General features: G+C 34.8%; 5 protein-coding genes and 3 pseudogenes across 6 annotated transcripts; 6 read left to right on the forward strand and 2 right to left on the reverse strand.

Moving 5' to 3' along the window:
* Window positions 1-1762: 1762 nt before the first annotated feature.
* LOC120210748 lies at window positions 1763-3639 on the reverse strand. Its single transcript, XM_039209442.1, has 3 exons — window positions 3610-3639; window positions 2601-3140; window positions 1763-2041 (listed from the first exon to the last, which is right to left on the reverse strand). The coding sequence occupies exons 1-3, from the start codon at window positions 3637-3639 to the stop codon at window positions 1763-1765; spliced, it is 849 nt and encodes a 282-aa protein (XP_039065373.1).
* Window positions 3640-8957: 5318 nt separating this feature from the next.
* LOC120210580 (probable aquaporin TIP3-2) lies at window positions 8958-10199 on the forward strand. The gene is made up of 3 exons (XM_039209283.1): window positions 8958-9130; window positions 9217-9464; window positions 9676-10199. Exons 1-3 carry the CDS (start codon window positions 8998-9000, stop codon window positions 10063-10065), a joined length of 771 nt encoding a protein of 256 aa, XP_039065214.1. The 5' UTR covers window positions 8958-8997; the 3' UTR covers window positions 10066-10199.
* A 10676-nt stretch (window positions 10200-20875) lies between these two features.
* Window positions 20876-25320, forward strand: LOC120210676 (annotated as a pseudogene).
* A 9309-nt stretch (window positions 25321-34629) lies between these two features.
* LOC120210677 (protein MODIFIER OF SNC1 1-like) lies at window positions 34630-45345 on the forward strand. 2 transcript variants are annotated; one of them, XM_039209374.1, is made up of 12 exons: window positions 34630-34718; window positions 34825-34868; window positions 35797-35844; window positions 36990-37065; window positions 38948-39028; window positions 39144-39188; window positions 39321-39690; window positions 40063-40165; window positions 40669-40746; window positions 40848-42135; window positions 42206-42470; window positions 42548-45345. In XM_039209374.1, the coding sequence occupies exons 4-12, from the start codon at window positions 37034-37036 to the stop codon at window positions 44993-44995; spliced, it is 4710 nt and encodes a 1569-aa protein (XP_039065305.1). In that variant the 5' UTR covers window positions 34630-34718; window positions 34825-34868; window positions 35797-35844; window positions 36990-37033; the 3' UTR covers window positions 44996-45345. The 2 variants fall into 2 exon arrangements, with proteins under 2 accessions (XP_039065305.1, XP_039065306.1); XM_039209375.1 differs by lacking the exon at window positions 35797-35844 and having other exon boundaries at window positions 34825-34866; window positions 36991-37065.
* Window positions 45346-48470: 3125 nt separating this feature from the next.
* Window positions 48471-51425, forward strand: LOC120210749 (LRR receptor-like serine/threonine-protein kinase GSO1). The gene has a single exon (XM_039209443.1). It carries the CDS (start codon window positions 48471-48473, stop codon window positions 51390-51392), a length of 2922 nt encoding a protein of 973 aa, XP_039065374.1. The 3' UTR covers window positions 51393-51425.
* A 3796-nt stretch (window positions 51426-55221) lies between these two features.
* On the forward strand, window positions 55222-57922 carry LOC120210750 (annotated as a pseudogene).
* Window positions 57923-59202: 1280 nt separating this feature from the next.
* On the reverse strand, window positions 59203-60475 carry LOC120210598 (transcription factor bHLH162-like). The gene is made up of 3 exons (XM_039209295.1): window positions 60337-60475; window positions 59780-60127; window positions 59203-59271 (listed from the first exon to the last, which is right to left on the reverse strand). The coding sequence occupies exons 1-3, from the start codon at window positions 60472-60474 to the stop codon at window positions 59203-59205; spliced, it is 555 nt and encodes a 184-aa protein (XP_039065226.1). The 5' UTR covers window position 60475.
* A 9212-nt stretch (window positions 60476-69687) lies between these two features.
* LOC120210751 lies at window positions 69688-71651 on the forward strand (annotated as a pseudogene).
* Window positions 71652-72089: the final 438 nt, after the last annotated feature.

A 72089-nucleotide genomic window follows, 5' to 3' on the forward strand; every position in this document is an offset into this window, starting at 1 on the left:
AATTTTGATATGGATTAATCCCATATCAATTAAATTAAAGGATAAACTACACGTTTAGTATTTCAATTGTTACTTTTGTTTCATTTTAGTTATCTAATTATTTTGTATATAATCATATTTAACATTATATTGTGATTTCATTTTGGCCACTCACAGTTAGAAAATTAACAGAATTATTCATGTGATATTTTTTTTAATGACGACATTATATTATCTTATGTTGACACATCAATACCACCGATATTTAACAACAGGTGACCAAAATAAAACCAAAACTAAACATTAGATATATTTAAAAAAAAATAGTTGAGTGACCAAAACGAAACAAAAGTGATAGTTAAGATACTAACTGTATAATTTACTCAAAATTAAATTATACATTAATTAATTAAATTAAATTAAATTCAGACATTATATATTTATATTTTTTACTAATTAAAATATAAAAAAAAACTATTAATATTTTTTAACTACGAGTGAGTTTATTTTTATGTATATCCTTAATTTAATTTTTTTAATTATTCATCCATGTAGTTAAATTCTCTAATTTTTTCAGTACATGCTTCTAGATCTATTAGGAGTACTCTCCGTCCTTCTATTAGAGTCTTCTTTCTTTTTTTCTATAAATAAGATTATGATTAGATTTAAAATTTGTCAAAAGAAAGTTATAAGGTATAATTATTGTATAAATTTAATTATTTTTAAAATTCCCTTTTATAAATTTAAGTATGCCTATATATTAAAAGAATTGATTTTACTTAAAATAAATAAAATTTATAATAATATCAATTTAATCAATTTTATTTTAGATAATTTTATAACTCTCAACCAGACGTCGCAATTTTACATTCTAATTAAAACTTAAATTTTTTTCTTGAATGTTTGGAGTGATTACAAGGGTAGTATATGTTTAAGGTCTTTCTTAATCATTGATAACACACATACTCTGCACAACTGCTAGAATTCAAGACCTCAAGAAAAATAATACTATATTTAATTATTAAAGTCGCTTAATGAATTCTTCAATCAAATTAATCAAATAAAATATTATTTTCCATCATCTTGTCTTTTATAATCTTATTCTCGATTATAATAATTATATTTTACAAAACAAACGCATAATATTCAATAATAAACGCATAATTGGGTTGAAAAGATCATCCTTACTTCTGCAGTATCCGGTCCAAATTAATTGATCAATACATCAAATAGTGATTGTTATGCCAAAAACAATTATTCCAATCTCTGAGTCTGACCAATTCCAACCGCATGGGAATAAAAGTGCAAATCAATTACCTTAGAGAACCTATAATATAAAGGCATAATACTAAAAATAGCTCCTAACGTTTATCAAAATAGTCATTTTTCTCCTTATTCTATTTTTCGAAGTATTTTGGTATCTAACATTTCACTTTAAGACAAAAAAACTCCCTTTATAGATGAAAACCACACACGATTAATACTTCAAAATAGGAGCTTTTTTAACCTAAAATGAAACATTGAGTTCTAAAATACCTCCAAAGAAAATAATATTTTGACCTAAATGAAACATTGGGACCAAAATGTTCCGAAAGATAGAATACGAGACAAAATGGCTATTTTTATAATATTGAGAGCTAATTTTAGCATTATGCCTAATATTAAAGCAGAGTTGATAATTTAAATTGTGAATTTAATACCCTACCGTTAAAATCCTAAAATCTAAACCCTAAACCCTAAATCCTAAATATTAAGCATGCCATTTAATGCAAAAGAACAAAATTCAGAGCAACATTTGTGGTGGAGTCATGATGAAAATACATGCAATCACATCTACAAACATTTGAACACCCCAAAACTCAGTTTTACCCAATTCTTCTGATTCAAGATCTTGATTAGTAGCTTTGACATTTTTTTGTTTGTTCAGAAACATTTGAAATTTGTCAGCACTATCTATCCCAACAGTCTCTACTTTATCATCTGCTTGTCCCTCAAGACCTTTAGCCTTGGCATCAAATTTTAGAACACTATTTTCTTCCAAAACAAAATCAGGACAACTACCCTGAAATTGAAATGACAATTCAGATTAAAAGGTTTTATATGGTTCCACAATTGCACTGGAAAAATAATATTTATAGAAAATAAAACTAGAAGAGATTCTTAGAATGCAAAATTAAATTGAGAAGTTGGACAGCAAGTTACAAAGTTGTCCTGTAAAGAGATAGAAGAGCTTAAGGCATAACAAAAGTATGGCCGATGAAATGCATTCTAAAGTATCAGCCTATTATAGGTTTATTTGATATGGTTGAAAACATAGTTTCTATGCATTATTTCAAAGAAACAAGTTCATATGTTGTTTGCATTTGATGGCTAGAGAAAAACAAAAAGAATGAGAAAGTATGTACAGACAAACTTCTGTATTCAAGTATTAAAATTGCGAGGAAACGACTCCATATTAGTCACAACTGCAACTTCAGTAAATTTCGTGGAGTTTCTTGAGAAAAATGCCAGCACCACTTTCAGTGCCGAAGTACCCTTCCAACTAAGAGCAAATTTTATCTAATAGAAATAAATATCTGCATTTATCATTGAAGCAAAAGAACATTGAAATTATCACTTACTCTGTCAGCCTCCAGTTGCTTGTCATTTGTGTCAAGAATCTTTACATCATTCACAGCTTTTGCACAAGTGGCATCTTGGACTCTGACTCCAGTTGAGACCACTTCAACTACAGAAAATGATTTATCCTCTTTATTGACAACTTTTGCTGATGAATTTTCATAACTGCTGTTTGAGGAACATACGTTAGGTTTATATTCCAACTCTTGAAGAGCCTTCTTAACAACATAAAAAGAGCCACCCACTTCTTTTAGAGCTTCAGTTACAGATGGAAATTTCCCCGCATTAATTGGTCTATACCTGGAAAAAATAATGGAAAGTCTTAATTGTGCCCTTACTAAGGAACTATGGATTAGAATTTGGGACAAGTAAACTTGACATGACAATCTTAGTTTCCAATAGTTGACAAACGGCCATCCCCGGCACAATCCAAATACACAATTTGAATTAGGGTTAAATGGAAAGATGCACCAAAGATATCTGATGCTTGTTGTATTTGAATGAATGATATGTTTAAACTGCTTCAATTTGGGCCAAATGGTCTTTAATTGCAATACCAAAAGGGAAGAGAGAAACAGGATCTATAAGTCAATCTTGCAGTTCAACGTGATTTTATCAAATAATGTTGGAATTCCTAAAATTAAGGATAGATTGCTTACCTTATTCCTAGGAGTTTCCTTGTATAGTAGGGATCTAATCTTAGTCTTTAATTCTTAGGAAGTTACTGATTTTTAAGGATTGTTCCCTTATTTACACTTAGACTACTCTATAAAAGTTGTAAACTATTTAGGAAATGATAACAACCTTCTTTTTAAGTTTATTCATGACACCAGAGCTTCAAGGATTTTTTGATCCTGTCATCTCTAATCTCTCGTCCCAAACATCCGTCCTCTTTAATCTCTCTTGCCTCTTGTTTTATTCCTTCTCATGGGTGGCATAGTCGAAACTTTATCCGAGACTGAAACCTCACAAATGATTCAAAATATCAATCAATGAACCCTTCAAGGGGACCTTAATTCCTCTCTTATGATCACTAATCATCGACTAGATGGGAAAATTTCTTGCAGTGGTCCCAATCGGCCAGTATGGTGATTCGTGGTTGTGGCAAACTAAGATATATCAATGGAGACATCCCACGACCAGCCACAACAGACCCAACTTATGGCACTTGGGAACTCAACAACTCAATTGTAATTGCTTGGTTAGTTAATTCAATGGAAGGCCATATTAGTCGCACATATCTCTTCTTCAAAACTGCAAAAGATATGTGGGATGCAATCAAAGAAAACTACTCGGATCTTGGAAATGCCTCCCAAGTATTTGAGATCAAACTGAAGTTGAAGGACATCCGACAAGGAAAACTTGAAGTAACTCACTACTACAATAATCTGAAAATTTTGTGGCAAGAACTGGACATGTACTATGAGGCAGACTGGGGAGAAGGCGTGGAACACACCAAGTTTATGACTCACCTCAATAATGAACGTCTCTATGAGTTTCTGTCAAGACTAAACCGAGAGCTAGATGAGGCCAGTGGTCGAATTCTGGGTAGAACCCCCCGCCAACCATTGGTGAAGCATTTGCAGAAGTTAGAAGAGAAGAGAAGAGAAGCGTCGACTTGTCATGATGGATGATTCAAAAGAACCTAAACCTGTGACAACTGCTAGTTACCGTCCCACTGAAAACTCATCCCTTATCTCCAAAGGCCCACAACCACAAAGATCATATGCTGGAAATAATTTAAGCTCAACCAGGTCGTGGTGTACCACTGCAATCGTGTAGGACATACCAAGGAAAAAAATGCTTCAAACTCCATGGCTATCCTGGAAAAAACCAGAAGGAAAATAAGACTGCAATGATGTCCACTAATAACTACACTACTGCAGATGATGCTCTCGACGTTCGCCTAACCAAAACCCAACTTGAAACACTCCATAAGTTGTTTGGTACTTCTACGGCTAGTGGTTCTCTAGTCACCCAAGGTACTGCCCTTAACATTGTCCTTGAACTTAACAAATCATCATGGATACTTGATTCGGGTGTTTTCGATCACATGACAGGTAACCCCACTTTGTTTCACACTTATACACCTTGTCATGACCAATCCCGAATCCGTATAGTTGATGAATCCTACTCACTGGTGGCTGGAATTGGAATAGTAAAATTAGCAAAAAATTTCTCCCTTGATAAAGTCCTACATGTCCCAAAATTATCCTATAATTTACTTTTAATCAGTAAACTTACCAAGGATTAAATTGTTCTTGCTGAATTTTCTGCAATTAGTTGTGTGGTACAGGAACAAAAGTCGGAGAGGATGATTGGCACTGCTAAAGATGATGATGAACTCTATGTTTGGAATAAAGACAATACAAAAGAAAGATTGGCTCTATCAACTTCAAAAGATGACACAATTATGTTATGGCACCGTAGACTAGAACATTCAAACTTCTTGTATTTGAAGAAACATATTCCTTCGTTATTTTGCAATAAAAGTGTGAGCTCCTTGAAATGTGAAATTTGACAATTATCCAAACACACCCCGTGTACCATACCCGTTAAAGCCTTATGTCTAGTCAACATTTCTTATTAATACACAGTGATCAATGGGGAGCTAGCCGTGTAAAGAATGTTACGGGGGCTAGATGGTTTATAACTTTTATTGATGACCACACTAGGGTTTGTTGGGTATACCTCCTCAAAGAAAAATCCGAAACACCCAAAATCTTCCAAAACTTTCACTTAATGGTTTGAACCCAATTTAATTATACCATACATACACTCCAAACTGACAATGGTAGAGAATATTTCAACTCTGTTCTGAGCCCTTACATTTCTGACAAGGCATCATACATCAAAGTTCTTGCCCCGACACACCTCAATAAAACGGGATATCCGAAAGAAAAAACCAACATCTCCTTGATGTGGATCGAGCCCTAACATTCACCATGGGTGTCCCAAAATATTTATGAGGAGAGGTTGTCCTCACTGCTTGCTACCTCATAAACCGTCTACTGTCAAAGGTATTAAATTTTCAAACACCTCTACATACACTTCAAAAGGCTTTTCCCTTAATTTTTGTTCCCAACCTACCAATAAAAATATTCGGTTGCAAAACGTTTTTCCACAATCATCAATCCAAACTTGATCCTCGAGCCCACATATGTGTCTTCATTGGCTATTCACCCCCCCCCACAAAAGGGTTATAAGTGTTACTCACAACCTTACACCAAATATTTGTCTCTCGGGATGACATTTTTTTTGAGAATGGACCATACTTTGCAGCATCTCATCTTTAGAGTGAGACTCTTAATGAAGATGAGTCCCTCAATAACCTTGTCATTACCTCATGATCCTACCTCTATTATCACAAACAAACCTAACAACCCAATAGCTATTGTAATTCCATATTTAGGGATTGTTTCTCCTATGCATCAGTAAGAAATTAGCATAATCAATCACACCAGCGAAGAACAACAACAACAACATAATCTAGGAAGGCAGCAAGAACAGGCTCCAAAACTTTGGGTATACTCTCGAAGACTTCATCCTCCTGAAACTGAAACAATAGTGCCAATTTCATCCCCAACCGAGGACTGTTCTGAAACAGAAGTCTCACCTCCATCACCATTCATCTATCTTCCAATTGTTATTTGAAAGGGAGCAAGGAGCTGTATTCAAAACCATATTTCTCGATTTGTGTCATATGGAAACTTATCTAAGTCTTATAAAGCCTTTGTGTCTAATGTTGATATTGTAGAAGTTCCAAAAAACATAGAAGAAGCTCTTAAATCAAATGAGTGGAGGCAAGTTGTGATGGAAGAAATAAAGGCTTTCAAAGGCAATGAAACGTGGGAAGTCTTAGATTTACCAAGTGGTAAGAAGACTGTAGGATACAAGTGGGTCTTCATTACAAAATTTAAACCCGATGGCAATATCGACCGATACAAGGCTCGGCCTGTGGCTAAGGGTTTTACTCAAACCTATGGCCTTAACTTCGACGAGACGTTTACATTAGTTGCCAAGCTAAACACCATTCGCGTTTTGCTATTAACTTGGATTGGCCCTTGACCCAATTGGACATAAAAAATCTTTCCTCAATGGGGAATTAAAAGAGGAATTGTACATGGACTTCCCACCCGGGTTTGAAGAGAGTAAGGACCAAATGTGTAAGCTAAGTAAGTCCTTATATGGACTAAATCAATCTCCAAGGACGTGGTTCAACCGATTGGCCAAAGCTATGACTAGTAGAAGCTATATTCAAGGACATGCTGACCACACCATGTTTTACAAACACTTGAAAAATGGAAAATGTTGCATTCTCATTGTCTATGTGGACGATATAATATTAACAGGGGATGATTCAAGCAAAATTAAAAGTCTAAAAGAGTTTCTTAATGCTGAATTCGAACTTAAGGACTTGGAGAATCTTAGATACTTTCTTGGAATAAAGGTAGCAAGGTCTAAGGTAGGTATTTCCATCTACCAAAGAAAGTATGTTCTCGATCTGCTTTCAGAAGTTGGTTTGTTGGACTGCAAACCATCCGAAACTCCTATGGAATTCAATCTTAAATTATGGAATGATCAGGATGGATAAGATATCGACAGAGTGATATATCAACGACTAGTTGGGAGACTTATCTACCTATCTCACACTCGTCCAGAAATAACTTTTGGTGTGAGTGTTATCAGCCAGTTCATGCACGCTCCAAGGGAGAAACATCTGGAAGCTGCGTACATGATATTAAGGTATCTCAAGGGGACTTCGAGCAAAGGCCTACACTTCAAGAAAATTGCCAACCGAAGTGTAGAAGTATACACTAATGCAGACTGGGTAGGTGTTGTTAACGACAAACGTTCTATATGTGATTACTATAGCTACGTTTGGGGTAATCTTGTAACATGGAGAAGTAAAAAACAGTCTGTTGTAGCACGCAACAGTACAGAGGCAGAGAATCGAGCACTATATAACCTGATTTATCAATGCATTCAAGATTATTTAAACTATAATAATTAATTTATTTTTAATTAAATTTTAATATTAACTTTATTAAATTTAAAATATGATATAACATTAATCATATTAAAATTTATGATAGTGTCTACCCATTATTAGATTTAACATATAATAAAGTGATAAATATATATATTCCTTCAATAAACACATATAGAAACTAATAATAACAATAATTTTAATAGCAGAGATTTAAATTGCAGTTGTGTTTTTGTTATGTCGCATTTAATGTGATTACAGACATAATAGGTGCTATTACTATGATTTTGGGTATTACAGTCATACAATAACAGTCGCGGACGACACTGTTACCGTTATATAGAGGATGTTATTGTGATCGCGGATGACACGACTATCGTTATATCATGAATGTTATTGCGGTCGTAGACCGCTATTTAAATCCTTGATCAATCGCAAGCCTTTCTTTTTTTCTCGACAATGACACTAGCTTTGACACTAGTCACATACGATTGGTATTTATTTTTATTGCAATTTTTTTATAATTTGTTTTGATTTGTTATTTTTATTCAGATTTTATGTTTATTTTTATTCAGATTTGTTAATTTTTAATTAAAAAAAAAAACTCTTTTTTTAACTTCTAACTTTTTGTATATTTTGCGCACACTCATGTTTTTTGACACATTTTAACTTTACTCTTGTGACACATTTTACTCTATACATATGGCAAATTTCATCTGCTTGTGTTCGTCTACCTCTGTAGTAAATATGATCGTGTAAAGATTCTAATATCGTTCATATTTAATTTGTAATTGTTAATGATCTTCTATAATCAAATCCATTTTTATAACTGTTTATCGATATATTCATATCTATTTTACAAAACAACCCGGAAAATTGATTTCGCTCGCTCGCCACTTCTTCGTAAGGGAGAGAACATAGCTAGTGTATCTTTATTTTTTTTAATGTTTAAACTTTTTAATGGATACAGTCTCTCTAAAATTTCCTTTGCGATCAATTATATTATTAAGATTATATTTTTTATTTCAATAAAATTCATTAAAATAGAAGCTAAACATATATATGAGGAGAAAGGATAAGGGAGAAAAGGATTTGAAGTAGTCCAAGAAGAAAATGGAAGAATAATGCGAAGCCTACACATAGATATGTACGTGTCAAGGCTTATAGGTTAACGTCTCCCAAGTGTCCCACATAATTCCAAATACCCTCTGCCTAATTAAAAGCAAATCAGCTTCCACTTCTCATCCATGCACAAGTTGATCTTCTCATATTTGCTTACCACTGCTTTTGTCTTCATTTCTTGTTATTTTTCTCGGCTGAAGCCGCCGTGCAATTACACTAGTGTTCTCAATATATACATATAGCTGTATCTTGTTCTTTGTAAACTGTGGGGGTAAAGGAGGGGAAAGATGCCAACTCGTAGATACGAAGTTGGGAGGGCTGATGAGGCAACTCATCCCGACTCAATGAGAGCCACTTTGGCTGAGTTCCTAGCCACCGTCATCTTCGTCTTCGCCGGTGAAGGCTCGATTCTTGCTATCGGTACTGTCCGTTGTCTTTCTTCTGATATATGTACGAGTAGTAGCTCTGTTGGTTAATGCTTTTGCTTGTTTGAAAACTTGTTGCAGACAAGATGTACAACGAGACGAGTACAACGCCTGCGAGACTGGTGATGGTAGCACTTGCGCACGGGTTGGCTCTGTTTGCGGCTGTGGCGTCGAGTATGAATGTATCGGGTGGCCATGTGAATCCGGCCGTCACATTCGGTGCCTTGCTCGGAGGAAGGATCTCTGTGGTCCGTGCGGTTTACTACTGGGTTGCTCAGCTCCTCGGTGCTGTCGTGGCTTGTCTTTTGCTTCGCCTCACCACCGGAATGGTATATAGATAGATAGATAGATCATGCATGCATGCACAAATCGATAGTTATTTTTAGAAAATAAATCATGTAATAACGCGTAATAATAATAACGTATGATACCGCAGTTGCAATCGCAACCGCGACTGAGATCTCAATTGCAATTTAGTACTATGTGCATGCATGTATATATCATCGAATAATGCATAATTGAATTCCTTTTTGGTTTCAGCGACCTGCGGGGTTCACAGTGGCGTTTGGAGTTGGAGAGTTGCGTTGCATGATACTAGAGATTATCCTGACATTTGGATTGGTGTACACAGTTTTCGGAACGGCGATCGATCCGAAAAGAGGAAGCTTGGGGACAATAGCACCCCTGGCTATAGGGTTAATAGTGGCGGCCAACATCTTAGTAGGCGGGCCATTTGATGGAGGAGCCATGAACCCAGCCAGGGCATTTGGTCCGGCCTTGGTCGGTTGGAGGTGGAACCATCACTGGATCTACTGGGTGGGTCCGTTGATCGGTGGAGGCCTAGCCGGTCTAGTATACGAGTACATGATCATCCCGAGCGTCGAGCCCGTGCACCCGATGCACCAGCCCTTGGCCCCTGAAGATTACTAGTCAAGCAATGTTTCTGTGTTTTACAACTCTGTACCCGTACCTAGCTACATAATTTGGTTCTCATGGATCCATGCATGTGGTTCCTTCTTTGTCTTTTTTCTTCTTGAGTTGTCTTGTATGTTTGTACGCAGTGTGAAGACAGTAATAAAAATGGTGCAGCAAGTAGAACATGTTATTAAATATGTATGATTTTCTTCCCCACGCATCCTTGAACAAATATATTGATTGGATAATGATAACTATGAAGTATGCAATTCTATTGATTTTTGTTACGATAGATGAAAATATAAATGAATTTGAATGGCATTTTATTAAAGAATGATAAGTTGTCTTCATGTCGGACTACTGAGGAGAAATAATTAAAATGATTTATCATATATTAATTCATTTGCATCTATTGAATTAGATCCTACATGATGTGTTGAAGGAGAGGACCACAATTGCCTTGTGGTTAAAATCAGAAGAATTATGTATGATAAAAAATTTAAGGTAAAGAACGCAAATGGGTACATGGGTATTGTTTTATTAAGTTTTTCGGCCATTAAAACTTGTAAAATAAGTTATAAATCGATCTTCGAAAATATGGTATTGTTTTATTAAGTCCTTTTATATAAAAGATAAAAGTTATAAAACGATCGTTCGATTATAAAGTGTGAATATGTAGTGATGTTTTGTTTAGTTTTTCGACTATTAAAAATTACAAAAATGATCACTTAATTATTTATTATGTTTCAAATTTGTCATTTTTCATTAAAAAAAATTGACATTTAGCTGAACTTAACATATTAACTATGATAAAATAAATTATGATCTCAGAATTTCAAATAATTATATCATATCATAATTATTGGGCCGACTCAGATAGTTGTCAATTTTTAACAAAAAAATAATAGGTTTGAAACATAACGAATAATCGAATGATTATTTTATAAATTTTAATAATCGAAGAATTTAACAAAGTAACATTCTACATATCGAAGGATATTGTATAATTTTTAATAAGGACTTAATAAAACTATTATACCTTATAATCATGAGACCACTTACACGTACTTTACCCAAATCTTAATTGATAAGTTGTATATGAAGCAACAACTCTATTCTTATCAATTTATAAAAGATTATCTCAAATTTAAATACTATGAAAATTAAATATAATGAAAATGGTTTAAGTTTAATTTTTCTTTGTTGAATTTTTATTTTAATTCAATTTAAGGATAAATAATATTATGAACCTCCACATCACCTAGGATATGAATTCAACCACTAAAATTAAGGGTAAAGTACATGAATGGTTCCATTTCTATGAGGTATTGCTTTATTAAGTTCTTCGACTATTAAAAGTTATAAAATGATCCTCTAACTATAGAATTTTGCTTTATTAAGTCCCTCAACTATTAAAATTTACAAAATGATCATCTGACAATTCATTATGTTCCAAACTTGTCATTTTTCGTTAAAAAATGGCGGTTGTCTAAGTTGGATGTTAACTTGTTGATTGGATATGATAGTCGTTTGAGATTCTAGGATCATATTTTAACATATCACAGTCAACATGTTAATATTCAGCTCAGAATATCATCAATTTTTAACAAAAATGACGAGTTTATAACATAATGAATAAATGAGTGACTATTTTATAACTTTTAATAGTCGAGGGACCCAACAAAGCAACACTCTATAGTCGGATGATTATTTTGTAACTTTTAATAGTCGATAGACTTAATAAAACAATACCCTATATTCGGAGGACCATTTGTGTACTTTACCCTAAAATTAAAATATATTAGTAACTTTTTCTTAATCATCATTAAATTTAGATTTTTATTTTTAACTATTTAGATTTAATCATCTCCTTTCTGCATCCCTACAAGTTTTGAGTCTCTATGGTGACTACGGTTAACGAAGAGAGGGAAAAGGAAAAGGGGAGAGAGTTAAGAGGTTGAAGAAGATGAAGATTTAATTCTGATATGGAAATAAATAAATAATTTATTAAAATTAAGTCTAAATTTAACGACGATTAAGAAAAAAATTACTGACATGTTTTAATTATATTTGTTGGGTTCATATCCTATATGATGAGGAGGGTTCATAAAATAATTTCTCCAATTTTCTACATACTATTTTATATAGTTGTGAGTGTCTTACTATTGATAGAGTATATGATGTCTTATTCTCATATAATATAATGCAATCTTTTGAGTCGACTCAAATCTTAGTCTCATATAGAGGGTCTAAGAAACAATGATGGATCTAAAAATATTTTTGAAGGTGGACACGTATATGTTAACAACACAAAATTTTTAAATGGGGTGGGCACCATCAGTAGAATAGGTAATTAATCGAAGAAAATCCGAGTTTCAAAGTAGACACAAACAAAATTTCAGGATGAACAACATCAATAAAATAAGTAACTAACAAAAAAATCTAATTTCAGGATGGATACCCGCCACCGGAAGGAAATAAGAATATAGTTCTCATGATCATGTCAGAATTAGGTTGAAATCGAGAAACTTGTATAAAACATGTTATTATTGTAAGAAAAAACGTGTACATTAAATTTGAACATTACAAGTTGTAAAATAGAGACAAGAGAGAGGCTGTGAATCAGAAGAGAAAAGATTTAAAGTATGGTTAGTGAAATAAAAGATAAAGTAAAGTTTAATTACCTGTTTTATAATTTATCCCGAAAAATAACTAGAGAAATTCGGTGAAGATGACATAGTAAAAGACTACAATGATAGTGAACTCATAGTTGCTTTTATTGATAGTTTCGTAGCAAGTGAATTTTGGTTGCACATTTCGTATGTATCTTGTTATATTATAACAAATTAATATCATAGTTTTTCGGGTTTGATTCGAACACGATAATGGGTTAAATAAAATATAAAATTTTATTGTTAGATAGTAATACCATATTCTTGTTATAATACGTGAAGAAAATACTCGACATTGAAAATACAACGTAAGGATCGAAAAGTCTTATCTCAAATTCGTCTATACTTATCAAATCAAATTTTACTGAATGTGTTGAAAGAAAATATTACTACCATATGACCGAAATTAGAGCAATTTTCTATGAAGAAAACACTAAGTCACTAACCAACAAGTTATATATGAAGCAACGTCTCTGTTAATAGGAGTTTATAGAAGGGCTCGTCTATTGAAGATCACCTAGTTTTCTTTAAGAAAAATGTCTTAAACTTAAAGGTCATGAGTGAAGTATGATCACGAAGATTTAAAGTTAATTTTGCTATGTTCTTTTTCTCCTTATTTGTACTTCATATATACCATTCATGCAAGGATAGACCTAAGTGAGAGCAGGTGGGGAGGTCGCCCCCTAAACATTTAAAATTATAAAATTCCTTTACATTTAATAATACGATTAAATTAAGTAAAAGATGACTCCTTGACGTACATGATATTAACAAATTAGAGTTACGATGTGTTGCTCGCATTCATATAGACAATGACAAGAAATTTTAAGTAAAATTTTTTGGCATAACCATAGGATAAGGTATCTGAGCTATTGATTAATTAATTCTGATTGGGTACTGTAGAGGCAATAACGATCTTTCCAATCTAATTTGCTCTCATTCGTAATCGTTAGAATTCGAACACTTACCTTACTTAAAGAATCTAGTGTCCTATCTCACTAAATCAACTGGTTGTCGGTAATTTTAAGTAAGTTTTGATTACATGTAATATGTTGTGAAACATATTTTTAAAACGACTGAATTAGATGAAGTATATGAAATTTTAGGATTAAAAACTACTAATCGATATGAATTATTTTATTCACGTAAAGTTTTAATTTTGATATGATCCATGTGGAGAACTCTCTACGACTTTAGCATAATATTAAGAAAAAAATAAAGAGAACATTGTCTTATAAAACTTGTATGCTACAATTTACTGAGATGTATATCATCATAAATACGCCACATAATTATCATCCACCGCCTTCATTTCCATAACACATCTGGAATCACATCACCACGCGCCACCATGCACAGCTTTCTTCCAAGAACCGAAAATCGCCGTGAATGGTTCCACACAGTTAAAGGCCCATCTTTTGACCGATCATAATTTTATTTTTATCTTTATAATTTAAAACCCCTAATTTTTATAATCCTACTTTTTACCTTTATGATCCTAATTTTATTTTTATAATTTTTATAATTTTATTTTCATAATTTTTAGTGTTAATTGTCACGTCAAAACCCCGTTAGAAAATTAACGATTGAGTGTTAAAAAAATTCAATATCTAAAGTTTAGTGAGTAAATTAAAATAAATAAAAATATAATAAATAAAATAGAAGAGAAAGTAAAATTAAGTGAGTAAACTTATAATTTACTCACTCTAATTACGAGATTATTACATAAATGAGGGGATACCATCATAAATACGCCACATAATTATCATCCACCGCCTTCATTTTCATAGCACATCTGGAATCACATCACCACGCGCCACCATGCACAGCTTTCTTCCAAGAACCAAAACCGCCGTGCATGGTTCCACACGGTTAAAGGCCAATCTTTTGACCGATCATAACTGAAACTTGCAGCCATCTTAGAAATCTCAGGCTTCAAGCTCCAGCATAATATCTGCATAATTTCTATAGGGTGTTTAAGCATTTCTTATTAAATAATTATTTTTTTAAATATATATTATTTTATAATTATTATATAAAAGAATAAAAAAATAGATTATGAGATAATCAATTATTTTTTTAATTGAGTCCTTTAATTTTAAATATAATTGAGCCCTTTAATTTTTATAAATAGAATTCTAAACAATCGCTTAGGACCCATCTTTTATAGGATCTCTAATTTTTTATTTTTATATTTGAGTCCTTCAATTTTTTTAATTTATTTTTTATCTTATAATTGATGCCCTAAATTTTATAATTCTACTTTTTATCTTTATAATTGAGACCTTAATTTTTTTTTCCCAATCTCACTTCTTTACATTTATAATTGATGAACCTATTTTTTTCAATTTTACATTGCACCTTTATAATCGAGCTCCTAATTTTTTCAACCTCACATTTTACATTTATAATTGAGGCACCTAATTTTTTAATCTCACTATAAGGATGCCCATAATTTTTCAATCTCACTTTTTACTTAAATAATTTAGGCCCCTAATTTTTATTCTCATTTTTATCTTTATAATTGAGGCCCTTAATTTTTTCAATCTCACTTTTTACTTATATAATTTAGACCCCTAATTTTTTTAATATCAATTTTTAGCTTTAAAATTGAGGTCCCTAATTTTTTTAATCTTACTTTTTACCTTTATAATTGAGGTTTCTTTTATCGCTCTTGATTGAAGATAATTATAGTGGTAATTTAATGTGTGTCAATTCTAGAGTAATCATAATTATTTATAGTCGGTAGACTAGATAAATCGAATAATCAAACTTTAAATTTCGTTCAATGTAACAATGGTGCCACAAAAGTTGTCCTACTCCATGGCCCCATTGAGGTGGACACAATAGACAGAACAAAACTCACTGTGTGTCATGTGCCACACTGCAGTGCCAGCGAACCACCCCCTCTCGTGCTTAGATTCCTCATTACCCACACTTGCAAATGCCATGATTTTATTTTTGAGTAAAATAATAGCAAAACCCACACACTATGTCACCAGCCCCCCTATTATATTTGCGGACGATACATTGATTTTTCTGGGTATATTACGTGTTAGTACGTAAACTACTAATTTCGATCTATTTTAATACCTAAATCTCCATCCTTTCAAAATCATAACTAATGTTTTTTGTTTCATTTCAGTACCAGTACCCCACCGTTAAAAATTTAATAGGTGGGCTGACGGGACACAGCTCCGGTGGACTGACGGCCAATCTGAATAGTGCACCACAAGAGAATGACGAGTCGACCAACATAGTCTAGTTTCATACTCATAAGACGGTTGACGACGAAGATTGGAGAATGAAGAAGTCGAATAGTCCATCGTTGATTTGGGGAGATTGAGGCATTTTGCGATGAAATGGAGGTCGAAATCACGTTCAAGGGGTTGAAAAGGTGTAGGTTCTAAGTTTAGGCTTCATTGGCCGACGAATGCGGCGGTCGACGATTGTAGACGCAACGATTGACGAGCCCTTTCATTAAGTTATTAACGGCGAGATACTAAAATGAAAAAAAAAAACTAAACATCATGTATGATTTTGAAAATAATAAAAATTTTAGGTACTAAAACATAATAAAACTTGTAGTTTATGTACTAAATACATAATTTATCCTTTTCTTATAACACTGAATCCAGTAATAATTTTGAATTATTAATAATCTGCAGTACCGTGTCAAATCTAATAGTTTTTTAAAATATACTCAAGCTTGTAATACGCTTTGTGGTGTGATCAAGATATTATTATTATTATTATTAATTAATTTATATATATATATATATAGTTTTTAATATTAAAATGCGACCCTAATAAAAAAATAGATGACCATATTCTCATATGTGTAATGAGATGAGGGGAGGTAAGGTAGTACGCTGCCTCCAACGCCAGATTAAGAGTAGCTTCCGTAGAAAACCTCCGGCAGTCAGAATTATGAATTGTCCACCGTAAGACTCGATCCCACAACCACAAGGTTGAGAGTCTTGCACTCTACCAACTGAGCAGGACGGGCAATTCAAAATGCGACCCTAATATTAATCCTAAATATTTAATATTTTAATATTAAGGTCTATTTTATCTGAACTTTAAGGATCAAATTAAAAATTAATCACTATTATTAATATAAGAACTTTAAGAATAAAATTAAAAATTAATCATTATTATTTATATCTCATATCATCAATGTAATATTATTTAATATTTTAATATTAAAACGCTATAAATTGATAAACTAAGTGACCATAACATTATTATTTTTTATTTCAATAATGATTCAGCATAAAATAAAAGTAAACGTTTTAGTTGTCTACCTTTATATTTACTAAGGTAAATTATGAATTTAGTATTTAAATTATTAGTTTTGATCTGTTTTAGTATTTAAATCTTTGATTTTTTAAAATCATATCTAGTATTTAGTTTTTTGTTTCATTTAAGTATCCTCCATTAAAAATTCAATGTGTTTAATACCTAAACTATTAGTTTTGGTTTATTTTAGTACCTAAACTCTCAATTTTTTTTAGAAATTGATGTTAAGTTTTTAACTGGAGTATTAAAATTAAACAAAAACTAAACATTAGATATGATTTTGAAAAAAAAAAAAGTTTAGATTTTAAAACATACAAAAATTAATAATTTAGGTATTAAACGTATAATTTACCCTATTTACTATCATAGTACCATGGAGATATAAAATCCATTTTAAAAACATGTATATAGAAAATACCTATTATTAAAATTTATTAAACGGTCTAAATGATAAAAAAAAATACTATTAATTTGAGAGGATCTGAGTTCAAAAATTTAATAGATTTTATACATTGTCAATGACTATTTTTTTAAATAGATATTATTTTATATTTATCACATATTATTATTATTATTAAACAGTCTATTATTTCATCTTAAAAATAATAAGGGTAAATTACTAATTTAATACTTAAACTATCAGTTTTGATATATTTTATTACCCATATTTTTACTTTTTTAGAATCATACCTAACGTTTAGTTTTCATTTCATTTTAGTATCACGCCGTTAAAAATTTAATGTGTTTAGTATATAAACTATCAGTTTTGGTCCGTTTTAGTACATCAACTTTCAAAATTTTTAAAACTTAACGTTAAATTTTGAATGAGATACTAAAATGAAACAAAAACTAAAATTTTTAACGGCGGAATACTAAAATGAAAAAAAATAAAACTTTAGATATGATTTTGAAAGTTAAAAATTATATATTAAAACAGATCAAATATGATAGTTTAGGTATTAAATACTAAATTTACCCTAAGAATAATTGTTTTTTATTATACTGAATACACAATAAAATCAAAATGAACGCGGGATCTCCTAACCAACCCATCGTATTATTCTGATTAACACCACATCGCTCACGTGATAATGCCTCTCTTTTCATCTATTTTTCTTTGATTTAAAGGGTTAAAAAAAGCCTCTAATTTTTTAAAATTATTTAACACTTGACTTTTTATTTTTAATTAAAATTTTCAATTAAAAATAATAATATTATCTTTTGAGTAATATTGACCATTGACTTTAATAATTTTGTTTGAATTCTTTTATCATGTATTACAATATGATATCTAATTTTAATTTATTGCTATTATTAAATTCATTCAGTGATTTTATTAGTTAAAAATAATATTTTTTTTTGAAGTTTTGAGTTTTAGCACTTACGTTTAGGTATGGGTCGGGTTGGATCGGATTTTCAGTCCACCCATCCTGACTCGAAAATTCTAAATCATCTATCTGACCCGAACTTGACCTGATAAATATCACCTTCCACTTGAATCCGAACCCGATCTGATTTCTGGAGTTAAAATCCAAACTCGACCCGACCCAACCCAGAATAATATATTTATTAAAAATATTATTTATATTCAATAAAAATAGGGATCTAATTGAAAGAAAATAATATATAGAGGGGCATCATTGCAATTATCCCTAAATATATAAGGTAAAATTATAATTTTTCCGGTCGAGTATTTTTCACCTTAAATCTGAACCCGACCTGAATCCGAATTTTAAAAAAATTCCGACCCGATCGGGTTGGATCGAAACTTGTTCGGGTTCGGACTCTCATGCCCATCCCTAATTACATCTACAAAATATATATATTGTCAATAGTTAAAAGAAAGTTATGAACATATATTGCTCTTACTAATTATCTCGTATTATTAAAAAATAATATCATTTTAAAAGATTTTTACACTTTTACACTTTTTTTCTCCTACTTTTTTTTTAAATTTTATTATATCATTAAAGGGTATCTGATTTTAATTTATTGGTATTAATTAATTTTGCAGGCTGTGCTTCTTCTCCAGAATTCAGGTCATGGATTAGATCTTAGATTGGAAAGAATTAATGGTTGATGCATTCAAAATGAATATTATAAGACTCATGGTACAAATTACTTAAAGGGTGGGTCCATGTCATAGATCCCATCGAGGAACATGTAGTAGAATTTGTGTAGTAGGTCAGACATGTATTCATTTTGTTCGGTTCTAGATTTTAATAAAAGATGGATTGAATCTTAATATGTAAACTTTTAAAAGTAAAATTAAAATTATTGGTTAGAAGAATGAAAGTGAAATCGAATGATATAAAAAAATCATTTTTTTAGTTCAATTTGGTTTTGTAAATTTTAAATTTTCAAATTCAACATCGAAAGAAAGCAAACTTCAAGTTTAAACCGAGTACAAATACATAAATTTAAGGTAAAAGAATAAATTTTGTTCCCACAGTGGATCTAATTTATTACTTTCGTCCCTATCGTGTTTTCACATCAATTTAGTCATTGAAGTTGCTTAATTGTATAATTCTATATTCTACCCCTAACTTAAAATCTAAATTATAAACCCTAAATCATAACTACATAACCAATAAACCTTAAACCCTAACTTAGAGTTTATAATTTAAGATTTTAAATTGCGGGCAGGGTATATATTGATGCAATTAAACAAATTTGATGACTAAATTGACACGAAAATATGACTTGAGCGAAAATGATAAATTAGATATACTACAGGGGTAAACGTAACCCTTAAACCTAAATTTAAATTTACTAAAATAATATTATTAAGATTTTGTTCATTTAAGTTTGTCATACAACAAATTAAAGAAGAATTTGAGTTGGATCATTGTTTTTTTAATTCAGATTTACAAAAACGAATCGTAAAATGAAAACCCTAAACCGAATCGAACAATATAAATTTAACTTGAATTAATTTTTCAATTTTTATGTAGTTTCTTATGCTATAATAGATTAGGGTTTACAATTTTTAAAATATGAATTTTGATTTGGATGCACATGAATATCTATGATGTGTGGTCTAACTTAACTACAAGTTTGAGTCAATGGCCTCATTGCAGCTTTAGAAAAACATTTGTGTTATTTTGGATATTAGTTAATAATAATTTGAAAACCTTTAGTTATCTTTAGCTGAGAAGATACCCACCTTTACTTTTAGGAACCCAAAGCCACGTCCTTTTTATATATTAGGGTAAATTACGTATTTAGTGTCTAAACTACATCATTATCACTCAACTATTTTTTCATTCTTATTTTAATATTAAATTTAAAATTTTTAGTTTAATTACTCAACTTTCAAATTGTTCATATTTTAGTCACTTTAATTTATTTTATTAATATTTTTTGTGACATAACATGTTTTATTATTATTTTGTTAATATACAATTAAAAATATAAAAATAAAATTGAAATCTAGACTAATTAACTTAGGAGTAATTTTAAAACTAAGTAATTAAATTAAAAAATATATATATTTAAGTGACCAAAATAAGAGTGATAAAATAGTTGAGTGATGAATGATGCAACATTTACCCATAAAAAGGTGACACATGCAAATAACCCGTTAAGTTTTTAACAGCGAGACACTAAAACGAAACAAAAACTAAATGTCAGGTATAATTCTGAAAGAAATTGAAAGCTTAAATACTGAAATAAATCAAAACTGATAGTTTAAGTACTAAACATATAATTCACTTACAAAACTACAGCAATGGGAAATTTTTACTTTCATTCTTCACCATTTTTATTCTGCTATAAATTATCTCAATTACGGATCAGATTCTCGTGACATGTATTGTGGTTTGTTATATAAAGAAGAGGGGATGCAAAAAGGCCATAAAAGGAGAAGAAAAGTAGCAGTTTTGAAAACACCAGAAAAGCTTGCAGACAAAAGCCACCCACTCAGCCATTCCCTGCACAAACGTCATGGCCTAGCTGTTTCTTGGATCCGGAGATTCTGGGTCTTTCACATTAGTTTATACATAATAAGACCTCCTAAAGAAATAAAGACAACACATTTGCAGCCCACCAGCACTAGCCCCATGATTTGGGTTCTTCTCTTTATCATCGGAGTTTGTACCACCACCACCATTGTTGTTCTAATGCCTCTTCGTCCACCATGCTCCCTTCTCTTCCTCCTCCTCTCTTTCTCTATTTACACTGCTGTCGCCGTTAACCAACAGGGTCAGGCTCTTCTTTCTTGGAAAGCAAGCTTCAATGAATCACTCGAGGCCTTAACCAATTGGGATGCCGATGATGACACTCCATGTAACTGGTTTGGTATCGTCTGCAACTTCAACAATGAAGTTGTGGAATTGGAATTGAGGTATGTTGATTTGTTTGGCCAAGTTCCCTCTAATTTCACCTCTCTGCTAACTTTGAATAAGCTTGTTCTTTCTGGAGCAAACCTCACTGGTTCGATTCCAAAAGAGATTAGCACCCTCACCCGATTGACTCACCTGGATTTGAGTGAGAATGTGTTGAGTGGAGAAATCCCTAGTGAGCTCTGCAAATTGGATAAGCTTCAACAACTCTATCTCAACTCCAACAAGATCAAGGGCTCTATACCGATCGAAATCGGGAACCTCACGAGTTTGAAATCACTAATCCTGTATGATAATCAACTGAGCGGCGAAATCCCAAGCTCCATAGGGAATTTGAAGAGTCTTGAGATGATTAGAGCTGGTGGGAACAGGAACCTTGAGGGCCATCTTCCATCAGCAATAGGGAACTGCACTAATTTGGTGATGTTAGGCTTAGCTGAAACGAGAATCTCTGGTTTCCTTCCTTCAACTCTAGGCCTCCTCAAGAAGCTTCAAACGATCGCGATCTACACCGGTTATCTCTCCGGGCAAATCCCGCCTGAAATCGGGAACTGCACCGAGCTCCAAAACATTTACTTGTACGAGAACTCACTGGCTGGATCGATACCCAGAAGCCTCGGCAATTTGAGGAATCTTCAAAGCCTGTTGCTATGGCAGAACAATCTGGTGGGAACCATTCCTCCTGAGCTTGGGAACTGCAACGAACTGTTGGTCATCGATGCTTCCATGAATTCGTTAACCGGAAGCATTCCACAACCGTTCGGGAACCTGACATCGCTCCAGGAACTTCAGCTGAGCGTCAACCGAATCACCGGAGAAATACCTGGTGAACTCGGGAATTGTCGTCAGATTACTCAAATCGAACTCGACAACAATCAGATCTCCGGAGAAATACCTGGTGAACTCGGTAGCTTGACGAACTTAACGCTTCTGTTTCTGTGGCAGAATAAACTGGAAGGCAACATTCCGGACTCCATTTCCGATTGCCACAACTTGGAAGCCATTGATTTATCTCAAAACAGCTTGACGGGTCCTATCCCCACTAGGATCTTCCAGCTCAAGAAACTCAACAAACTATTGCTTCTTTCCAATAACCTTATCGGGAATATTCCGCCGGAGATTGGAAACTGCTCCTCCTTGATTCGGTTTCGTGCCAGTAATAACAAGATAACCGGATCGATTCCTGTCCAGGTTGGGAGCTTGCAGAATTTGAATTTCTTGGATCTCGGATCCAACCGGTTTACCGGATTTATACCACAAGAAATATCCGGCTGCCGGAATCTGACTTTTCTCGATCTGCATTCCAACTCTATTGGTGGTACCTTGCCACTTAGCTTAAGCCAGCTTGTTTCACTTCAGTTTGTTGATTTCTCTGATAACTTAATCGATGGGGAATTGATTTCGAGCCTCGGTTCTCTGAGTTCACTCACCAAACTCGTTCTTGGAAAGAATCGATTCTCTGGATCTATTCCGACTGAACTCGGGTCGTGTTCGAAGCTACAGTTACTAGACTTGAGTTCAAATCAGCTTATGGGTAATATTCCGGCAACTTTGGGGAAGATTCCGGCGCTGGAAATCGCTCTAATCTGAGCTGGAACCAGCTCACCGGAGAGATACCGGAGGACTTCACGGCATTGGATAAGCTTGCTATTCTAGACATATCTCACAATCAGCTTGATGGAGATCTTCGATATCTTGCCGGGTTGCAAAATCTTGTTCTTCTCAACGTGTCGTATAACAACTTCACAGGGCGAATGCCGGACACGCCCTTCTTCTCGAAACTCCCACTCAGCACGCTTGCCGGGAACCCCTCGATCTGCTTCTCCGGCAACCAGTGTTTTTCGTCCGACGGGAAAGGAGGAGGCTCGTCGTCTAAACGCAGGGGCGCGCGTGTGGCAATGGTGGTTTGCTCTGCACCGCATGTGCTCTCCTCATGGCGGCGCTCTACATCATCATCAGCTCTAAAAAGCGAAGCCGTGGTCCTCACGATGATTGCGACGTTGACGGAGACGCTGACCTAGAAATGGGCCCACCATGGGAGCTGACTTTGTACCAAAAACTCGACTTATCAATCGCTAACGTGACGAGATCCCTGATCGCCGGCAATATAATCGGCCGCGGCCGAACCGGTATCGTTTACAAAGTCTCCGTCCCTTCGGGACTAACCATCGCCGTTAAAAGATTCCGTTCATCGGAAAAGACATCGGCCTCCTCGTTCTCATCCGAAATCGCAACGCTCGCTAGAATCCGACACCGCAACATCTTACGGTTACTGGGTTGGGGAGCCAACAGAAAAACAAAACTGTTGTTCTACGATTACATAACGAATGGAACATTGGGCGCACTGCTGCACGAAGGTTGCGGAAGAGAAATGTTGGATTGGGACATAAGATTCAAGATCGCATTAGGGGTGGCGGAAGGGTTAGCCTATTTGCACCACGACTGCGTGCCGGCGATCATCCACCGTGATGTCAAGGCTCATAATATTCTGCTCGGAGACCGTTACGAGCCCTGCTTGGCTGATTTCGGGCTGGCTAGATTGGTTGAGGACGATAACGGTGCCTCGTTTTCGGCCAACCCGGAGTTTGCGGGTTCCTTCGGTTACATGGCTCCTGGTAAGCACTTTGGGTCCTCTACACTCTTATTTCTGTATAAACAAAATGGGTAAACTATGCATTTAGTATCTAAATTATCAGTTTTAATATTTAAAACTTTTAATTAATTTTTATTTTATTTTAGTATTCGTCGTAAAAAACTTATCACGCTCATTACCTAAACTATCATTTTTTGACCCGTTCTATATCTAAATTTTCAATTTAAAAAAAAACGTTAAATTTTGAACGGAGTGCTAAAATGAATCAAAAACCAAAGTTTTTATATAAGATAGTATTCATTCAAATATAACATTAAACGTCCACACTCTGATATTCTTGATACCCGAACCAAAAACATTAAAGAATAACAATAATTTTTTTACCGTTTTAATTTATCTTTTCGTTGCAATTAGATTAAATTAATTCTGGGTTTTATGCTAGAATCATGGTTAAGGTCGATAATGTTGTTGATCATGATAATTAGAAATGGGATCAGACAAATATGAAGAGATTGATGGGACTTAAAGCAGACATGTCTAGCTACATTCAGAACTTGGATTGTTTTATTACGAAATCATATGTATGGTAGTGTGGATTAATCAGTCGATTTCAATTTTCAAACACAAGCCTGTTTCCTTTGGGCTATGCTATTGCATTAATTTCATCTGGTGTCGTTCGTTCATTCCTTAGAGAATACCAGATTTCCTGTTCGTTTGATGGATGAATTTTGTGCAGAGTATGGTTGCATGTTAAAGATCACTGAAAAGAGCGATGTGTATAGTTATGGAGTGGTGTTGCTAGAGATAATAACCGGAAAGAAACCGGCCGACCCCTCGTTCCCCGACGGCCATCACGTTATCCAATGGGTTCGAGATCACTTGAAGAACAAGAAAGACCCTGTCGAGATCCTTGACCCTAGACTCCAGGGTCATCCGGACACCCAGATACAGGAAATGTTTCAAGCTCTAGGGATCTCATTGCTCTGCACGAGCAATCGAGCCGAAGACCGGCCCATTATGAAAGACGTCGCCGCCCTACTAAAAGAAATCCGACAGGAGCCCCCGTCTGGGAGCGATACCGCCCATAAGCCGACGTCGAAAAGGACGGAAACCACCGCATCGTACTCGCCGTCGTCAGTCACACCGGCTCAATTGCTACTCAACCTCCAAGGGTCGTCTCAATCCCAAACCTCACTTGCTTACTACTCTTCATCCTCTGCAAATTATTTCCCGAGAAGCCAATAACCACCAACGCATAATTAATTCCTTGTATCGTGTACAAAGGGCAGCAAATAGAAGTAGCAGACAATTGGGGAATTTTTAGGATTAAATACATAAATAGTCCTCCACTGTAGGATATTATTTTATCGAGTCACTTAACTACTAAAAGTTATAAAATAGTCATCCGACTATAGAGAGCTATTTTATTTATTCTCTCAACTATTAAAAGTTATAAATAGTCACCTGACTATTCATATGTTCTGACTCGTCATTTTTAGTTAAGAAATTGATGGTTATTTGATCTGGATGTTAACATACTGAGTAGGATATAATAAAATATAATCTCATAATCATTTGAGATGTATACATATTTAAGATTTTAGGATCATATTTTATCATATCTCAGTCAACATGTCTATTATCGAGGAACCATTTGTGTATTTTATTCATTTTTAGAATTAAAATGATTATAAGATAATATTGATTTAAATTTTTTAGTATAACCACCGATATCCGATATACTGATTAACTAATATGGATCGGGTACTACAAAGACGATGGTGACCCCACCAACCCAATTTACTCCATTCACAATTCTCAGGATTCGAATCTCTAACTTTACTTAAAGATTTTAGTATTTCATCTCACTAGACTAATTGACCTTTCGTAAATTTTTTTTATAGGATACAGATGTTTGAATTTAAAATTTTTAAACGATGGATTATGAAGAGAGAATAGAGAAGACGACGAGGGATGTGGAAATGTCGGCAAATAATTAGCCGAATGAACCGACTTTCTTTATCTTTCCATATAAATAATTGAGGAGAAGCATTCTTGGGTTGGGTTTGAATGCAACCCATCCAATCCAGGTCCCCACCATGTGAGTGATGTGAGGTGAGGTGCACCGTCCTTATATTATAACCTTTTTTAACATTTTTTTATACACATATTTAATGAGAAGCTTTACATTACAACACTTTTAATATACATCTAAAAAATATGTTATTAATTTTATTATTATTTAAATAATAAAACTGGTAAAAAATTATTTAAAATGTTATTATTTCTATAAAAAATATTAATATTTTTTAACATTTCCTCTAAAGTGCATAACAATAACAAAATCGATAGAAAAAATAACAAAATCGGTATAAATAATAATGTTTCCTGTAATTTTTTATCGGTTTTATTATTTAAATAATAAAAAACATGTAACGCCTTTTTTTAACCGTATATTAAGACTGTTACACGTGATCATTTCTCATATTTAGTTGATTGAGATTAGGAATGAAAATTTAACTCAAATTCGACAGTTTTTATTCTATCTGAATTGATATGGTTGGATTTTTTTTAATAAATATTGAATTTAGATTGGGCCAGGTCAAGTCAAATTTTTTTAGGGAGGGAGATTGGGTCGGGTCAGATTTGGATGGAGGGTGAAGAATTTTGATCCCACTCGGGAATAATAATATATTTTTTTTAAATAAGTTTTTATTTTATACCAAGTATGGTTGGGTTAGATTTATACTTTAAAATTTTGAGTCTAATCATAATCAAGTGAAGGGTATGATCGGATGAAGGATATATAATTTTCGATTCGAGTCAAATTCGAATAAAGGATACATGTTTGGATCAAGTCAAGTTGACCGAAAATTTGATTTTATTGACCCGTTGCGATCCCTAATTGAGATTCTCTTCCTAAAATGAAAGATATTACTATTTTCTCTTGTGTTATAATTTTTTAATAAATAATTATATTAATTAAAATAACATTTTTAATATTTTAATTGCTCATGAAAATGGAAGCATTTTTAAACAATTGTTATTTTCTAGGGAAAATAAAATTTTAAATTTAATAAGTATTCAACGCACAACTTGAAAGAAAAGAAAAACGTTGATCGAAAGTTTTTAACTACTTACTTTATAGATTGATAATATGAAATAGAAAAATTGAATATATAAAACCATGAATACTATGATAATTAATCTTTAACTAATTGAATTGAATGATTGATATACATAAGGTCGGTTTTGCGAGTGTGATCATGTTTCTCTTACTTAATTAGTCTCATCAAGTGGTTTTAGTAGTTAAAGAGAGTGTTGTTCATTTTAAAAGTTTTGAGTTCAAACAGATGCATTTGCAGAGTGTGTGTGCATTGTCCATAATTTTAAAAAAAATCTTAACATATCATATCTTATGATCACTTCAAACTCTTTAAAAAATTTAATATAAAGTATCTTCATAATAAAATTAACATATGATTGAATTTATAATTTATGTATAATTATGTATATTACTTTTTATATTTTTTTTATTATTCAGATTTTGATATATTTATGTTGATAATAAACAATTATAGAATTTCATATTGATACCTATATAAAGGTATTAATATTTTTTGATGATTGGTTATTGGACTTGGAGATGGTGAATAAACTCAAGAGTGAGTAGTTTAATAATGGTTGAGATCGAGTGTATAGATTGAGAATGTGAGAAATTATTAAAATGCCCTTAGCTGATTAAAATTGCCAAATTACCCCTAACTATGAATAGTGTCTTATAGGGATATGAAAATACCTTTGAAAGCATAAGACCTTAAGAAATAACATAAGATATTATTGATTGCTGATTAAACTTGAGAGGAAGCCTAAAATACTCCCAAATGGATAAAATGAACAAAACACCCATGGGTCATAATAAGTGATACAAAAAACCTATGAGTACACAGAAAAGATGTTAAGACTCTGATAATTAATTAATTAAGTATTTGGAGAGAATGAAAAGGATGAGGGTTCAACAAATAAACCTACTAAGGGTGCAACCAACAATGTCACAGTAAAAGTTATCCTTACACCTTCAGTAGATGAAGTCAGAACCCTACCGCACTTTCCTCAAAGACTAAATAAGCATAACGATGACATTCAGTTCAAGAAGTTTATTAATATCCTCGATTAGCTATATATTAATGTTCCACTCATGGAGGTTATTAACCAAATGCCTACTTATGCTAAATTTCTCAAGGAAAACGTTGCCAAAAAGAGGAAAATTGATAAGTACGAGACTATTGCCACTACAAAAGAATATTGCTTCATACTGAGCAAGTTGCCACCAAAGAAAAAAGATCCGGGCAGTTTCATCATTCTATGTTCTATAGGAAACCACTATGTTGGGAAGGCACTATGTGACCTTGGTTCGAGTGTAAATCTAATGCCTAAGTCTATATTCTTGAAGCTTGGGATGGGAAATGCATGATCTACCTCTGTTATTTTACAACTAGCCAACCGCTCCCATGTTCGTCCCGAGGGGAGGATCAAAGATGTCATTGTTAAGGTGGATAAGTTTGTGTTCCCTGTCGATTTTCTTATACTCGATTGCTAGGTTAATACCAATGCACCCATAACTTTAGGGAGACATTTTCTATCCACTGGTCGCATTCTTATTGATTGTGAGTAGGGTGAGTTTACTATGCGTGTGGTTGATCAAAGTGTGACCATGAATGTCTTTCGTACTCGTAAGTATGCGGATGATTCTGAAGAATGCCTGAGCATTTTGGAAATGGACTCAATGATAGAAGAGGAAGCTGAGAAATTTTACTATAACAATTTCATACAGCTAGATGACTACGAGAGACTTAAAGAAGAAGAATGCATAGAGGAGCCCGATGATTTTCCACTGGAGGTGCAACAGTTTAGCCTACTCTTAGTTAGACCAGGTACACACTTTGAACCTTTTGATTTTGATGAGTTTATTCCTCCAAAACCCTCCTTACAACATGCACCTACCTTAGAGCTAAAAACTTTGCCATCACGTATTAAATATGCTTACCTAGGTAGTGATTAGACATTATATGTGATTATCTCCTCTAGTCTTAAGCATGACCAATAACGTAGCTTGCTAACTATTTTGTCTTAGCATAAGAAATCGTTAGGTTGGTCTATGGCTGATTCAAAAGGGATAAGCCCTACTATTTATATGCATTAAATTTTGCTTGATGAATGCCACAACAATTCCATTGAACCAGAAAGAAGATTCAACCTTATTATGAAGAAGGTGGTGATGAAGGAAATCATAAAGTGGCTTGATGCTGGGGTTATCTACCCTATATCAAATAGTTTATGGCTGAGTCCGGTGTAATGTGTCCCCAAGAAAAAAGGTACGATTGTGGTAAGCAATGAAGACAATAAGCTCCTACCCACACGCATCGTGGATTGAGGATTTACATGGACTATCGTAAACTCAAAAAGGCTACCAAAAAGGACCATTTTCCTCTACCTTTCATCGATCACATGCTAGATCAAATGAGGATTAAATGGATATTCTAGGTATAAATAAATTGCCATAGTGCTAAATGACCAAGAGAAGACAACATTCGCATGCTCATATGGAACTTATGCATTCTGAAAGATGACATTTAGACTTTGTAATGCTCCAGCAACTTTTCAACAATGCATGCAAGCCATTTTCTCTAACATGGTTGAGGATTTTATAGAAATATTTATGGATGATTTCTCTGTCTCTAGAGACAACTTTGAAAAATGCCTTGGCAATTTGATTAGGGTACTCAAGCGATGTGAAGAGGCTGACCTTATGTTGAATTAGGAAAAGTGTCACTTCATAGTGACTAAAGGCATTGTACTAGGCCATAAGATCTCACACAAGGGCATTGAGGTAGACAAGGACAATATTGAGGTGATGGAGAAGCTACCTCCATCCACCAACATGAAAGACATTAGGAGTTTTCTTGGACACGCTGGTTTCTATAGGAGATTCATTAAGGATTTCTCCAAAATCTCCAAACCCTTTGGCACTTTGCTACAACAAAATCAGCCCCTAGTGTTCGATGAATTTTTCCATGGAACATTCACAAAGTTGAAGCAAAGACTTATCTCAGCACCCATTGTTGTTCCTTCCGATTGGACTTCACCATTTGAGTTGACGTGTGATGCAAGCGATTATACCATAGAAGCAGTGATTGGAAAACATCGATGTATGATTTTTCATGTTATTAAATATGCTAGACGTACCTTGAATGATGCACAGATTAACTACACAACCACTGAAAAATAACTATTTTCTATGGTAGTTGTATTTGACAAGTTTAGGGCATACTTGATAGACACTAAAGTTATTATTCACACTGATTACTCAACTATTAAATAATTAGTGAATAAGAAGATGCCAAACCTAGACTAATTAGATGGATATTACTACTGCAAAAATTTAACTTAGAGGTTAAGGATAGAAAAGGTACTAAAAACCAAGTTGCTAATCATCTTTATAGGCTAGAAAACAAACTAGAATGTCATGGCAAATTAGAAATCAAGGAAGAATTCCCTAACGAGAAAATTTATATGCAGCGGCAATTCCGTGGTAAGCTGACATTATTAACTTTCTTGTTAGTGGTATTTTGCCTAATGACCTGAACAACTAGGGAAGGAGGAAATTCAAGCAAGACACAAGATTTTACTTTTGGGATGAGCCATATTTGTTCAAGCAATGCACGGACCAAATGATCCGACGATGTATCCCTGAGGAGTAACAAAAAGAAATATTATTTTATTGTCACATGACTCCGTGTAGAGTCCACTTTGGAGGTGCAAGGACTGATGCAAAGGCCCTTTAATCATACTTCTATTGGCATACCCTCTTCAATGATGCTCATGAGTTTTTGCAAGGCTTGTGATAGGTGTCAACGCAGAAGAAACATCTCCAGACGACATGAAATGTCGTTGCAAAATATTTTGGAAATATAACTTTTTGATGTGTGGGGCATAAACTTTATGAGAACCTTCCCGTAATCGTTTAAAGATCTTTACATCTTGTTAGTAGTGGACTATGTATCTAAGTTAGTCGAGGCAATTGTAACACTGAAGAATAACTCTAAGACCATGCTCAAGTTCCTTCACAAAACATCTTTACGAGATTTAGAGCACCTAGAGCCATCATCAGTGATAAAGGCACCCATTTCGATAACAAGTTAATTGCCAAGACATTACATAGATATTGGGTATGACATAAAATTGCCACAACATACCACCCACAGACCAATGGGCAGGTTGAAGTCTCCAATCGTGAGATCAATCAGATCATAGAGAATGTGGTGAACCCCAAAAGAAATGTCTGGTCCCCAAAACTTAATGAAGCGCTCTGGGTATACCATACGACATTCAAAACTCCATTGTGAATGTCTTCATTTAAGTTGGTGTATAGAAAAACATATCATCTTCCTGTTGAGTTGGACCACAATGCATATTAGGCTATTAAGAAGCTCAATTTTGATGCCCAACTAGCCGGTGAAAGAAGACTATTGGAGCTCAATGAGATAGAGGAGTTTATAGCCCAAGCTTATGAAAATGACAAGCTATACAAGAAAAAAAAACTAAAAATTTGCATGACCAAAATCTTTTGCCGTGATATTTTCATAACAGGCAGCAAGTGCTTCTCTACAATTCAAGGCTGAAGCTCTTTCCTGGTAAACTTAAATCAAGATGGTTAAGACCCTTTGAGGTGCACCAAGTATACCCCCACGGAGCTGTAGATATTAAAAACTTGGATGATGAGACTATTTTTAAGGTCAATGTCCAAAGATTGAAGGCATACACGAGAACTCCCATATTGCGTGATAAGTCAATGATCTACCTGCATGATGATTGGGTTTGCTTCTCAAACCTTTTGAAATTGTCACATCATTTTTGGTTTACTACTATCTACATAAATAACATATGCATTTTATTTCTTTTTATAGTTGTTATTTTAATGTTTAAGTTACTTTCCATATTTTTCACGTTTTATTTTAGGGCTTTGTTTCATTTCACTCATGATAGGCGGCGATTGAGGGAAGTATGGACAAGAAAGAGGATAAACCCTACTTTTAATATTTTGGGCAGCAAAAAAACAAAATGAAGGAAGGAGTTATTTTTTTTTATTTTCAAAGCCCCACCTTTACTTTTATTACTTTCTTTTTCCTACTTTACACACTTCATTTATTACTTTTCCCCTTTTTATCTTCCCAAAACCCCCCACCACACGTTACCCATATTCAACAACCCCTATTAATTTTCATTTTTTTCTATTCCCTTTTTTGTTTTCGTCATTTTTAACAATTCCCTCTTTTCTTTTTCAAGGCCGAATCATCTATAACTGAAATCCTCAAGCTTTTCACTTCGTTATTTCTTCACTCAAGAAAATATGGTGTGGACTCGACCAGTAAACGCAAACCCTCATTTTCCATAGCAATTTAAAGACGATGTAGCCAAAAAACGATTCCAAAGCATAAAAGGTCGAAATGTCTTCTTCGAATAGGGCTTTATCTTATATGATGCAAATGACAATGGTCTGGGGCTAGACGTGATGTATGTAGTTACTCAGCTCAAGTGGAACAAATTCGCGAAGCACTCGGGAACTGTAAACGCTTCGCTTGTCAAAGAGTTATACACAAACATATTTGACCTGCTACAACACTTCGTCTTTGTAAGGGGTAAATTCATTCACTTACACCTTCTGCAATTAACTGATATTTTAAGCTGCAGGATATTGTTGATCGTCATACAAACTTTGTGAATAAGGCAGACAATGAGTCATATTAATGTGTGTTGGGAAATGTAAATGCTTCGCTTTTCAAAGAGTTCTACACAAACATCTTTGACATGCTACAACACTCCGTCTTTGTGAGGGGTAAATTCATTCGCTTACACCTTTTGCAATTAACTGATATTTTAAGCTGCATGATATTGTCGATCGCCATACAAACTTTGTGAAGAATGCCGACAATGAGTCATATCAATGTGTGTTGGAGGGTCTATGTTTTCACAACTCCAAGTGGAATGGTAAACAAGTTACTCAGTGCACGGTTAATAGAGACCGACTCCAACCGAATGCTAAGTTACGAAACCATTTCATGAAAACTGAGTTGATGCCTACGTCTCACAACACAACCGTGTCACTACCTCGAATGATGTTGCTATACTCGATACTCGTGGGACACACGATAGACGTTGGTAAGATCATTATAGAACAAGCATATACATGCTTGAAACGTCCGGTTAGTGCTTTGGTCTTTCCAAATCTCATTACCGCACTTTACCGAAAGAAAAGAGTTATGGACGATGCATTTGATGAAATCTTACCTGGGTTGAAAGGCATCACTAAGGCAAAACTACATGTGCTATTGGGGTTCAATGGGGACAAGCCCGAGGAAACTGTGAAAGTTGGCGCAAAGACAAATATCACGACAAGATTAACTGATGCTGTCGAGTTTTCCAAGCAGACAAGGGAACAAGTTGAGGCTTTATCAGATATCTGAATTTTATGAGTACCCGACTTACGAGTATCCATCTCTTATGGACCAGATCATGGGCCGAATTTTTGTGATCCGAAAATCTCAAATACCAGACATTTCAGATACCCAAATTTGAACAACCCTACCATCAACCATACCCTTTACCTTCACCCTAATCACCTAAATCTCTAACTTAAATTTATAAATATCCATAATCATTAAATCCCTAAATCTCTCGTACCCATATCCAAAATTTCAAAGCTCATTACTATTATTGGTCGCGAAATTCCCACCCATTCCTCATCGAATTCTACCACTGGCTATCCTCTTATGCTAAACTCCTCTGAATTCCTAAACTTAATTAGGAAATTAGGGTTAGGGTTTGAGATATTTGAGAATTAAAATTTTATATATTTTGGGATGTTTATGTAAAAAATAAAAAAAATAATTTTTTTTTAAATCTATGAACTTTATTTTTTTTAAAAATTACGAATCAAAGAAAATAAAAAGTTAGACCATATATTACACACTGATTTATTATTTTTTATCGAATTTCTTTTAACAGTAGTGATAAATAACTAAGGATGAGAGTGGGATCCGAATCTGACGGGTTCGACTCGAATCTACCTGATCGAATAAGTTTTTTTTTAAATTTAGGTTTATGTCGGGTCGGGTTGAATTTTTTAAAAGTTATGTTTGGGTCGGGTTGAGTTCAGGTTTAGGGTAAAAATACTCGACCCAATTTTTTGAATAATTTTACCTTGTATATTTAGGGATACTTGCAATAATACCTCTTGATATATTATTTTTCCAATTAAATTCTTATTTTTATTTAAAAAATAATATTTTTAATAAATATATTATTTTATGTAGGGTCTAATCGTGTTCGAATTTTATCTCAAAAAATCAGATCGGATTCAAATCAAGTGGAAGGAGTATATTTTCAGGACGAGTAAATATTTAAAATATTAGGGTCAAATCGAATGTATCGAAAATCTGACCAGAACCGACCCGACTAATGCTTACCCCGTAAATAACCTTAAAATCTAATTTTAAAAACATTAGGTACATATTTTATCAAAAACAATTTAGACAAATAAAATTTCCCGATTTGATATTAAAAACAGGTGTCACTCGTGCAATTAGCATTCCCAACTTCCTTATTTGTAATCCTCTCTCGCTTTTTCTTCTTTATTCATTTTTTTACGATCTGCGGCTTTCACAGCCTCGTCGATCCCCTCCACCACCAGACGCCGAGGTTTCCATAGCGCTATTTTTCTCTCGTTTTCTTCTTCTTATGAGTATTATTTTATCTTAATTCTAAATTAGACAAGCGTATTTATGAATATTTTTTCTCTTTCTAGGGTTTCGTTAAAGGCCAACTCCCCATTCCCATCTTCTCTCAGGCAAGGGATTCCATTGTTCCCCCCCCCCCTATCATTCCCGATTATATGTATTGCTTATAATCCAGATTTTGCTTATGATTTATCCGCTATCTAATTTATGTTTTTTTAGTCCGTGCTGTGATTTGATCTTCTGGGGAACTGAAATTAACTGGAAGCCATTTTGTTAGGTTGAACTTTTTTAGGCTTTAAATAATTTGTTTAGCTTTCTGTTTTAAACGGTGATAACATTTTATTGATGTAATTGTTTTATTTCCTTTCTGTTTATATTTTTTATTTTTGGGTGTGGTAAAATGAAATAAAGAAGTTTTATGATATCAGGGAGAGTAGAAAAAATAAATAGAAGGGTTGGCTCCAGATATAGCCACTAGTGGTGTTAATGGAGAAGATATTAATGAGACGGGTATAGGCGTTGAGAATCAGTGTTTACTAAATGCCGTGGACAGGGGTGAACTTTGAACTTGGAGAAGGGTGAATTTGGGACAGGCTGTAAAAGTGAAGAGAATGCGAAGCTATTGGACACGGGTTCACTAACAAGTCCCTTTTGGTAGTGTAGGTCTTTCGTTCGCCTTGAAATGCAATATTGCAAGGAAAGAGAAAAAAGGGAGTAAACTAAAAATAGTGGAAGTGTATTTGCTTGTTCAACTGATACTTGGAGTTTGTTGGATATTTGGTTTCTTTTGAGTTTCACTAATGCAGAAGAGAGTTTAGGGGTGGAATATAGATGCTAAACCAACGATATCCATTTTTGATTGGTGAATGATTATTTTCTTTGGTGGTTTTACTTGAGATTTTTTTTGTTTTACATGTTGAGTTAAAATGTTGGAATGCTAAATGAAGATAATTTGGATGGACTGTGATGCATAACACATTTGCTGGTGGTTCTAGGAGTCAAGGAATTAAGGTTTAATTTTATGACCATTGATCTTCAGGTTGAGGTGTTTGTTTGTCCGTACATCTTTGGACTTTGAGAAGCTTTTTGCTATGTTTGGTAATTCTGTTTCTTGAGAGGAGTACTAGTGCTGCCTGTAGCCTTAGCTTGATTGATTTTCGTTCATTCCTAAAGATAGGGTTTAGAAAGTTGGCATGTGGGTTTTAGAAGTTAACGTATCAGAAGACTGATATGTATGCTTATGCCCTCTGTATGTAATTTTTTTGGTAATCTTGGGAGAAGTGATAAATGATAAAATTTCATCGAGTATGATTTGTTAGTTTGCAAGTAGATGAAAGGAGCTGCAGAGTATTTACTAGTATTCCTATGTAAAAGTATGTTTATTGGTTTTCACAATTGTGAAGGCTGGAAAGATAATGAAGTTGGAGTTTTGTGCTAACCTATTGGGTGCATTCAGATTATGTCTTCTGCCATTTGTGATTTTCCAAAATCATGGACTTTTTGTTTTGTTTTTCTTCTTACTCTGTATATTATGGTATTATGATAATGTAACTTCTTTTTTACATCAAAGTCTTCAAACACTAATTTTATATGATTTTTTTTCTAAAAAATATCTAAAGTTAACGTTTTTGTAATCTTTTTGTTCGAACTAAAAAAATTATATTGATTTCTATTTTCCAAAGGAATATGAAGCTAAAATTTCATCAGATAAAATTAAATATTTTGGTTTTTAATTTTTTGAAAGCACTGCAAATGATTTATATCTTGCTATCATTGCTGGTACACCTAGCTAGCGTAAAAAACTCTTACATTTTGTTACTAACATAACTTTTAGGTTATTGTTGTCTTCACCTTTCCATTTTACCCTGGGTATAGTTCTCTGTTTTTCTTTTCTGACTATCCTTGCATCAACACTCAACTACCCGTTAAGTGTTGATTACTCTGTTTTTTGTGCTATGAGTTCTTTGCTGGATCTTGACCTATAATGAGCTGGATTTCAGGGGATTGGTGTTGACTTTTGCTTTTAGGTTCCTAAATTAACACACAACACACAGACACACATATAGTGAATATCTTTGTTGGGCCGAGATTTGCATACTACTATTATATATTTGTTTGATATTCCATGTAGTTTATTCTGCTCGTTTACAACAATATATTGTTCTCATTTGAAATTCTGTTTTACTCATTGCAAAGTGTTCAAATGATGGAAAATAATTGCTCTTACTTTCCAGATGTTTCAGTCTGTTTGAATGACCTTGCAACAAAATCTGAACCATGACATCAAGTATGCTCTCTGGAGAGCGGAGGTAATTTTGTTTTTAGGAATCTTCCTTTGCTGAGAAACTTGTCTGTTTGGAGGTGCTTCCTTTTTAAATTCGACCATGTATACCCTCCTACTTGGCATCGGGTGATGGTATATTGACTGAAACTGCAAAACATAAGTGATGCTTGTTACTTGGGAATTGCTTAATGTGCAAAATCAGAAATAGTCATGGCCTAATTGATTAAATATATTTGAAATCTAATTCTTTATATTATATTTGATTGACTTAGGCAATTTTGAACTAATTCAAGCGGATGAGGAAATTATAATGATTGTTGTAACTATTTAGAATGCTATCTTAAGTTTTCCTCCATCTTTTCTGTTATTTTTATCTTTCAGTGTTTTAAACTGTGAATTGCAAGTTGGTGGGGAATTGTTTTGTTTCTCTTTAAGAATTAATGCTTTCACAAAAGGTTGAAGAACGATGTTTCTTATTGTCTAGAAATGATTTTTAGTAGTCTTCTCAAGGGGAAAGGATCAAAGTAGGTGCTAGAACCTTATTTTGCTTGAGGTACACTATGCAAGAAAAAAGGGGGCTACTTTACTGAAGGTGCAACATGTGTGTGCGCATAAATATAACTAAAACAATCTAAAAGTATATGATCTTAATAATTAACCCTAAAGCTCTGTTGCTTGGACATCCATTTTGGTGATATTCCCATGTTGACAATGAGTGGGTATGGTATCTGTGTTGGATTCCTTGGATACAACCTCTATTGATTTGGAGGAGGTGGAGAAGAGGAGTGGAACAATGAGGAGTAGAGCGGATAAAAAATAGTAGATTAGAAAGGAGCCTAAGGGCATATCAGAAAGCAAAAAGTAGAAGGAGAAGAAACAGCAGCTGCAAAGCCCAAAAGGTGATTATGATTATGTTGAAAAGTGATTTTGGCCTGAGCTTGAAATAGTCATAGTTTGGGCCTGGGGTCGAGGAAAAGAAAGAGATGAGACGATAAAATAGCACAGAGAAGGGAAAAAGAAGTGAAATTTAGGCCTGGGCTTGAAAAGTATGACCTAAAATAAATCCAGTCCAAAATATTTTTATTTCTTATTAATGGATCAAAATTTCTGAAAGTTGCTAACAAGTAACAATATTTTTATAAATAAAATATTTAAAATGGAATTTTATTTTTACAAAAAAATATGAAGAATCTTATTTATATAGAATAATAATGTATTATATATTTTGTAAAATATTTAATATGTGAAATAAATTCCCCCCTGAATTCTTTTATTGGATCTTTTTGTGCCAAATCTCTATGTCTTAGGTTCAAAACAATTGATGAGTCAGACACCTCGATGTGTACCAATGCCCGTACCCAAGTCCCTGCTACATAGGTCTAGAGAGGGGTCCAATTATCTACCTAACATTGCAATATTTTTTTTTCTTTTGTTGCCAGTATTCATGATTTCCTTATGGTTCCATGTCTGTTGATGAATGCTCGATATTAAATATTGAGAAGTAGATTTTTTGATTCCCTTTCTTACTGATAAAGGTACATCTAATGAAACAAGTTATACATAGAAGAAATTGAAGAGAACTTCAATTAGGCTTGGTCTTTTTGATGTTTATTACCTTACAAAAGCTTGTACCTAGATTGTCTAGGTGTGTGCTTGATCAATGCACCAGAAAGGGTTTAGGTGCTTTTGCTGTTTTGTGCTAGTTGCAGCAACTAGGCCACGGCTTGTCCTTACAAAGTTTTACAGTGATCACAGAAAGTCTTGCACCTTGTTTGTCAGTATTATCAGCTTTTTACTGTATTTGTTTGCCATTTTCTTCTTTTGTATAGTTATCACTAATGATTGGTTCTTGGCTTATGTGTTTCAATGCAAATTGCTTTTTATTTAAGATGCTAATTTTTCTGCAGATGGGCTTCTGCAAGACGAAGTGGCATGACTGTTTTGGGAAAAGTTGCCGTTCCAAAACCTATAAACTTACCTAGTCAAAGGTACTGCTTTTTCCAGTGTACATGTTGTTCTCTGTCTTTTTCTTTCAAGGTTAAGTATTAAACAAGATCCTTGAGTTCTTCACTTTAAAATTTCCTTCCTTTCTGTTGCTTCAAGGTTAGAAAATCATGGTCTGGATCCTAATGTGGAAATTGTACCCAAGTGAGTAGTACCTTATCTAAATGTCTTTTCTTTTTTTTTTAACCTTCCACCCCTATGGTGATTTCTATTTAGGGATTGTTGTTTGGATGGCAGAAATACTTATCAGTAGCTTTGGTTCATCTATACCTATAGGGGCACTGTTAGTTGGGGGAGTAAATCATCTGCTTCATCAAATGCATGGGGCTCCTCGACATTGTCTTCAAATACTGATGGTGGTAGCAGTTCACCTAGCCATCTAAATGGCCGCCCTTCTTCCGGTGGCAGTGGTACACGACCTTCAACCGCTAGTAGTGACAGAGCACCTGAATTTACTAATGCTCGGGGTTCGGATTCTAGACCATCATCATCTTCTGGGCCATTGGTTTCGAATCAGACATCAAATGCATCATTGCGTCCTCGAAGTGCAGAAACAAGACCTGGTAGCTCTCAGTTATCACGGTTTGCTGAACCTGTTCATGAATATTCAAGGGCTTGGGGTGGAACTGGGACTGCTGGAAAATTGGTATGGTTATGTAGTCAATGAGTCCATTGGTAGAAACTGATTTTAACCATATGGTTGCTTATATGTAAAATTTTTACGTATTGCTATTTAGAATCTGGTTCAGTTATAGTTTCAAGCACATTGTGGTGTTATTGGGTGCTTGTTACATGTTGTTGTTGTGGCATTGATTTAATGTGACTTATGTGTTCAGTAGTTTGAGGTGGCGAAGTGTGAGATGTTTTAATATTTAAGGATTCGACTAACTTGATCACTTTTATATGCTTCATATATCCAGCCCCTTCAGATTATTCTACCTATGAAGTCATTATGCTATTCTCTCTTGCAGTTTGCTCTTCTGTGTTTAAATGCGGCAGTTACAATTGTTCATTGCAGGGAATGTCATCTTCTAAGAATGATGGGTTTTCTCTTACTTCTGGAGACTTCCCTAATCTTGGGTCTGAAAAGGATACCTCTGGAAAAAACACGGAGTTGCAAGGTTTTCATGTTTTTATTTTTTAGTTATTTCTAATTATGTGGTTTAAAAATCGGTTTACTTTCTAAACTTTACATGTGTTTGTATTCTCAAATGAACTTTTTCTCCAAGAGAAAACTTGCTATTCACTTATTCCAGAAAAAGAAAAAAACATGCTGCACCAAATTTTGAACTTTTAGGTTCAATTATTTGTAGTGTAGTCACTGTAAGGAATGGAGTTCTACATTGAAAGCTTGATGATTTGCTGCTGAAATCCTTTTACTGCTAAACAACTCATATTGGACCTAACAAGGAATTTGGATTGTGTAATGTATATTTTAAATTTGACTGAGATTGGATTGGCAATTGATTCCCCATCTCCAGACTGTGGTATTGTTACCAGTTACTGTTATGTATTTTCTACTTTGATCTAAAACTAGATTAATTACATGATAATTTATGGATTTATGTCCTTGAGTGGGCTATTCTATTCTATTCCTTCTCAACTTGATTAACTTTAACTGCAGAGCATGCTGCACAAGGTCGTCCTGGCTCATCCTCTGGAGTACCACCAATGAAAGAGAGGACTGGGAATTCTGTTGTTGGTTTGTGTGCAACTTTTTGTTTCCATCATTTTGGTTTACCAACTTTTGTTATATTGGTTATTGGCTCTCTGATATGATTATGTTTATGCATTTTTTTTCAGTTGACATGTCTGGAAATGAAAATCAAAAGAGTGGAGCTGCAAATTTTTGGAGAAGAGAGAATCCTCCATATAGTGAAGTTGGAGTCCGGCCAAACATGGAGAAGTGGCATGCGGATCCCCAGGGACCCCATCCATACCCTAATACTGCTATTCCCCCTCAGCACTATGATGCTTGGCATGGTCCACCCGTAAACAATCCAGGTGGTGTTTGGTATAGAGGGCCTCCATATGGACCACCAGTTCCACCTGGGGGATTCCCCTTGGAGCCATTTCCTTACTATCGGCCTCAGATTCCAGGCAGTGTTCTTGCTAATCCACGTCCAGTTCCTCCTCCAGGAGCAGGGCCAAGGGGACCTCATCCAAAAAATGGAGATATGTACAGAGGCCCCATACCTGATGCTTTTGTCCACCCAGGTATGCCAATTAGACCTGCATTTTACCCTGGTCCGGTGCCGTATGAGGGCTACTATGGTCCTCCCATGGGCTATTGTAGTTTAAATGAGCGAGAAATGCCATTTAATGGAATGCCAGCTAGTCCTGCTTATAATCGGCATCCAAGTCAAAATGCTCCTGATCCTGGTGGTTCCCATCCAAGGGCCAGTGGCAGTGACACTGGTCCTCCTGGAAAAACACTGGCTTCAGAGCATTTTGAATCTGGCCATCCTCATGATACACGAGGACCATACAAGGTTCTTCTGAAACAGCATGATGGCTGGAAAGAAAAGGATGAACACAAGTTAGAGGATATTGTGACAAGTGTAGAGAAGAGTGATCTAAGGAGAACATCATCGTGGGAACATGGTTGGAAACTGGATCAGAGAAAGGATGAAGAAGTGAATATGAGGACAGTTGTTGAAGAAGCTTCCACTCAGATTACCGACTGTCATGGAAGGGATTCTATCTCGTCCAAAGTGAAGTCATCTGAAGGTGTAAAAAAGGCTAAGGCACACGGCAGCATTTCATCAAAGAAAATTGAGCATCCTGAAGACCCTGGTGCAACAAAAGATTCCATTCTGATTCAGAAAAGAGAGATTTTAAATGCAGAGCTTCAAGCCTCTGATGCACATTATAAATCTATTTGCAGAATGGAGGAGCAAAAAAATAAATCGCAAATAGTTAATGCAAGGGCAAACCATTGTGCAAATGAAGTTGCTACTGGTTCTCGTGCTGTATTTCATGATAGCATGCCCCCTTCTGGAATGACTACACGTACTTCTAATGAAGTAGGTGTTTCATTTGGAGATAAGAGAATGGATATGCCAGGTGTTGGTGGAGCAGGCATCAGCAGGTTGATTTTCTTTCTAGCTGCTTATATTTGATAATTTGCTTGTGGCTCTTACGTACTCGAACATTTACAGGAGATCTACCAATAGTAGGCATGGTAAAACTGATCATCGAGGCCGGGAAAGATTCAATTCTGAAGATGATGGATGGAGAAAGAAACCAACATTGATCGATTCTTCAAATATGAAATCCGCCACACATTTTGAAATCCCTTCTGATGCAAATGTGGAAGACCATGTTCCATTAGAGGCTTTAGAAAAGTCCGGATCATATTCCCAAACAAGGGATGAGGGTGAGTTGATGTCTCTTGTGTATGGTCGAAGTGATAACGAAGCACAGGTAATTTTCTTTATATTATATGCCTCATTTTTTTAAACCTAAATTTAATGTACAAATTTATTTGATATTTTCTTCAGCGTGCCATGATGAGGGAACTTGCTAAGCAACGTACCAAACAACGACAAAAAGAGGAGGAAGAGTGGGCTAGAGATCAGAAGGCTAAGGCTCTGGCTAAATTAGAAGAGTTGAACAGGCGTACACAAACAGCCGAAGGTTTAACTCAGAAGTTGGAATCAGATCCACATATGGCTGTCCAGAGTAAGCAAGAAGAATCCAGAACACTTGCTGATGAAATCCTTCCTAGAAGTTCTGATTTAACATGCCTGGTATCTAGCCCAACTGTAGTTGCAGATGTTGGTCAAAGCAGCACTGGGGAACTTGAGAAGCCCACTGTTTTGTCCAATCAACAACCCCTGGTGTCAACAAGGAATGCTCACAATGCAACTGCAGAAATGCGAAACCGATCTTTGCCCTTGCAACAGAGAGTTAATAATGTTGATGCCGCTCTCCATGATCACCCAAAGGCTAGCGACGGGATTTCAAAGCAGAAGCATGTGGGCAATAGAAAAAGAGATCCTAAGAGTCCCAGTGAGAAGTACATTACTACAACTGATTTGTCAAATGATGTAGCTCCATCTTCTGAGGCTGTTGCAAATGATATAGACTCAACCTCTGTGTCGATATCTACACAAAATGTTGTGAATGAGTTGTCAATGCACCAGAAAAGGAAAAATAACGGGAGTGGAAAGAACAAACACAAAGTGGAGGACGCATCATCTATGGCTCCTTTATCATCTGGGATTTCAAAAGAAACAAGTCATACACGACCTTCTGTTGAGGGTTTGAAGCCCAAGACTTTTGAACCTAAGTTGGATCCTAACTCATTTCAGTCTCCAACTGAATCGAAGGATAGAAATCAGTCTTCAGTGCAGGACTTAACTTTTCCTCATGAAGAAGCCTCTGGTCAAGGGAATAACCAGTGGAAATCTCAGCATTCTTGCAGGATGCCACGAAATCCACAAGCAAATAAATATGCAGTCCACAGCAGTGATGCTGTTGTCTGGGCACCTGTGCGGTCACAGAACAAAGCTGAGGTTGTTGAAGAGGTCAGCCATAATTCAACAGTAGAGAATGTTGCTCCACAGGCAAAGAACGGTGATCAAATGCAGAACAATCCCAGAAACAAGAGGGCTGAGATAGAGAGATACATCCCGAAGCCTGTTGCAAAGGAAATGTCTCAGAAAGTAATTACTGAGCTAACAGAAGCTCATACGGACAATCAGACTGCAGCGGATGAGATCATGGTAAGAGCAGATCTTGGGTCCCATGGAATTGAATGTTCTCAACATTCAGGCACATCCACAGGGACAGTGAGGAACACTAATGAGTCTAGTAATGATGGTAGGCAGGGAAGAGGACATGGATCTTGGTGCCAACGTGCATCAGCTGAGACAAGTTTTCAAGGTTTGCAAGAAGGGTTTCGTTCCAATCGTAGTAAAAATGCTCAGAAATCAACTGAGCAGCAGCAGCAGAAGAAGGCTGATTCCAGCCTAGTGAAAGAGCAGCCTAAGTATGATGAATGGACTTCTGATGGTTGGAACATGCCTGAAAGTCCTGATTCTAGTGTACCACCTGTACATGTTTTAAGACATCAGGGGACAGGCAGAGGAAAGTGGCATCCATCCAAGGGACAAAAAGGTGGAGGAAACAACTATAATTCTGATCGCAAGAAAATTAATAATGGTGAAGTTGAAAAACTTAACCCACAATCGCCAGTTCCTGAGATGGTTCGATTTGACTCACCATCTGAATCTAAAGAGAATCATGGTGTTAGGGATCGATCAACCTCTCATTGGCAACCCAAATCCTCACCGATCAATCAAAGGGGTAGCAGGCCTGATAGTGATCAGAATGTTGGTGCTGAAATTAGTAGGACAAACAAAAAGGATTCTGCCTCTCAGGCTAAGATGTCACATCCATCTCAAGTAGACAAAGAAACCAGTAAAGGTGTGACTCCGTCTCTTAAGGATCATGTCTCTGAAAAAGGAAGTGTTGAAGCACATAATGCTGGGTATCATGAGTCTAAGAGAGAAAGGAATGTAGCTTCACTTAAATGGCGCCCACACTCCCCAAACCAAGTTCCTGGTCTTCCAGTTGAGGCACCTCTATCAAATATGGAAACAAGAAATGAGCAGCGCTCAATCACAGGGTTCCACAGAAATGGAAACCAAAATAACCGATACAGCAGAGGGCATGAGACCCGCGTAGATTGGGGATCATCTTGTCAAGAAATGAAGCAGCAAAACACACCTGCAAACAGCGAAAGGCAGAGGCAGAACTCGCATTACGAGTACCAGCCGGTTGGACCCCAAAACAATAATAATAGAGCAAATAATCCTGAAGGGCAAATAGATGGATCTCATGGCACAGGTCGAAGGTACAGGGAGAGGGGTCAGAGTTACCCAAGGCGTGGTGGGGGAAACTTCCATGGGCGTCCAAGTGGCACTGGTGGTTATGAGCAGTGAGGAAGGACTTCAGGGGTCGGTATTTTATTTTATTTTTGGGACAAAAGACGCTCTCTGCCATGGACAACAACGGTTTGATCTCGTATTGTCAGGTGAATTCATTCATGACATGAGTAGGCAGCTTTTTGTGTTGTAAACACTATCGAATCTTCTCTTAACTGATGGCATATGGATTGATCAGGGCAGGCTAGGCGAAAAACAGACGGTGTCCATGGGGAAAACACGATCGAAGGTACTCAAATGCCGGTTTATTTCATTTGTTGGTTTCAACTGTAATTTGGTATGGTCACAGTTTTTTGGATTGGAACTAATATTAAGATTAAAATATAAATATTGAATTTTGGATACCATGAGTCATTGAGGGGATTTGTACTTTAAAATTGGAAATATATGATATATATTAAAATTTTGATTAATTAAATGAAATCGAATTAATTGATCATTAAAATTTTAAAAAATATTTAACCATTGATCATATACTTTAGTGATTGATCGAGTAATTAAATTAAATTTCAGTTTGATCGATTAATTTGGTTTTAATCGAAGAATATACACTCCTAGGTAAAATTTTAAAATTGTCATTTCACTAATTTTAAAAAAATATTTCAGTTTCGATCGAACACAATTAAGCTTCTAAATTCAAACGCAACTTATTCATGTAATCATGGCCTTTTTAATATAAAAATTACTTGTAAATATTCGACAACCTTCTACCTAGGAGTTAGCTGTACTTCCCCCAAATCATTGTCACTTCCTGTTGGATATGATATAATTAATAACTTAAAAACCCAATGTGATTTTCTTTTATAAACATCCAGATTAGGTAGCACACCTCAACAACATTCCATATCTAAAGTAAACCGTTGGGAAGGTGCTGAGATTAGGTTCACAATCCCAATAAATTAATTGAAGGTCAAAGAAATTCCACGACGAGCAGGGACGAATGCATGATTTTATGTTACGGGGTGAACTTGAACTTTTAAAATTTCAAGAAATAAAAATAAATTTTAATAAAAAATACATAAAAAAGATAAAATTTTAGGGGAGGGATTGTCCTCACTCACATCTCGATCCATGCCTGATGATGAGCCCATTTATTTAGACAAAAATATTCTTCTTGCCTTGTCAGAAGCAACTTTGTCATTGTTGCTTAGTGGCCTCTATTATTTGAAGATGACGTGTTAACAGAAAATGCAAAATGGTCATTGATATGAGACCTATTCTACTAAGCATTGATTGAATTGCACCTTTACTCAACACCACATACATTATTTCCTTTTGAATACATATACATACACACCTGTGTAATGAAACACAAAGGGCAGTGGATTCTTGGGAGCAGCAAAAGCTTAGAAAACAATCAAGATGGTCCAGGTAGGTTAGTGAGCACAACTCTTACTTCAGTTGGTGAACTATTGTTGTCGTGTTCCATTTGTTTCTTCTTCGACAGAATCCCGTCTATTCTTTGTAGAATACATTGAAGCTTGTCTCTACTGTAAAATTCTACATGGTTGTTATTCTCTTGTGTTTGTTTCTTGTATTTTAAGTTGGGATTTGGTGGTTTTGGTTATGTCTAATTCCTTGTGTTTTTCTATGCTTATCACCCTAATCAACGCCAATTAACATTTTAAGTTTGGGCAAATGTATTGGTACATGTGTACGCTATTAATAGGTTAAAAAATTTATGAACAAATACTATATTATAATTAAAGATGGACATGAGTTAGACCAGGTCAGATTTTCGGTCAACTCGACTCGACCTAAAAAAATATACACCCTTCGCCCAAAATTCGATCTGATTCGGGTTGAAGATGACTTCACCCGACCTGAACTTTACCTACCTTTTTTCAGATAAAACTCGAACTCGACTCGAAACAAATATAGTTATAAAAAATATTAATTTTATTCAATATAAGCTGGGATCTATTGAAAAAATAATATAGAGAATGATATTATTATAATTATCTCTAAATATATACAGCATAATTACATTTTTTCGGGTCAGATATTTTTCAACTAAATTTGACCCGATCAGAATCCATCTTTTTTAATAAAAAATCTGACTCAACAGGGTTGGGTCGAGTCAAAACCCATCAGATTTGAGTCTTGTGTCATCCCTACTCAATCACCCAGACTATTAAAAGAAAGAATCACATTACAAAAGATTCCATTAAGTGATTTTAATGGTATAAAGGAGTGCTCTCTTTAGAAGATCTGAATTTAAGTCGACGCACTTATAAAACGTACGTGCATTATCAATAACTAAAAAAATTATAAATAAATACTAATTTTTAATCGCAGTATACTATTAAAATAATATTACAATAGACTAAAACTTGCATTTGGAATGTACATGATCCAAATAAAATAAGAGAAGCTAATCCCAGTCATTGATACGGCAGGCATGATGATGTTGATGATGATGATGGCACGTACACCATCATACATGCATGTTTTAGTGATTTCAAATTATATCAATTGGCTGGGCAACCGGTCCATTCACCTCGCACGCCTATATCTGCATGGTCCTTGTATGTGAGGGGATAGATCGAGGCGGATAAAGATAATCGTCACCTTAAAATTTTAAAATTATTATAAATTTTAAAAATTTTTATATTTTTTTATTAAAAATATATTTTCTATCATATTAAAATTCTCTAAATTTAAATTTATCTATTAACATAAAATCTCGGGTCAGTCCACGTTTAAATGCATCTTTGGGACTCCATAATTTCAGTAGGCATGAATGGTTTTATACCAATTTAGTTGACAATTTTTTAAGCCTGCCAAAGTCAAAATCTTTTTGAAAGCAAAGTTTGAAATTCCATTTTAGTTTTTGTCACTTGACGTATATTGCTTTTATTTGTCTTCTCCAATCTGAGTCAGACAACAAAGTATTACAGGGTACACCCCACCACTAGGGATAAATCGAGGAGTCGATTGAGTCGGTCATCCCTCTAAAATTTTAAAATTATCATATATTTTAAAACATCTTTTATGTATTTTCTATTAATAATATATTTTTACCTTTTTAAAATTTTATTAGTTTAAATTCGTCTCCTGAAATTTTAAAATTTCAATTCGTCACCTTAATATAAAATTACGTATCTGTCCCGGTCCGCCGCCCTTTCCCTTCTTCAACATACCCATCACTACTCTCATCTTCTTACCCCCATTTGTATTATGCTTTGTTTGTGAATGCAACAAACACCCTTTTCCTATAACAAACCATTCTTTAAGATTCCATGACTTTGGTGGTTTAATTACTCTCTAATAATGGGGTATTTGTTCAACTGATTAAGCACCAAATAACTATTTAAACTCCATCTTCCATTGTCCAGTCACATATCCTCGTACTGCTCTTCTTTTTCCTATGACGCCTTCATTCAATTGAACTCTTCTTTTTTCTTCTGGTATTTTTGTTTTAAACATGGAACATCTGATGCTTTAGTTTCCAAGCTGGAACCATTTGGGAATGGATAGCATTCACTTGTCACGTTTTGTCTTCTTCTTCACAGTCTTGACTTGTATTCCGGCGATCGCCTTCGGGGACGATTCGAGTTCAAATGATGCGTACTGGCTTCTCAGAGTTAAATCAAAGCTAGTTGATCCTGCAGGTGTTCTTCAAAGCTGGTCTAATGGTGCTCATATGTGCAGCTGGCATGGGGTCATGTGTTCACATGATGAAGCCTCTGTCATTGCCTTGAACCTGTCTGGTTCAAGCCTGTCTGGTTCCTTTCCGATCGAGGTCTTCAACCTTGTTGAACTTCAGACACTCGACTTGTCTCTCAATTATCTCACCGGCTCGATCCCCCCTCGGATTCGACGGCTTCGGAGTCTAACGACACTGCTCCTGTACTCGAACAATCTCTCTGGTGAAATTCCTAGAGAGATTGGCCTATTGAGGAAGTTGCAAGTTCTGAGAATAGGAGATAACATGTTGACTGGTCTAATCCCAACGAGTATTGCTAATTTGACCGAGTTGAGAGTGCTGGGACTCGGATATTGCCAATTAAATGGAAGTGTTCCTGCTGAGATTGGTAGCTTGAAGAATCTGATATCTCTTGATTTGCAGCACAACAGTTTCAGTGGACGCGTTCCTACCCAGATTTGTGACTGTGAAGGGCTCCAAAATTTTGTAGCATCGAACAACAGGCTTGATGGGGAGATTCCTGAATCAATCGGGAAGCTTAAATGGTTGCAGATTTTGAACTTGGCCAATAACAGCCTTTCCGGATCGATCCCGACCGAGATAAGTGGCCTATCCGATTTGAAGTACTTGAATTTGGAAGGAAACAGGCTGAATGGTGAAATCCCATGGGAGCTCAACCATTTGGTTCAGCTCCAGGAGATTGACTTGTCCAGCAACAATCTATCTGGTACCATAAACCTGCTTAATGTCCATTTGCAGAACCTTGAGCTTGTAGCTTTGTCCGACAACATGTTGACCGGTAGCATTCCGAGTAACTTTTGCCTTTCTAATTCGAGTCTTCAACAACTGTTTCTAGCACAAAACAAGCTATCTGGAGGGTTCCCATTGGAGCTATTGAAATGTTCCTCACTGCAACAACTGGACCTGTCGAACAACGATTTCGAAGGAGAGTTACCGCCCTCGATCGACAAATTAGAGAAGCTTACAGATCTGCTGCTCAATAAAAATAGCTTCAGTGGAAGCATTCCTCCAGAAATTGGAAACATGAGCAACTTGGAGAATATTTATCTGTTTGATAACATGATCACTGGCTCAATTCCATTGGAGATTGGCAAGCTGCAGAGGATGAGCACTATCTACCTCTACGATAACGACATGTCTGGAAGTATACCAATGGAGTTAACCAATTGTACAAGCTTAACTGCTATCGATTTCTTTGGCAACCACTTCAGTGGTTCCATTCCTGAGACTATCGGCAAGCTAAAAAATCTGGTTTTGCTTCAGCTTAGGCAGAACGACTTGTCCGGTCTGATCCCGCCGAGTTTGGGCTACTGCAGGAAGTTGCAGCAGTTGGCTTTAGCTGATAATAAACTCTCAGGTGTGTTGCCCGCAACTTTCCGATTCCTTTCTCGACTCAGCACCGTTACGCTCTACAACAACTCGTTTGAAGGTCCTCTGCCTGACTCACTCTACTCTCTGAGGAACATCAGAATAATCAACTTTTCTCACAATAAGTTCAGTGGTACACTGCTTCCCCTCACAGGCTCAAATTCTTTGACCGCCTTGGATTTAACCAACAACAGCTTCTCCGGTAGCATTCCTTCTCGGCTGGCCGATTCGATAAATCTCCGCCGTCTCCGTCTAGCGAATAATCAACTCAGTGGCAGGATTCCTCCAGAATTAGGCCAACTCAAGGAGCTAAACTTTTTGGATTTGTCCTTCAACAATTTGACAGGGGAAGTGCCATCTCAACTCTCTTCTTGTCAAAAGCTTCAGCACCTTCTACTCAACAATAACCAACTCACAGGCAATATGCCTAGTTGGTTGGGGAGCCTACAAGACCTGGGAGAACTTCACCTTTCTTCCAATAATTTCCATGGACATATTCCGGGCGAGCTCGGGAACTGCTCGAGACTACTAAAGCTTTCTCTCCACACCAACAATCTCTCAGGCCAAATCCCACAACAGATTGGACAACTCACTGCAGTCAATGTCCTAAATCTGCAAAGAAACAATATCTCCGGTCCGATTCCATCGACAATCCAGCAGTGCCAGAAGCTGTACGAGCTGAGACTTTCCGAAAACTTCCTCTCCGGTTCGATACCGACCGAGATAGGAAGTCTAACCGAACTACAAGTGATATTAGACCTCAGCAAAAACCAATTGTCAGGTGAGATTCCATCATCTCTAGGAGATCTTTTGAAATTGGAAAGACTAAATCTCTCGTCCAACCGACTAGGAGGAGAAGTTCCATCTTCTCTAGGAGAACTGACCAGCCTGGTAATGCTAAACCTGTCAAACAATCATCTTCAAGGACAACTCCCTACTGCCTTTAAAGGGCTCCCACCAACATCTTTCTCTGGTAATGACAAGCTATGCGGCCCACCATTAACATCGTGCACGGACTCGGTCAGTCGCGAAAACTACCTGCTGTCGAACACTGCAGTCATATGCATCATAATGGCCATTGTTTTCACCTCCACAGTCATATGTATGGTGATGATTTACATCATGATAAGGATGTGGTGCAACATGAGGCATGCTTCGATTACCAATTCATCGGAAGGTGGTGGTAATGGGACCGAACAAATCGAAAGAGAAGATAAGGAGAAATGGATGAACGGAGGAGATGAGAAGAAGAGGAAAGGAGAGTATTGGAGAGTGATGAGCTCCACGGCATTGGTTCCTTCACCGAATCATCATCATCACGTTCCATCCACATGCATTTTTCACGTTACCAAATGACTTGGCATATACAGGAGAAAATATGGTCGTTTCATTTTATAAATCTTCTCAGGTTTCTCGTTGATTGTACGCAGCTGCACTGCTCTTTCCGTTACTCTTCTTCCTTCAGCAGCCAAATACAATGTACATTTTTTAATATATATTAGGTATAAATAACTCTTGGGTCTATATTATGAAAATGAAGGGTAAAATAACAACAATGCAATTATAAAAAATAATGTATATCTAATTTAGTCTCAGTTCAAGTCATTTTATGATATTATTTCGATCAATGTTGAAAATTATTATACCATCTTTGGGGAGCAAGCTCACAACAATCGAGTCTAAAATAACATCTTCTGATGAGGAAATCTCAAGCACCTAACATTCCTCGAGAGCTTCGAGAAAAAATATCTAGAAGATCCAAGTCTCAGAAAGCCATAACTCATTAAAATGACCTCTGGTAGATCCACATGATGCGCCGGAATCAAATATATAATCGTTTGACAATATTCATCTGACCAGCTAGTCTACGGATAGTTATTAAAATCCTGCAGTTGACATACGCATCAACGAGTCCCTATATAATCTCTTGAGCATGACTAAGGGATGAAATGTGACCTTAATGAAACTATCTCATTTTAACTCTTTTTTATGTTACTTCTTCGTGATCGAATATTTATCCATTGTGACTCTCCGTCCAAAAAAAAAATGAATTATCAATAGTTGTCATAATCTATTTGGGGTCAATATATTTTTTAAAATTTAAATATAAAAATAAATATTAGTTGGTTCGACCTACAGAGAAAATCTAAACCCAAACCTAGGCCCAAATTAGTCCATATATATTCACTATTGGATGTTTATTGGACCATCGATGTGGTACCATTTTCTTGTAATTTACGATCAACTCTCTTTTTAAAAATAAAGAAATCTTATTCAACTATTTAAACACGGATTAAGTGTACTTCCTGATAAAAAAATTGTTGTTATTCTTTGAAGACTCGGGTTTGAGTACTATAGATGTAAGAAGTGTGAGCATTTAACGTCAAAGGGTTGTGAGTTATCTTTAAAGAAATATTGTTTTGTGTTTATCCTAGATTAATTAAAAAAATATTTTGATTTTCTTGTGGAGTTAAAAAAAATTATTATATGCACACCAAATGATTATCGAATTTAGAATTATACCCATGGTTATAATAAATCAGTACCATATAAGAGATAAATTAAAATGTAATAAAGTTACATAAAAATTAAGGATAAAGTACACAAATGATCTCTCGATAATAAGATATTATTTTACTGAGTCCTTTGACTATTAAAGTTACAAAACGATCCCTCAACTATAGGGAGTTACTTTGTTGAGTCATTCGGCTATTAAAAGTTACAAAATGATCACTCGACTATTCATTATGTTCCAAACTAGTCTCTTTCCATTAAAAAACTAACCTTCATCTGAATTGGATGTTAACATATTGATTGAGATATGATAGTTGTTTGAGATTATGAGATCAGATTTTATTATATCTCAATCAATAGGTTAACATACAACTCAGACAAACATCAAATTTTTAATGAAAAATGACGAGTTTTGAACATAATGAATTGTTGGGTGATCATTTTATAACTTTTAATAGTCAAGGGACTCAACAAAGTAATTTCCTATAATCGGAGGACTATTTTATAATATTTAATAGTTAAGAGAATCAATAAAACAATACACTATAGTTAGGAGACCATTCATATACTTTACCCAAAAACTAGTGCGTGAATCAATAAAAATGACAAAATATATTTAAATTTAGGACTTCTTTTAAAATACAACGAACCAAGCTACCTTAATGGTTAAACAAATGGTTGTTACCCTTAGAGATCTCGAGCGTAAGCACCAACAACCGTACGATTTAAACGTTCATTATTAAATAAATATTTTTTTTTAAAACATATACTATAACTTATAATCACCCTAAATCAATAAAATGATAACTACAAATACTTGTCTGCGGAGTCTTGCTCGAAGACATGTTTATTGAATTAAATTTGGTTCAAAAAATATTTCAATATCAATTCAATTTGTCGTTAATTGTAGACACTTGTACAATTAACGCTCACACTCTTAATATTTATGGTGTTCGAACTCGAGGTATCAAAGAATAATAATAATTCCTTTATTACGATGACAATTTCTTTACATTAAAATTTTCTCCATTGATGGAAGGCTATACAAATTGTTAAGATGGATGCATTATTATAACTCGGGTGTTTTTCAGAATAGACGTAAAATTTTATATTAAGGATGTAATTTTTATTTAATAATTTATATTATAAATTTAAAACACGTAATTATAAAATTTTAGAAAACAAAATTATATCATCAATAAAAAATATTAAAAAAACTAATTAAATTACATTAAAATTTAAAAATTCTAGGAGCAATAGATGTTGGCGCCCTTTCGATCAATCTTTGTTGCTTTTCTTAGGGGTGTAAATGAATCAAGCTTGAACGAATAAGGTTATGTTTGTGTTCGTTTATTTATTTTTGAAGGTGTTCATATTCTATTCGTGTTCATTTAAATTTTTAGCATCGTGTTCGTGTTCGTTTATTTATTTTTGAAGGTGTTCATTTATTTATTGTTCACAATCACGAACATGTTCGCTTAATGTTCACGAACGTGTTCATATAGCGTTCACAAATATGTTCGTTTTTTAGTTTTACCCTTTTAAGCTAAAGAAAAAATGGTAAAATTACGCCATTAGTGCTTGAACGAATAAGGTTATGTTTGTGTTCTTTTATTTAATTTTGAAGGTGTTCATATTCTATTCGTGTTCATTTAAATTTTTAGCATCGTGTTCGTGTTCATTTATTTATTTTTGAAGGTGTTTATTTATTTATTGTTCACAATCACGAACATGTTCGCTTAATGTTCACGAACGTGTTCATTTAGCGTTCACAAATATGTTCGTTTTCTAGTTTTACCCTTTTAAGCTAAAGAAAAATGATAAAATTACGCCATTAGTGCTAAGACTCTTTAAAATTCACAATTTAAATTTCAAATTTTACATGTGTTCGATTTAATCACTACTATCACCAATATTTAAAATGAAAAAAAGGAAAAAAGAAAAATAGGTAAACGAGCTTGTTCATGAACATAAACGAACCGAACACACCTCTCTTCGTGTTCGTTCGTTTATTAAATGAACATAAAAAAATTGTTCATAGTCATTTATTTCGCTTAACAAACAAACATTATACAAACTGTTAATGAATAATTCACCGAACACTCGGTTCATTTACAATCGTAGCCTCCCCTAACTACAAAGGTAAGCAAAAAAGTGATAAATAGAGACGAGCAAAGTAGGAGTGAACCGAAAGAACAATTCGTACATTTTATAGTTAATGTTAGTAATGCTTTGCAGATCGCAAGGGAAATCCATTATTTGCCGTTCTTCATTTATCAATAAAAATTGAAAAGAAAAATGGGAAGGGAAAATCTGTTAGCTGTCATGAATATGATCGATGACCATTTAAACTGCTCATTATTATAAAGGTCGTAAATGAATTATCTGTTCAAAGATAACTTTCGGCAGTGAATGTTCACACCTTGACATTTTGGTGTTCACACTCTTGGCATTTGTCTTCTTAAATCCAACAATGATCAGCCGGTTCTTATCGTTCTTCTCATAATTTCACCTACTTATCTTAGCTTATGCAACTTTAGTTACCGTGCCGGCCCCTCGAGTCCTTCGATCTTTGTCAGTGTGTTGTGTCGTGTATTCCGTCTTCCATTCGTTGTCTGTCGGCTGAAAAGAGGAAGAAAAAAAGTTTTTGCTTGCTCGAAATCGAGCTACCATGGAAGAAACTTTTGTTCCATTCCGTGGAATCATGAATGATTTGAAAGGAAGGCTTTTATGCTACAAGCAAGAGTGTACCGGTGGTTCGAGTGCAGGTATCAGGTTTGTAATGTTCATTGCTCATCTATGTTCATGCATGGGATATAAATATTAATATGAAGTTTGTGAACATTATTATTAACACAGTTAATATTTGATCGTTTAGGATTCTTGTATATTCTTTGCTTCGGCAATTCCGGTTATATCGTTCGGGGAGCAGCTGGAACGAAGTACAGGTGGGGACTAGACAACTTTACATGTACATTAACATGTTCTGCTATGTATGTCATGATTTCTCAGATACTTTGTTTGTTGTTGTTGCAGATGGAAGTTTGACTGCAGTACAAACCCTTGCATCGACGGCACTTTGTGGCATCATTCATTCACTTGTCGGAGGACAGCCCTTGCTCATCCTTGGAGTTGCAGAGCCAACGGTATTGATGTATATGTTTATGTACAACTTCGCAAAGGACCGGAAAGATTTGGGGCATAAACTCTTCTTAGCCTGGACTGGATGGTATGTCTTCAATTCCAGCATACTTGAGTACTGTAACCAGAAGTTTTGCGGTGGCACTGAGCTTTTTTCTTTACTCTGATGGGGTTTCAGGGTTTGTGTCTGGGCAGCACTTTTGCTTTTCTTATTAGCAGTTCTTGGAGCATGTTGCCGGTGAATTATTCGGTCTACTGATTGCAATGCTTTTCATGCAGCAAGCTATACGGGTGAATGTCCTCATTGAAACTCTGCTGGAATCTTTCATTTTTGTACATAACATATTTTACACTACAGGGAATTGTGGAGGAGTTTGGGATTCCTCAGAGAGAAAATCCTGAGCAAACAGCATTGCAGCCTTCTTGGCGATTTGGCAATTGAATGTTTGCACTGGTTCTGTCGTTTGGCCTCCTCCTTACTGCACTAAAGAGCCGTAAAGCACGGTCCTGGTGCTATGGAACAGGTATTGTATCCATTTCCAATATCACAAGGGACCGTTTCTGCTATAGAATGCATATTCCGTAATCCGTTTCTGCTATACTTTTGTCGTCGTTACTTATGCATCTCATTTCGCTAGACTGGCTTCGAGGTTTCATAGCAGATTATGGGGTGCCACTCATGGTACTTTTGTGGACTGCTGTTTCTTACATACCTGCTAATGATGTTCCAAGAGGGATTCCGAGGCGTCTTTTCAGTCCGAACCCGTGGTCTCCCTGTGCATATTCTAATTGGACTGTCATCAAGGTGAATCCACATTAGCTTTCGAATGCTTAGCATCTGTTTACTGCCAAGAGACTCATTTTTCCGAGTAATTCGCAATAAATGGTGACTGTGCCACCTCTTTATATAGTGAGAGCATTTGTTCCTGCAACCATGATTGCTGTGCTTTACTCTTTCGACCACAGTGTAGCATCTCAACTTGCTCAACAGAAAGAGTTCAATCTGAAAAAGCCAACTTCATACCATTATGACCTTTTGGGCTTCCTGGTGCGTCATCGTCATTCGATGAATTTTTTCGAACCGATGAACCTATTACTAGTAAAAATTCGAGCCTGAGTCAACTATACCGAAGCATACAAGAGGCATACAATGAGATGCAGACTCCACTTGTGTATCAGCATCCATCCAGTCTGGTAGTTTAATTTGAAATTCATGATTTTGATTTCAGTCTATTGTGATCCCCTGCTGCCCCCTTACCTTCTAGTTAACATAGGGACTGAAAGAGCTGAAAGAATCCACTATCCAACTGGCTTCGAGTACCGGCTACATTGATGCACCGGTCGACGAGACCGTTTTCGACGTCGAGAAGGAAATAGATGAGCTTTTACCTGTAGAAGTCAAAGAACAACGTTTTAGTAACTTGCTTCAGTCATTGATGGTCGGAGAGTGTGTTGCTGCTATGCCTCTTCTTAAGATGATCCCCACTTCTGTTCTTTGGGGCTATTTCGCTTTCATGGCCATCGAAAGCTTGCCTGGAAATCAATTTTGGGAGAGAATATTGTTGCTTTTCACTGCTCCAACTCGGAGATACAAGTATGTTTCCCGTCTCGAATATGTTAAGGATTATTCGGTTCGATTCTAATGCTCGTTTCACATGGTCTGTTGTATCAAGGTGTTGGAGTGTCATGCAACCTTCGTCGAGACCGTACCTTTCAAAACAATCGTCGCCTTTACCGTGTTCCAGACAGTTTACTTGCTGGTATGCTTTGGGGTAACATGGATCCCAATAGCTGGAGTCCTTTTCCCACTTTTGATCATGCTTCTTGTACCTGCGCGCCAATACTTGCTCCCCAAGTTATTCAAAGGTGACCGTATTCAAGACCTCGACGCGGCCAAATACGAGGAGGCTCCACCGGTTGCCTACAACATGACGTTTGAAGTATGCTCCCTTAACCTCACTTCATCAGTTCATCACAAATTTGTTCATAGCTCAGGCTGCAATCTTATATTTTCCATGATGATGTTTTTGTGTACTGATCAGGGCCAGGAACGTCAGGCAACGGCTACTCATATCGATGATTCAGAAATTCTAGACGAAATCACGACAAGAAGCCATGGAGAATTCCGGCATACACAGAGTCCTGAAGTATCAACGATCAAGTGCAAGTCCATCTTCAGATGGGGACATGAAAGCTTCGAACATCCCACGAGTGTCGCGGAATGCGTATAGTCCTCGGAGCGATGAACCGATATTGTCGAGAAAGAAATATTTTATAAAGACATAATTATTCTTATTAACAAAATAAAAATAAAAAATAGAATCAACGATCGACAACAAACATTAAAATTGATATCGTCGTCGATTAAACAAAATAAAAATAAAATTGATTTGATTTGATTAAAAAAACGGAACAAAATGTTAAAGAAAAGAGGGAGAGAGCATCTAGGGTAAATACATTATTAAAGATGACATTTAATTATTAGGGTGAAGTACACAAATGGTATGACTATAGAGTATTATTTTATTAAGTCTCTCGACTATTAAAAATTACAACACAGTCCTCTGACTATAGAGCGTTTATTTGTTGAACACCTTGATTATAAGTTACAAAATGGTCACTCAACGATTAATTATGTTTCAAACTCGTCATTTTTTCTTAAAAAATTGATGGTATTCTGAGCTGAACATTTAATTTGTTGACAGTGATATGATAGAATTTGATCTCATAATATCATATGACTATCATATCACAGTAATCATGTTAACGTTCAATTTAAACAATTCTTTGACGAAAAATGACGAGTTTGAAACATAATGAATAGTCGGGTGATCATTTTATAACTTTTAATAGTCGATGGACTTAACAAAGCAACATTCTATAGCCGGATGATTATTTGTAATTTTTAATAATCAATGGACTTAATAAAACATTACCCTATAATCAAAGATCATTTGTATACTTTACCCTAATTATTATAACATTATTAATTTTAATCGGTAAGAAGTAACACTAATGCAATAACATAATAAAAAGTTACACCTATTATTATAATTTTTTTGAGTATATACCTATTAGTATAATTAATTACATTTTAAACGTAAAATTTAACGCTAGAACTTGAACATATAAAATTTTAGAGGACGTATTTAAAGTTATAACATTCTAGGAGGGGCAAAATATATTTTTAATAAAAAAATTATTAAAAATATAAAATATATAATAATTTAAAATTTTTAGGATGACGATCGTCCCGACCCACCCGTCAATCCCGATTCAATTCATAAGTTGACTTTTGAATGTATTCGTATCTTATTTGTCAAAAAAATTAATATATCAATAATATATATATATATATATATATAATATATATATTACAAAAATAATTATTTGACCTCGAGAATATTTTCTTATAATTTAATAAATTCAATAACAAAATAATATATATTATAAATATTTTCAATCTATAATCGTTCAATTATCCGTGCTCTTCTCGTATCAATTATATTTATTATTTAATCAGCTCTTGAAGTCTCTGACATGCCCTTGTAGTCTCTATACCAACTCTAGAAAGTTTAGCCTGCAATTTAGGAAAATGAAAATTAAAACCATATAAAAAGTTTATAAATAATAAATTGGGTAAAGTATATAAATGGTCCCTCAATTATAGGATATTACTTTATTGAGTCTTCTGACTATTACAAAATGATCTCCAACTATAGGATGTTGTTTTGTTGAATCATTGACTACTAAAAGTTACAAAATGATCGTTCAACTATTCATTATGTTCCAAATTTATTTTTTTAGTTAAAAATTGACGGCAGTCTAAGTCTAAATTGGATGTTAATATGTTGTCTGAGATATGATAAAACTTTAACAGAAAAGGACGAGTTGGAACATAGTAAAGAGTTGGTTGATCATTTTGTAACTTCTAATAATTGAGGGACTTAACAAAATAACATCTTATAGTTGTGATACCATTTTATAACTTTTAATAGTCGAGGGACTCAATAAAATAGTATTTTATAGTCGATGGACCATTTATGTAATTTGCCCTAAGAAATAAAATAATTATATGAATTGGTCACCTGGGCATGAAGAGAGAGAAAAATCTTGTCACCTAAACTGGAAAAGCTGGCACTTACAACTTCAGCCCCTTCTTGCTCAAGAATGCTGATAACTTGATACAGCATGAAGTTTCTATTCAATCCTGTTATCAAAACCAATTCAATTCTTGAACCCAAATCCCTTAGTTCAACCATCGGCGATCTTAAACTGACCGGAGCCCTCGCCACCGTCGACTCCGTTATGCTACCGCTTGGCTCGACCGACTTCATCGATTCTTCTTTCGACTTCTTTAGTGTCTCTATCCTTTCTCTCAAGTGGCTTATGTATGCAGCTGCAAGATCAAGCTGGTCTTGCTGTGATACGGTTTCCTACAGCGTAACCCAAAATTTGTAGGTTCAATGAGGAAAAAATCAAGGCATAATATCAAATTACGGCTGAAACACAGTGTAACGGAACAGTAATATCCGTAATATAAAATCATAGTTATTTTTTAGAATTAAATCACGTTATAATGTCCACAACACTCGTAGTTACGATACTGCAACCGCAATTTAGTACTATAGGAACAAATTAATACCTTGGAGGGTTTGAAGATGTGATGAGGAATAAGAGAGGTGAGCTTAAAACACAAAGTTTTCATGTCATTTCTGCGCCTCCTCTCGATGGTTTTCCGATCCGGTTTCGAGCTCTGACCGCCGCCGCTGTTCTTCTTCATCTCGCCACTCACGGAAGCAAATTCAATTAGATATCACAAGTTACGTATTTGGAGAGAGAGAGAGGTTTGAGGTTATAATGCAGAGTTCATATATATAGACATCAGGTAGCTGCCTATGTAAAAAGAACACACAGAAGACGATAAAAGAAGGGAAATAACCCAGAAAGAAGGGAGGTCAGGGCATGTTGGATCTAGAGCAGTGAGGTGACTGCCGTCGCACGCGTTCACCGGCCACCTCTTTTAGCATTTATATCCCCCTTTTTTTTAAAGAACGGTTTGCCTACTATATTCTTGGAATTTTTAGGGTAAAGTACACAAATAGTCCCTCCATTACAGTGTGCTGCATTGATAAAATTTTCAACTATTAAAAGTTATGAAATGGCCACTAAACTATTCATATGTTCCAAACTCATCATTTTATGTTAACAATTGACGGCCGTCTGAGCCAGATGTTAACCTACTGATTGGAATATGATAAATTATGATCTTAGAACCGTATGAGATGTATAGTCGTTTGAGATTCCGAGATTAATTTTTATCATGTTTTAGTTAACATGTTAACGTCTAACACAGAAGGTCGTCAAATTTTAACAAAAAAATGATGAGTTTAAAATATATGAATAGTTAAGTGATTATTTTATAACTTTTAATAATCAAAAGAATCAACAAAAAAGTGACTTATAGTCGATAGACCATTTTAAAAATTTTAAGAGACGAAGTACTCAACAACCGGATGATCATTGGTGGGCAAAACTTTTGAGATAATATTTTGGAAAAAATTAATTCACGAGATAAAACACTCCCAAGATTAATTGCTCAAATAAGGTGAAATCCACAGTGTTGGCCGTAGGTCGCCATGCCTTCCGGGCGACCTACTAGGTCGCCATGTCTTCCCGGCGAGTTACAAGAGATTGCATGTGCCATGCACGTCCCAACACGCTGGGCATCCGAGGCTATCCGACTGAGGCCATCCGAACGAGCTATGCGAGGGCAACCGAGCGAGCTATGCGAGGGAATCCGAAGGTAACCGAGCAAGGGTAGGTCGCCCGGAGTGCATGGCGACCTACAAGGTCGCCCGGAGTGCATGGCGACCTACAAGGTCGCCCGGAGGGCATTGCGACCTATGTGTTGGGACGTGCATGTGCCATGCAACACGTTTATTCTCTCTGTTTGAGTAAGGGTAGGTCGCCCGGAGTGCATGGCGACCTACAAGGTCGCCCGGAAGGCATGGCGACCTACGGCCAATACTGTGGATTTCACCCTATTTGAGCAATTAATTTTGGGAGTGCATTAGCTCATGAATTAATTTCTTTCAGAACATTATCTCGAAAGTTTTGCCTCATTGGTGCACTCTATCTTTTTTTTAGTTAACTCTAAATTTATTTATTTTTTCTTGATTGGATCCTACGAAACCATTAGAAAAGAGTGAAGAATTTCAACCACACATTCAAAATTCAACTTCCTTGATTTATTATTTTAGGGTAAACTACACTCAAGGTCACTTAATTATGCGTCTGATAATATATATGTCACTTTTCTTTTAAAATTTATAAACATGTCACTCATAAAAATTAGAATGAACATCTAATGTGTCTTGGAATAATAATATTTTTAGTCCCTAAAACTTATTCATTCTATTAATTTTTCCTAATATAAAATAATTTAATAATTAAACATTTCATATTTAAAAATCTCATCTATTTAGTTTTTTTATATACTATAATAGCTAACGAGTCAATCGAACATTGGCGGAATATAACTAGGGCTAGTGGAGGCCATGCCCCCCCCCCAATTTAAATAATTATAGTTTAGACCCTTTCTATTTCAAAAAATTTAATTTGGTACCCCTAAAATTTTTAAAAATTCAGTTTAAACTTTAAAATTTTTTAATGTTCTCAATTAAATCTCCTCCCATAATTTTAAAAAAATTCTTATTTAGCTATCAAAATTTTAAAGTTTTAGTTAGACCTTAATATTTTTGGAAAAAATATAAACTAAACCCTTCAAAAAATTTGAAAATTTTAATTTAAACTTCTAAATTTTTTAAAGTTTTAAGTTAACCCCTAATCCCTATCACCGAGTTCAGCTGAAAGGGAAAATGAAAGGGAAAAGAGGGGTGAGAACGAGTGGCTGAGAATGAAAAACAAGTGGGGTTAGGGTAAAAAATTTGGTATAAAAGGGGTATTTAACTATTTATATGCCATTCAAAATGATGTAGTGTTGGGGTTAGGGTTTTCTGGGTTAGCGCGTGGGTTAATCGTGCTAGAAGACCTCTACTTTGTAAAATTTTTATTCTAGTCATTAAATTATTTTATTAATTTCGAATTTTTTTTCATAGTTATTGTAATAAATAAATATTCATTTTCTATTCATATTATGTATTTATTTATTTATTTTTGTTTAGTTATTTTATTTACTCTTATTTTATTTATTTTAATATTTCGATTATTTTAGTTTATTTATTTATTTATTATATTATGTTGATATTTCACTCCTCCTTTATATATCATTCATTATTGTTGCATCCAAGCATGCATTTGTTTTTTTCATTTTCTAAAATGACCAAAAGCAATGTTGTCTTGCGTTGTTAGTAACGAAATTATGTTAAACATAATTAGATTTTAATTTCTGTTAATTCATGTAGTAAGGAACATCCTTTTAAATAAAATCGAGTAAATTAAGTCATTTTTATCAAGTTAACTATTTTAAAATAAATTCACCCACTTTTAAAATTCATCAAAATAAAATGATCGTAATTTAAATTTTGGATTCGAGTATATAAAGTTTCACTACTTAGACAACGTATAATGAAAATGTACCAATTTTGGACGTTGTGAGAATGCTAATTCTTCATCACGCGTAATCGACTCCTGAATCTTGAAAAAATGAATTTCTAGTAACACGCAGATCAATTTTGTCATTAAAATGATTTTCCTTAAAATTGTTTTAAAATATATTTTTAGGTATTCAACTTATTTAACCCAAAGGTCGATGACAACTCCAAATGTCAAATTAAATAAAAATCCAAACTTTCTAAAATAAAGTAATAATTATTTTAAAATTAAAATATAATTATAAAAAATTAATCATGTTGCAACCACTAGTGCTCAAACCCGTAACCTCTAAAAACAACAACGATTACTTTAACCACTGAAGTAAGTTGATTTGTGTCTTCCACCACAAAGATCACTCGAGGGGAACTGAGAATTTTTAATCACATACTCTATATATCATAGGTGATTGGTTCTAAGTTATTGTATATAAATATATTACTTTGATATGAGTTTTATAATATATTTACAATCAGTCGGTCTAGTGGGATGAGACATTAAATTCTTTAAGTAAGGTAAGATGTTCAAACATTAACGTTTACGAATGGAGCAAACAGAGTTGGGAGGTTGGTCTCACCTCTGTAATACTCGATCTAAATCAATTAGTCAATAAATTAGATATCAATGAAAATTGTTGTTGTATTTGTAAAATAAAATAAAATTATATTTAAACATTTAATTTTTATTTAACAAATTTAAATGTAATTTAAAAATCATACATCCATAATATTATAATATCATATAAAATAAATTTTAATTTATATGGTACAAATTTAATATTTGTAATATAAAATTAAAAGATGATATTTATTTTATCTATATCTATTTTATTTTCAGTTCAATGAACCTAATAAAAATTATTTCAATTATAATTAAGAGTAAAAATAAATTTTAGTTATAACCGAATAGACAAATGAGATATTTCTTAATGATTTTGTGCCCATTTTGTAACAAAATCTAAATTTATATTTTATTATGTAACTTTTAAAAGTTAAATGCTCAAAAAGATAATTTTGATATAGTTTAATGACTATTTAGAAATTTTACCCTATAGAATTAGTGGGTTAGTTGTCATGTTATTCTAGATTTCCCTCTTTCTTCTTTTGACTGTAAGATGGTTTACGTTGACTCAATTTGTTTTTACGTGAATTGAACACTTCAAAGTAGTTGAAATGAAGAATCAAATACCGTAAAATAAAACATCGTCAGATATTTGAGATTGATTTGATCAAAGCTCGATAAATACTCGGATTGAATGGATTCAATTCGAGCTTAAGCTCGACTCGAGTTCTTAACGAGCCGAAACGAGCTACTCGATATTTGACTCGAAAAGCTCGTGGACAACTCGAAAATATAATATATTAATATTTTATTTTTTTAAAAATAAATTATTAATAATATTAATATTGATGTATTGATTTTTTTTAAAAATACAGTAAGATTTCATGTATTTAAGGTTCATGTTCGAGTTTGAGTTTGAGGCTTCAATCGAGTTAAGTTTAAGATTTTTTTTTTCATTTCGAGCCTTTTCGAGCTGCTCACGAGTAGGGATGGCAAAAAAACCCGAACCCGACGGGGAAAACCGAAACCGAATTAAACGGGTCGGGTTCGGGGATGATAAACGGGGACGGGTTTGGTAATCCCCGCCCCGATTACCCGCCCCGATACCCGACCCGATAAATATTAAAAATATATATATATTATATATATATATATATATATATATATATATATATATATTATATTATAAATTTAATTTAAATTAAAATAATATATATATATATATAATATTTAATTTAAATATATATATACCCGACCCGATACCCGTTTAAATAATCGTTTATGCTAAACAGAGATACACGTTTCCCCGCAGTTTTTCTCGATTACCAGATGGGGATCCCCGTTTAAATCCCTACGGTTTTTTAAGCGGGAACGGGTATAGGTTTTTTAAACGGGGACGGGGGACCAATACCCGGCCCGAACCGGGCCCGTTATCATCCCTACTCACGAGTTTCAGTTCAGGATTTCGAGTTCGAGTTGAGCTTGAAAATTTTAAGCTAGCGAGTTTTCGAGTCGAGTCGAACTTCATTTCAGAGTTTTCGAGTCGAGTCGAGCTCAGCAATACTCGAACTCGACTCGGCTCGTTTACACCCCTAATCCCAATTCTTCTGGAAATCCCAGCATGCAACAGTGGTTATAAGCCAAGTGAGGTAGAAGACGGGCACCTCCGTCCCTGAATTTTATTGATTGTGTCCATCCACCGACAACATGTCAGGCAAAATAAAGGAAATAAAGAGACGATTGAAATATAGTTTTTCTTAGAACGAGTAAAAAACCATCACTCCACAGCCCTTCGCCATTAGTAAGAACAAGAAACACATTTGGTTCCAATGTGATTTAGTAACCCGTGGTAGGCCAACTTATAAATCCTTTGTTACAGTCAGCAGCACAATGCAAGTGTTTAGCAATGGCCAACTTATAAATAATGTTATGCCATCTATTTAAAATATTTTTATAGTTAATATTATATAATATAAATTTATTATATGGTTTTTTTTTATTGAGAAACACGTTTATATTAATTGCATTGAAAAGTATGCTTGCATTAATTGTATTGGAAAACACATATAAAATATTTATTTTGAAACATACATATAAAATAAATATACCATGGGAGAAAATATTGGAGGAAATTCTTAAACAAAAACCACCAAAATCAGTTTTAAGATATCTCGATAATTTTGACTCTTTTTGGATAGGTTTTAGAGAGAGAGAGAGAGAAATCAAGTATGCTTAATTTCTTCCTAATTAAGATAAATATATATTGGGTAAATTATACTATTCCTCATTAGTGATGATAAAATAAAAAAACCCGAACTCGACAGGGAAAATCGAAAATCAAATAAAACGGGGACGGGGAAAAACCGTTTATGCTAAATGGGAATGGGAAAAACCGTTTATGTTAAACGGGGACGAGTTTAGTAATCCCCGCCCCGATTACTCGATTACCCAGCCCGATACTTGGCCCGATAAATATTAAAAATAATTATTATATATATACATATAATATTAATAAATTTAATTTAAATTAAAAAATATATATAATATTTATATATTCAAATTAAATATATATACTCAGTCCGATAAACGACCCGATACCCGTTTAAATAACTGTTTATGCTAAATGGGGATACATGTTTCCTCGCGATTTCCCCCGATTACCCGATGGAGATCCCCGTTTAAATCCCCGCGATTTTTTAAGCAGGGACGGGTACGAGTATTTTAAACGGGGACGGGGGGACCAATACCCGGCCCGTTGCCATCCCTATTCCTCATTGACCTATATTATATCTCCTATTTTACTCATCATACTTCAGTTTCTCTAATTTACTCACTTAACTTTCTGTCGACACCATTTTTTAATTTAAAAATTTATAAAAGGTTTCGAATTTTAAAAGGATAATGAGGAAAATTATGGGAATCGCCACCAATCAGTTAAAGGTGAGATTTGAACACCAAAATAAATGTTTAGGTCTACGAAAACCAAAATTGAGTTTGTGGACACGGTTACGTTTGAGGAAGGATTAGCATCCTCACAATGCCCGTAAAAATGGCGCTTTATTAACCACAAATATTTTATCTCGGCTTATGCATGCAATCAATGTATTTTTTAGATTAATAAGAAATTTTTAAGTTCTCAAGAATAACTTTGAATTATGTAACAGATAAGAGAATCAAAATTATGCTCGAAAATCTAAAAAATTCACCAATTAATCTGTATAACATTTTAAGGTCAAAGTCTTCATAGGTTATTTCTGCCATTCTCCAACGTCTAGAAAAATATTGAAATTTAATTCTATTCAAGAAGACACCTTGATTTTCACGAATCACGCTAAAAACTCAGATTTACAACTCTTTAAAAACCCTCAAATTTTCTAACGTCTAAGAAAATTTAGAAATATTTCTCAAAGTCCAAAATTCTCATGATATTGTTTTTATGAAAATCAAAGATATGTTCTCTCGTCAAATAACCTTGAAATCCTCAACATCTAGAAAAATATCAAATGTCCATTAATTCGAGAACATACCTTGTTTGAAATATTAATTATAGACAAGAAAATGAAAATTAAATAAAAAAAAATGCATTATTAATTTAGGTACACGTACATAGTTTAAATAACCTATATTTACCTACACACTATATGTATACATGAGCATTACCATAATATAACATCACGGTGGACTATATAAAATAATAAATATATGTGAACATAAAAAAGATTGGCAATAAAAGGACATATTTATACTAAATTAAATCATTATTTTTAATGGAAACTATTTAATGCAAATGCCATGGAAATTAAGCCTATATAGTTATGCTATAAATGACATGGGAACTAATTAGACGTAATTTAAATGTAAAATACAAATAAAAAATATCTTTGACTAATTTAATAAATATTCAATGTAAAAAAAAGCCAAAAGTTGAGTTGCATGGAATTAAAAGTTAGAATATTAAAGAGTAAAGGGCTAAAAAGTAACAAAGATAATTTTGTAAAGGTTGAAATGGGTTTTTGTTTTTAATTTGGAGTTTAATAATTTTTATTTAATAATAATAATAGTGAAGGATTCGGATAAATGGTGATTACTTTCGAATTATTCTTATTTTGATCTCTTGAATTATTTTTATTATTATTTGGTATTGAGGAGGTAAGTTATCGGGTGTAAATCTTTTCCGTCTCATACCGTGAAATCTCACTATTAATGTCTTTTGAAATATTTGGCATGCAACACTTTCATTTTTACTTTTATTTTAATTTGGTCCTCATGCTTTACTTTTGCTTTAATCCTTACTTTAAAATATTATGAATTCATTTATCTTATTTAGTCCTTTATCAATACAATCATTAATTATTGAGATTATCTATGAAAATCTCAATAAACTATTAAATAAGTAAATTTAATTCTTGATAAGCACATAGCTCATTATAGCAGGTAAAAGCATATTCTTTCCCTTTAATAGGCAATGCTAGAGATGTTCAAACCAAATCAATCTCAACTATATTTTTTAAAGGCACAGAGAGGTCCTATAATTTTGAAGAAGAAAAAACATATGACCCTAGTATTATATTTTTTCTCTTAATGTAGCCCTCTAACTCAGAAAACTCATATAGTCCTTTGACAACATTTTTCATCGTTGACTATTACGGTATTGATGTGACAATTATGCCATGTTTGAGTTACTGTCATGTTATCTGTCACGTTACTATCAGTTTGGGCCACGTCAGTACCGTAAAGGTCGACGACGAAAAATGTTGATTAAAGGGCTACATTAAGTTTATTTTCTGAGATGGAGGACCACATGAGAGGGAAAAAAATAATGAACACATTATTTAAAAAATGTAAAGACCTCTTATGTTTTTGAAAGAAAAAAAGGAAAAATGGTACCTAAGGCCCTCGTAGTTAAAAGAAAAACTAATGCGGCCTTCCATTTTTTTGCATCCAATGTGGCCCTCTAAGTTAAAAAAAATTCAATGTGGTCTTTTGACTAACGTTTTTTATCATTGACCAGCGACTCCGTTATTTTGTGTTGACGTTGCACGTTTAAGCGGGCCAACATCCTATTTTTTTCTCAATCTGTCCCTCAAACTCAAGAAAATAACTCAATGTGACCCTGACCATCTGTTTAATGATGTAATAAATGGGATAATTATATCATTCATCGCTCAACTATTCTCTATTCTAATTTGGTAACTAAACTTTAAAAGTTTTCAATTTAGTCACTCAACTTTGAATTACTCCTATTTAATCATTATGTTCGGAGGTTTTCCACGGAAGCTGCTCTCACCTAGTGTTGGGGGCAGCCTACTATCTTACCTCCCCCTTACCCCATTACATAGGAACAAGGGACAACCATTTTTTTAATCATTATGATTTATTTATTAATTTAGTATGATGTGGCATTTATTATTATTGTTTTATTAATATGATTAAAATAATGTTAATTAAATTAAATTTTAAAATTATATTTAAGAAAGAAAAATAGAGGAACACATTAATTTTTTTTTTAAAACTACGAGGGCCTCAGGTATCCTTTACCAAAAAAAAAAACCTACTTAAAGGGTATTTAGAGCTAAAACCCAACATATTTCCAAACTAAAAATGAAAGCTGTTAGAATTCTTACATCTTGTCATTACTCCATTTCTAACTAAAGCCGTGTTAGTGAGTCGTCAGACCACTTTATTTTTTCTGAAGCAAAAACCCAAAAACAAAGCTTAAACAAAAAGATTCTTTGAAAGGCCTATATATGTATATGTTCATTCCCCCCAAACACGCCACTGCGTCTTCTCCAACTAGCGGCGTCTAAAACAACAAGACAACATGAAAATCTTCCTTTTCTTCTTCTTCTACTGCTTTTATCTCTCATCTTCCAATGTAAGAGAAACTAAATTCCCTCTTCTTGTTTGTGTTCCCTGTTCTATATTGTCTCTTCTATATAGTTTGCTTTTAATTTTGTTCTATTTCCAGGCACGGGCACAGGCCAAGGTGAACCCATTTACACCCAAAGCTTCATTGATTCGTTACTGGAACGGCCACATTTTCAGCGCTCTTACGGAGTCGACGTTTTTTGTCTCCAAAGCTTCTCCGCTCAACGGTGTTGACTCGGCCAGACTCACCAACTCGCCGACGACGACTCTTTGTCCTCCCACATTGTTGATTTTTGTTCATTGGCCGGTCTTTTCTGTTTGTTTGGGGATGACTCGTCGGTACTGGATGTCGTGGCCAAGGGCAACCAGGATGCGGATTTTGAAGTTTATTCGAGTAAGAGCTTTAAGGGTTATGGCACGTCGAGACGCGGAGGGGTCAACTCGTTCAAGAACTACTCCGACGGGCTCAATACTCCGAATGAATCGTTTAAAAAGTACAGCGGCGGATCGAACGGACATCGAGAAGAGTTCACTAGTTATGCCAAAGATGCCAACGTCGCCGTTGATAACTTCACCAACTACGGCTCCGGCGCCACGGGCGGCTTCGGTGGATTCAACAGCTATCAGGAACGAGTTAACGTGCCGAACCTCCGTTTCACCAGCTATGACTCGGACGGTACCAACCATAAACTCTCGTTCTCGAGTTACAGCTCCGAGACGAACTCAGGCTCCCAAGCGTTCAACAATTACGGGAAGAAGGGAAGTCAGTTCCAGCTGAGTTCACAAGCTACGGTGGTAACGCCAACACCATCGGGTCGAGTTTTACAGGGTACGGGGTGTTGGGGAACTCGGCAAACGACTCGTTTAAAGCCTATGGTGACTCTGGTAACAATCCCCATAACAGCTTCAAAACGTATGGTTTAGCTTCTAAGCTGGGGATCGATAGTTTCACTAGCTACAGAGATTCAGCCAATGTGGGAGACGATTCTTTTCAGTCTTACGCAAGGGATTCAGATTCCGGAAAGTTAATTTCGCGAACTACGGGAAAACATTCAACGTCGGGAACTCTACGTTCAAAGAATACGGTAAAGGATCCACCGGTGCAACCACCGTAGGGTTCAAAATATACGATTTGGCTCGATCGTTCGTTGATTATGCCAAAAAGGGTGTCTCGTTTTCCGGTTACTCGAACTCGAGCTCCAAAGAAACAGCCTCATCGGCGACCAGTGGCATTCCCGTAAAAAGATGGGTTGAACCGGGTAAATTCTTTAGGGAGTCCAATTTGAAGGAAGGGAATGTCATGGTGATGCCCGATATCGTCGATAAGATGCCACGAAGGTCATTTTTGCCCCGGGTGATTTCTGGTAAATTACCGTTTTCGACCTCGCACTTATCCGAGCTTAAGAAGATTTTTGGGACGACCATGGAACCAGTGCTCGCGAACGCATTGGCGGAATGTGAGCGACCAGCGAGCCGTGGCGAGACGAAACGGTGTGTCGGTCGGCGGAGGACATGATCGACTTTGCCACCTCTGTGTTAGGCCACAATGTGACGGTCAGGACGACGGAAAACGTCAAGGGATCAACGGAAGAGATCATGATCGGAGAAGTCAAAGGGATCAACGGCGGCGATGTGACGGAATCGGTATCCTGCCATCAGAGTTTGTACCCGTACCTACTCTATTATTGTCACTCCGTGCCCAAGGTTAGGGTTTATCAGGCTGATATTTTAGATGTTAAAAGCAAATCCAAGATTAATCACGGTGTTGCCATTTGTCACCTGAACACGTCAGCTTGGAGTCCAGGTCATGGTGCCTTCGTGGCACTTGGATCTAGTCCGGGACGAATCGAAGTCTGCCATTGGATCTTTGAGAATGACATGACGTGGACTATTGCGGATTAAAAAAGGAAGCTAATTTTGGTCCCACTTAGTTATTTATTTTCATTTTTTGGTCCAACCACTTTGTTACTTCTATTTCCATTGTTTTCTATTGTTATAATTTATCATCAAGTTATGGTGGGTTTTTTTCTTCTCTCGGTGTTCGATTTATTTAAATTAAATTAATATTATAAATTAATTGAAAATTAATTTAATAAAAAAAATGTTGAAACTTTTTAGTCCAAGATTGAAATCATGATAATGACGGGAAATCTTACGTGCGGCACCTTAAATACACGGTTAAGAAAAGGTGTTATTGGTTTTTTTTATTTTTTAAATAATAAAACTAGTAAAAAATTACTGAAAATATTATTATTTCTATCAGTTTTGTTATTATTGGCGTTTTAACAGTTTTGTTAACATTTTCAATAAAACGCTACTGATTTTATTATTATTGGACACTTTACCAGATTTGTT

The sequence above is a fragment of the Hibiscus syriacus genome, unplaced genomic scaffold (genome assembly GCF_006381635.1).
Source record: "Hibiscus syriacus cultivar Baekdansim isolate YM2019G1 unplaced genomic scaffold, ASM638163v2 tig00109926_pilon, whole genome shotgun sequence".
Lineage (NCBI taxonomy): Eukaryota > Viridiplantae > Streptophyta > Magnoliopsida > Malvales > Malvaceae > Hibiscus > Hibiscus syriacus.

What these genes read in the sequence shown, in the direction of transcription:
- LOC120210748 (XM_039209442.1), bottom strand. Translation starts at nt 3,639, where the DNA reads ATGATTAGTGATCATAAGAGAGGAATTAAG. An exon ending in ATCATAAGAGAGGAATTAAG is followed by an intron (nt 3,141 to 3,609) that starts GTCCCCTTGAAG and finishes TTGCAATTAAAG; the next exon opens with ACCATTTGGCCCAAATTGAA. An exon ending in AGCAACTGGAGGCTGACAGA is followed by an intron (nt 2,042 to 2,600) that starts GTAAGTGATAAT and finishes TTTCAATTTCAG; the next exon opens with GGTAGTTGTCCTGATTTTGT.
- LOC120210580 (XM_039209283.1), top strand. Translation starts at nt 8,998, where the DNA reads ATGCCAACTCGTAGATACGAAGTTGGGAGGGCTGATGAGGCAACTCAT. An exon ending in AGGCTCGATTCTTGCTATCG is followed by an intron (nt 9,131 to 9,216) that starts GTACTGTCCGTT and finishes AACTTGTTGCAG; the next exon opens with ACAAGATGTACAACGAGACG. An exon ending in TTCGCCTCACCACCGGAATG is followed by an intron (nt 9,465 to 9,675) that starts GTATATAGATAG and finishes TTTTGGTTTCAG; the next exon opens with CGACCTGCGGGGTTCACAGT.
- LOC120210677 (XM_039209374.1), top strand. Translation starts at nt 37,034, where the DNA reads ATGACATCAAGTATGCTCTCTGGAGAGCGGAG. An exon ending in AAAAAACACGGAGTTGCAAG is followed by an intron (nt 40,166 to 40,668) that starts GTTTTCATGTTT and finishes CTTTAACTGCAG; the next exon opens with AGCATGCTGCACAAGGTCGT. An exon ending in GACTGGGAATTCTGTTGTTG is followed by an intron (nt 40,747 to 40,847) that starts GTTTGTGTGCAA and finishes ATTTTTTTTCAG; the next exon opens with TTGACATGTCTGGAAATGAA.
- LOC120210598 (XM_039209295.1), bottom strand. Translation starts at nt 60,474, where the DNA reads ATGAAGAAGAACAGCGGCGGCGGTCAGAGCTCGAAACCGGATCGGAAA. An exon ending in ACATCTTCAAACCCTCCAAG is followed by an intron (nt 60,128 to 60,336) that starts GTATTAATTTGT and finishes GTTACGCTGTAG; the next exon opens with GAAACCGTATCACAGCAAGA. An exon ending in TTCTCTCTCTTCATGCCCAG is followed by an intron (nt 59,272 to 59,779) that starts GTGACCAATTCA and finishes CCTAAATTGCAG; the next exon opens with GCTAAACTTTCTAGAGTTGG.
- LOC120210749 (XM_039209443.1), top strand. Translation starts at nt 48,471, where the DNA reads ATGGATAGCATTCACTTGTCACGTTTTGTCTTCTTCTTCACAGTCTTG.